Source organism: Falco rusticolus, chromosome 4 (assembly GCF_015220075.1).
Source record: "Falco rusticolus isolate bFalRus1 chromosome 4, bFalRus1.pri, whole genome shotgun sequence".
NCBI classification, from domain to species: domain Eukaryota; kingdom Metazoa; phylum Chordata; class Aves; order Falconiformes; family Falconidae; genus Falco; species Falco rusticolus.
In genome coordinates, this window is record NC_051190.1 from 7,145,158 (window position 1) to 7,211,972 (window position 66,815).

General features: G+C 49.2%; 1 protein-coding gene across 1 annotated transcript; it reads right to left on the bottom strand.

Annotated features, from left to right (window-relative positions):
* Positions 1-32,538: 32,538 nt before the first annotated feature.
* Positions 32,539-41,031, bottom strand: DUSP7 (dual specificity phosphatase 7). Its single transcript, XM_037385491.1, has 3 exons — positions 40,362-41,031; positions 37,497-37,925; positions 32,539-34,928 (listed from the first exon to the last, which is right to left on the bottom strand). Exons 1-3 carry the CDS (start codon positions 40,771-40,773, stop codon positions 34,621-34,623), a joined length of 1,149 nt encoding a protein of 382 aa, XP_037241388.1. The 5' UTR covers positions 40,774-41,031; the 3' UTR covers positions 32,539-34,620.
* Between the last annotated feature and the right edge of the window lie 25,784 nt (positions 41,032-66,815).

Consider the following 66,815-nt stretch of genomic DNA (forward strand, 5'->3'; position numbering starts at 1 on the left):
AGCTACGGTCTGCTCTGTTCTCATGCTGCCTCCCCGAGACCTCCACACCCTTGGGCGAGTCACTTCTCTGACTACTCTTTCCAAAAAATGAATGCCTCCAGCTAAGCAGCATGATTGTACAGGGACAAGCACAATGAGTCCTTGAGGGACTGCAGCATGAATCCTTCCTGCTTCAAGATAAACTAGTTCTGAGATGGTGTGGACCTCTAAAGCAAACCAAACTAACCATATCAAGGCAAAAGCACTCTTAGAGAATCCACTTCAAAACTGCATGGATGAGAACTTGGCACCACTGTGATTTCAAAAATGGGGTGGACATCCAGGGGCTGAGCTACAGCAAGTTTTAATACAATCTAAAAATCACAAAAGAAGTAAATTTTCTTTCCTCCAGAAAATCAGACCATACGTGGAATACAACACAAGCCTGTTTAGGTGGGGTCTTGCTTTCACACAATCATTTTGTGTATCTCTTAGCCAAAAGCCCATGTCCATAGCGATGAGACCTAACAGTTCCCTCCAGTCACTATGTTCCTGAGGGCCAAGGGGTCTCTAGGGCTCTGAACACAAAGATAATTCTGTTCACATTCAGTTCACTTGCCTCCAAAAGTCAGACCTTCCCACCAGCTCTCACAGCATGAACATAAAAAAACCCAAACAGGGTTGTATGTAGCACAAGAAACAGGCACCAAGAAATGCAATCAGCTCCCCCAAGCTACACTTTCAAATTGGAAGTTAAAGAATAGCTTCAATGTTAAGAAAGGATTAAACAACTCTGGTTTGTTTCCAAAATAAAACACTGCAGTGTGGCATTACTGAATGCCATCCCACCCAAATGGAATTCGAAACTTCATTCAAACCCAAACATTTCTCTTCCATGTGTTCAGCTGATTTATTGGAGATTCAGCTGTGTATGCCCTGCTATATGCTGGTTTGGAGTTGGTTTTTTCCCTCTTAACAGTAATTGCATTTGATCAAAGTGACTCTTGCCTACACACATAAAATAGGCTTTAGCTGGTACCTCAGAAGTGAGACAAGGCAAACAGAAGGATTTTCCCTTTCCTTCACCTCTGAGCTGGACAGGCTCACATCTGCTGAAGACCCTGACTTTTCTTTCCTTGTTCCCTACTTTGTGAGCCAGATTCCACTCTCCCCACCTCTGCACGGACTGCACAGTTGCCTCCCTAAAACGTAGAGAGGTCTCTTCCTGCTGGCTTCATTGGTGTTATCTACCCTAGCTCTGTGGTACTTGACCTAAGATATCTAAACATACCTGCCATCTCCCTGCCTCCTACTGTTTCTTTCACGATGGTTAGTCTGCTGAAAAAAAAACATTTACTTTGCATTTGAGAAAAGGTCATTGACTGGTGTTGTAAGCCACTCCCCCCTGAAAAAACAGGAATGGGAGTCAGATTCTGAAAGAGAGTATCAGCTTGATACTCTCTTTCCTCTTCCCCTGCTTCCTCCCACAGGCCATTCAGGTGGCACGAAAAAGCTCTCAGTGGCTCCAAGCCCAAAGAAAGAAGGACATATTTCATTGTCCCTCACGAAGTCTACCTCCATCGGTCCCTTATTCATCTCTCAGCAGGAAGCAGGGCTCGCCCTAAATAGAACCGAGGTGGGTAACAAAACAGGAAGATTCATTTCCTGTAGCACCACGGGGCTGGCAGGAGCAGTTCCCTGGCCTCAGCCATGCTTTCTGAGGACAGTCCTCCAGGGCGGCACAAGCAAACACATGAGCTGGAGCAGGGGCCAGTTGCACTTGCCTGGCCTTGCCTTTCAAATACACTTTTTTAGGTGTGCTCCTTACACGCAGGTGTAGAAGTAGCGACACAGGAACACATCAGCTGCATCACAGTGCTGCAGCACAGCAGGGGATGGAGGCTATGAAATGAGTTTGGCAGCATGACACTCGGTCAAAGGAAGCAATGCACAACACACTGGTTTGTGTTGATTTCAAGTTCGCTTTTTACCAGCAACTTGGTGGTTCCTATGCGGTTTCATGTACGCAAAGAACAAAAGGGCATAAATACTCTATAATTTCAATGAAAAAAAACCAACCTCTCCCACTCAAATGCAAGGAACAATAAAGTTAAACTATGTAATTACAACCCCAGAGTACACATCTGTCTGTACAAAATACCCTCTAGTATAGTGACCAGTCACACAGAAAACCTGTATCCTGCAAATGCAACCGCCTGAGTAACATCAAGCCTAATTCAAAGACCATTAAACAGAATATGAGCCTAGCTGTTGGTTTCAGTAGCTTTGGACCAAGCCACTCCAGCACATGAATAGTTTCACCATTTCTTTACTTGCAGAGGTATATATCTGTCTATTCAGAGCAGTGACAGCTGTTTAATATGGAACAGTGTTTGGAAAAAGCAAACATATCAGGGAGGAGGGGGACTGAAGGAATATTTACTTGGGGAAAGGAACAGGGGGAGAAAAGGAGAATTTTAACAGGGATGAAGATCACTGTTGTATAGATCCCTATCTGGCTTTAAACAACTTAGCTCCCAGGCCGTAACAGCACAGCTGCAACAGCACAGCTTCAGCATTTGCAGTTCTTCCTGCCTTAGATCCTAAAGGTGAGGTTTCACAAGATGGTTAGTTCAAACTAAGACCTCATTTTATTTCAGCCCCCATCCTGTCCCCTGCTCCCCATAGCACAGCCTCACTTTTCCCCTGGGCCAGCTGCAACATTGATCTGATCCTCTGGGGAACTGCTTCATCTCCAAAAGACAGCAGCAAATAAGCTGTTAGAGAAACAGTTGTAGTTTTTGCCTGAGTGCAAGCAAAGCCAATTCACAGACAGGCAGGTGAGTAAACAAGTTTAGTTTTTGCATGGTAAAGCAGAGCTCTGCAGAAAGCACCAAATGTCATTCATTCACCTCCAGAATCATCCATCCTTCCTTGCTGCTTGCTGAGGGTTTTGCACACACTCAAGGAAGCGATGCTGTAGGTAACGTTATCAACGTTCCTCTGCTGAGGAAACCATCATGCACTGACTTCAAGCTCAAACAAAAAGAAAATTGTGGCTGGGTCAGGCTTTCCGATTAATTTGACACCTTCATGGTCACCAAATATAATGTTTCAGGCAGGTGATATTCCCTGCTCAGTACTCAAGTCAGTCTGTCTCTCCTTCCAAGAGGCTGACAGTCACTAATGGTTATTCCTTTCTATAGAGCACTTAGAGCAACTGAGACTGCACCACTGCCTTGCAAGGGTCCCAGTGCATTTTCCTTGCGGCCAGCTCATTTCTACATGAGAAGGATGGAATGGTGAGCTGGCTCCTTGTGCACTCACTTTATCCAGAGGTCTGCAAGACAAGGACGTCAGGGTGTGCAGGGAAAGGACAGCCAAGAAAGCTGCCAGAATTAAAAGATTAAACAATCAGAGTTGCCACCACAATCATTTCTTGCAAGGTAAAGCCTCAGCAGAGAGCTGCCTCTGTGCAATGAGAGCACATGGGATACAGGAAGGCAAGTACTTGGCCCTTGCTTTGCTTCAGTTCCCTAATCCAGCACAAATGCATTTGGGGATTTATGGGTTTTTGGAGGCTTCCAGCAAAGCTTAGGGCCTGTTCCTTGGGTTATTGTTTTCCCATCTGTTTCTCTTCATTTTATTCCATCACAGAGGCCCCATCGTGAGACACAAGAATGTGACCGGAACAATAGGCAGAACTCGCTGCCTCCAGGACTGCAGCGAGGGCAGAGCTGCCATTGCAGGACGGGAGCCAGCAGCTCCTATATTTAGCTCTTTCTTGCTTATTCCAGATCACATTTGCACCCCACACTCAAGAAGTCAGGAGGCTTTCACCGCACCACTGTCCCCCAAGCACCGCACATCCAGCAGGGCCCCTGAACATAAAACATTCATTTCCCTTCTAATAAATGCCAACAGGAAGACTTCCTGCTCCCTCTTCCCTTTCCAAATCCCTATTTTGACAGGCTTTTTTTTCTTCACATAAGCAAACTAAACAAAACCATCTTCTCCTCTGCAAGGCTGGCGGCCTCCGAGCAGCACCAGGACTCCACAGCTTGGACAGCATGACACTGTCTGTTGGAGCAGGGCCCTGCAAAAAGGCAGAAACGGGTGAGCTCGTTTCCCCCCTGTTTGAACCTGAGCTAGACTCACCAACCCACAGAGACCTGCCCCAAGCACAACACCTGAAGGCAGGACAGGTGAAGGATAACCAGTTGTGAGCACCCATCTGGCTTCGATTACCACCACAGCATGTGCCTATGTCTCTCAAACACAGTGGGTAGGGACTGCCGAGCAAAAGCTCAGGCCTTATTGCAAAGCCCTCCTCATCATGCCCCAAGGCACCTCTCTATCAATGTGAAGGCTGAGGGGGGGGTCTTGCCCTGCACGAAGCCAAGCTGACTGTGTGGAACCAACCGCAATGCTGTTCAGCACTTCACTCACTTACATCAAAGCAAGGAGATCCCACAGAGCAAGTGGAAAACCCATCATTGTTTCCAGAAACACTTAACCTACAAGCTGTACCACTTGAAAATAATTCAATAATGGACAAGGCCTCTTTCTGCTGTTTCCACAAGGGTTGTGGAGTAGGACCGCTCTGCCCTTTGCCTCTCCAGTTCTACCAAAGGCTCTGGGGTCCCAGTGAGAGGTTTGAGCACACAGGTACACTTCTGGGCACCTTGCTGCCATCTATATTACTGCCTCTGTGTACCAGCACGTTTCCACATCCTGCCTTTTCTCCCGTAGGCATTCCCACCACTGCCAGCTCCTCATTCCTCTCAGATGTGCCTCCCTGGAGCAGATGAGATGAAGCTCAGACCCTTTGGAAGCTTTAGCTTCCACAAAGGCTATATCCCATAACATTCCATCCCATAATGGGGGTGGGGAACAGGACGGGACAGAAAGATACACAGTGGTCTCCTTACCACCCCTTGTTCATGTACGAAAAGGTCTAATCTCCTCTGTCCTCCTCACCAAAAAGAAAGCTTGTCCCGCACTGGCATTTCCAAGCCTGCTGCTCTCCCTTTCGCTTTTCACCCCTGAAGGATGCAAACCCTGTAGCCCATCTCCTTTCAGCTAGTTAGGAATGCAATGGTCAGAGATTCAGCATTAGCCAAATTCATCTGCAGGACACAAGCACCAATGCCAATTTTCATGCTATCCCTCAGCTTGTCTGCAGTTAGTCCCTCATTAGTCTGCAGCTGATTAATAAATGGCCATGTGACACATCCCTTTAAAAGACACAGGCACCTCCAAAGAGATGTTCCCCAAATAAAAGGACACCTTTCCACCCACCAATCCAGTCCCATGGCATGTAAGGCAATACTTTTGTATTGACACATCATTTCCTCCACTTGCAGAGCCAAAAGGCTTACAAGACACCAAACAGTCCTTGAGAATCACAGTATACAGGCAGATACATACACCAGGGAGGACTACCCAGGTCAAAGCCCTGTGAACAGATAGCACCATTTCATAACCAACCCTCTTCAAAAGCTGATAAAACTCTCTCCACCAAGCAACTTGATCTCATTCTGCCTCTACAGGAAGATGTTCTGTGTCTTAGCACCACAGTAAATGGGAAACACTTGTATTTTCAAACCTAGATCAATAGCAGGTCCTCTCCAGTCTTACACCACCCTCACCTTTTAATTCTCAAAGCTGTTCCTGTCTTCTCATTTGATCTTCCATCTGTTCAAAAGAAAAAGGAGTAAAAAAGTTGTTCTAGAAGTCAGATCTAGTCTATCTCCCTGAAGATACAGAGCATATACATCCTTTCAGGGAGCCATAGAAAAATTGTGACCTTTTCTGGATCCCAAGGAGAGATCTGAGTCCTCAGCCTTGCTGTTCCCCTACCATCAGCCATCAAACCCTGAGGAAATCACTCATGTCCCACAAGCACAGCTGGGCAGCAAGGCCGGCCCAGTGACACAGCTGCTTTCCAACAGGGCGCAAGGCACAAGACGATAAAGACAAGTAGGCGGCAGGGAAAGAGGTGGTATTGGGCTTAACAGAGCCTTGCAGAGCACAGACAGAGAATAACAAGCAGACATATACTACCAGAAGCTTTAAATAAGTAAGGATTATAAGTTTACAGATAAGTGCAATCAATGCATATGCACAAACATTTGCGGTCAACAGTGTAATTTCATCTCCAGCTGAATGATCCACTGGGTACACATGTTCAAACGTGCACACCACCATTACTGCTCAGCTAAAAATCCTTTCCCATAAAGCCACACAGACTCCCTTGGGCAGAGGCCAAGCAGTTAAATAAAAAAAAGTCTATCCAAAGTAAGAACTCTTCAGAGACATTTCACCATCTGGAAAGAGGAGGGGGTCTTACTCTGAGAATGCTTGGAGAGCCCGACCTACTGCGGTTAAACACGTGCCTCATCCAATGTTAATTCCTGGGGAACAGCATCACATCGTTCCCACCACCTTATACAGCGGGACCTGCAGTGAGCAAATGGGCCTGATTCTGCTCCTCTCTCCGGACAAGAGCATACAGCCAGAGCCCAAGATGGGCTGGCAGCTGGCCATTCGGCATTTGCTTTTTAGTGAGACCAGACTCGCAGTATTGTTGGTGACAAACAAAAGCCATTGCTGTTAGCGTGGGCTTCTTCATTTCCTTTTATTATATCCCCACCCATGTCATATAAATAAAGCTGCAGTTAGCTTCCTTCGAAGCACTGGGGCAGTAGAGATTGTACTGCACTTCAGGAGGGAGCACAGCCACAGCCAGTGTGAGGGCACTACCTCCTTCCACCATGCCCTGAAGAGACTGGGCACTCCCAACAAACTGGAACAAGCGCTTAGAGCAAAAAAAGATCACAGGACCCTGCTTTCAAAAAGCCTTTGATATGAAAGCTGGGCTAGGACAGCAGTGGTCAGAAGAAATTAAGTAGGACATAGGACTTGGCTCCATTCACAGATCTGCCCCAGGAGGCTGTGTCCTGTTAAAAAGTAGCATTTTAGATGGCCATATAAAATCTCTGTATTTCATAGTCACATGAGGTCTATTTCCTGGTAGGCCTCCAAGAGTTCAGCTAGGCAAAGGCACCACCCATATGAATGCAATTGCAAATGAATGACCTTGGAGTGATATGGCCCAGGAGAAATTAACACATCCAGTGGGAGCTCTCATGCTATTCCCTTTCTGCTGAGGGACACAAGGCAACATGGAGTAGCACAGAAAGTCTCATTTGGCAGAACTCAACCTGTATCAGGGCTCTGATCCCTACTTTTCACTCAAGGCTGGCCCAAGCAAGTCTTGGTACATCCACCCCTCTTGTTGTGGCAAGCCGAAAAGAGAAACACCTCTTTAGAGGTGAGAGAGGAGGCCAAAACCCACTGCCTTAAAGCTCAGAACACATCACCAGTCAGTGTCCTCGGTCCCTGAAGAGAGATGCCCCTGAAGCAGCTCCACCTTCAAAAAGCATCAACCCAGTAGAAGGCCCAGGGGTAGAGGAAGAACAACAGGGCACAGCTCTCATCCCTGTAGGACAGCATACAGCTAGACACAGGCAGCCAATGGACCAAGCATTATTCAGCACAAACAAAAAAAGCTCTTTGCAGGCCCTGCCTCACAGCTGCTCATCCATATTCCAACCCTTTGACCCCAACAACCCTTCTGTATGAGAGTGATGGGGCCCATCGTTTTACCCACTTCCTCTCACCACCCTTCTGTTCCAACACCCTTAGCCCACCCACCCCCACTTGCTATAAAGCCGACTACTTCCTTCACAGGATCCCCTCCCTGCAAAAGAAAGAATCTCTTGTTTGGACACAAGTTTCCTGGATGTCATCTGACCAGGACGGGGAAGGAGGAGAGAAAGGTCTTCCTCCAGAGCACAGGGATGGAATTGGTTGAAGCAGCTCCAATCAATCGGGCTGCAGCATCTGAGATGGTATTTTGATTCCAGTCCTACAGCAAGAGACAGCACAAGGCCAGGCGAGGGCAGATTACACGATCTCTCAAAGCCGCCTTTCACTACAGCACAACACGTCCTCTGTGTTATTAGAGGGCTTTTTTGGACTGAATGAAATAACACTCCACAGCTCTTGATTCCTACCTCAGGGCACCAACAGCATCTCTCCTGCCCATCTTTCTCCAGGGAGGAGATTAAATATCAGAAATGAATCAAAATGCACTCAATCAGGCAAGGCAATCTGCCAAAGTAGCAAAAAGGAAGGGAGGCAGGGAGATAAGGTACCTTGGTACTGAAGTGACCTGTTTAAATGCTGCTGCATCTCTCCAAGACTATGAGAAACAGAGGAAGAGAACACAGAAGTGGGAACTTTCCTCCTACCCTGGAGGACGGGGATGAATCTACATCATTTCTCAAGCATCAGCTGCTCTCAAGGCAAGGGGCAGACTCAGCTGGAAAAGCTGAAGACCCAGTACAGGGCTAGTCCAGCCTGGTTCTGGGAACTGAGATCTGGCAATGATCTAGAGAGGCGAATGAGACCCAAATGTGTGCACTATTTCAGGAACTGAGGAAAACGCACCCCTCTCAGTCCAAGACATTACACAGGTCCAAGGGGCTTTGGGAAGTCCCAGCCCAAGAGATGGTCTCAGAGCAAAGGTGCAGAGATCAAGCCTTCAGACCCCCTAGGCTTTGACGGGTGTTTCCACTTTCAACAGCAGTAACATAGCTTGAGCCAGACCCTTTGGCCACAGAAGCACAAGCTGCTGGGGTTGGAAGCAAGAGAGGCTGTTTTAGTGCCTCTCTGTATTTTAGCCACATTAGGCCAAAGACAGCTGGAGTCTGGGAACGGTTCCTATTGTGCTACCATGTCAGAGTCCTGCTCTGAACCAGAACTCTGCTGTGCTACAGTGCTCTGCACACACAGAGAAGGCTTTCCTCCCTTAATAGCATCTGCCTGCACTGGGCATCTGGGTAACCTGCAAGCCACAGCATCCGTGCTGCAGAGGGAAACTGCCGACACTCAAAAGAGCAGAAAGCACTGCAATGCCTTGTCAAGGGTGCTTGAAACCCTAACCTCCTCAGAAATCCTGTGCCATCAGGGTGTCAGGCTGGAGAGCACAGGTCAAAGTTCTCAGAAACAGGTTGTTCACAGTATCACCTCTATCTTCATGTTAAGCAGCAGCAGGTAAACCACGGCAGGAAGTGAGATAGGAAGGTGCAGCAGAGAAGCACCAGAAACTATGATGGAAGGACAGAAAAACCGCACCAAGAACTAGAGAAGCAAGCTGTGGGTCTCTGAAAGGCATACACACACTCATACACAACCGTAGTTTCTTGGACTGTTTATCAAGCTCAGGAAGGAAGAGGGATCAGTCTGCCAGAAAGATCAGAGATGCTGGGGCTGTCATATGACACTCCCTTTAAGAAACAAAACCCACAGAGAGTATGCACACACAGACAAAGAGGAAGCTACAAGGAAAGCCTTGAAAACAGCAGAGGAAACCTTAACCCCACCCCAGAGGTGCTATCTTTAACTAACCCCCATCCCAGAAGCTAATGAAAAGCACAGCCAAGCTTACATTACTTCAGGCAGGCAGGGGACAATTTTCTGTACTCTCCTGGCCCCTCCTGCCCTTATAACATAGTCACTGGGCCAATCCTCTCTTAGCTCGGCTATATGAAGGACAGGGAGCCCTGTCCAGTTCCAAGCCTTTCCTAAGGGTGCTCAGCTCCTTTTGCAAAAAACACTTCCTATGCAAGTACACAGACATGCCAAATACCCTTTCCTCATTCCCAGGAGCTTTGACTCCAGCTGGTGTGGAAATCAGCAGTCAATAAAGCTACTGGCTGTGGACCCAACTAGAAATGGAGGAAGGTCTGGGCAGCATGACGACTGTACCCTGACCTAGGCAAGACAGTTTGCCTCTTATGCTGTCAGTAAAGCCCAACACGAACTCCTCATGCAACCCTACCCTGTTTACAACCGCTGCAGAAAAAGGGAAGAACCCCCTCAGCGGGTTGTTAAGAGGACATCAGGGCATGGCTGAGACTCCCATGCCTGCAGCCACAGGGACACCCATGGAGGGGGCCAGAGTGGGAAACACATCACAAGAATGATACAGCATCAGATGCTCTCCTGCTCTGGTTTTTAACCACTCACACATGAAGCCCAGATGGTTTCCAGAGTGAGGGAGAAGGGTGTGTTGCTTACACAAGCAATGCCATATTTCAGTAAATATCATATGCCATCCAGACATTCTGGACTGGATCCAATTTCCGTTAGGCTTTGCTCAACTGGGGACCTGGCTCCTCCAGCAGACAGCAAACTCCATTCGTGCTAATGCATGTCTAAGGCAGATCTGTCTCAGGCAGACACACATTTTTACCAGATGATCCCTGTTACACCTGGCATGAAGAGAGGATTTCCAATGTTCAGCCAATCAGCCTCTGCTCCCAGGCTCAGCTCAGACAGAAGCGAGTTAACTCTTCCTCACCAGCACCATGCAGAACTGTGTGGGCTGCAGCAAACTCCTTCTCACCTCTGGAGATCTTCAGAGTCTCCTCAGGTTCCTTTCATGTGCTCCATCTCAAAACATCATGTGTGTACCTGCAAGCTAGGAAACACCTAGTCTATTTGGTAACTGTCACAAAAGACACAATACAATTGATAGTCTTCTGAGATGAGGTGTTAAAGTCTCTTTGTAATATCAGATGGAAAAGAATATCTTAAGTTCTTTTCTTAGGTCCTTTTCAAATGATAATCACTAAACTTGTCTTTAAGCTAGCTGGGAAGAGCAGAAGTAGGAGGCATTTCAACAACCATCTCTCTAACAGTTTAAAGAAATGAGGGAATTCTCTAGTAGATATAGTCCCAGGACAGACTTGTCCTTGCTACAAAACTCTTAAACACAATTTTAAAAAAGTGTCCCCAGTCCTGATTACTGCTTGCTGCACTAGGATGTTGGAGGCCTCTGTCTATCTGGCTTCAGGATCTTACACTAGCCAAGGCAAACAAGGCCTCATCTGAGGAATGCTTGCAGGCACACTCTACAGCTGGACTCACCATTTCAGGACACAGTACTCATGTGACGACATGAGGACAAATACGTGTCCCTCAACCTGCCAAGGAGCAAACATGACCATGAAAGAGCAGCAGTGACAGGAATCAACAAAACAAGGCAGGAATCATTCCCCCAAAGAACCAGCCTATGTTTTCTCTAACCAGAACTTCAGTGCCTACTTTTCTTTCAGAAAGCACAGCATATCTTCCAGGACGCTTTACCACACCCTCCCCTTTAGAAATCAAGTAAAACTCTCACAGGCTTGGCAGAGAGAGGCTAGGTGTCTGGCTCGCTGGCAAAAAGACAAAAGCAGGGCTCCCCTCCTACAGCCCATATGCACGAGACACACTGGAATGGACAACAACTTTGCTGAAGCCAAACCAGAGACTTGATAGCATTTATTTTTCTGGCATTTATTTTGGACACCCAAGCCAAAAAACGGACACTCTCATGAACCAGGGTGGTGTGGGTTTAACACAGAAACAGTAGAAAGGTTTGTTCCACTGAAGCTATGTGTTTAGTTGGGGTTTGCCAGCATTAACATATAGATCACAGCACAAAAGCTGGAGTGGTTGTGCAGCCGCTTCCTCCCTGCACACATCTAATGGGCCGAAGCAGCAGGTGGGCACTGATAAAGTCACAGCATGAGGCACTGCTGAAGCTGGTTTTGCCTTCTTAAGGAGCACTGATGTCAAGTCTGCAGAGCCTCTCAAGCTCATTTCTTTGCTTTTCTGTGACTTCCTAGCTCATGGCTGAGCATGTTTCCTCTTCCCAGCCCTCTTCCAAGACCCTGTGTAAAAGATAATCCCTGCCTTCTCCCTGGTGTTGCATCTAAGCTCCCAAACAAAAGGAGACATGTCATCCAGAGTGAAGCCTCAAATAAACTTTTCTGTCTGGAAGCAAAGAAGTTTACCTTAAAAACCCAAAAGAGGTTATCTAATATATAAAGTGGCTCTCACAGATCAAAGCTCCAGGCAGGTTAGGCTCAGCCTATGAGCAGAGGCATCCATGAACTCCATTTTCAGCTGTTATACTGCTGAGAATAGATGACCATCCCTACAACAAGGAAGAACAAACCAAAAAAATGCTCTTAAATCAGACCGGCTGGTGACATACTCCTCAAAAACTCTGACAAGCTGCAACTATTGAGTTTTATAGCATACACACACATCAGCACGCTGTGGGGCACCTCTCCAGTTACTTCTGTGGCTTCCTCAGTACCCTGGAAGCTGATGCTGGCCTCGTTCAGACACTTTGCTCAGTCTTCTTGCAAGCTCTGTGTGTCTGTGTACATCTCCCACATCTACTCCTTCTTTGGGGCTCATGCTGCAAATCTTGGTATTGCTACAGCAATTTCCCAGTCTAATCACATGCCTTGTTGCATTACCACAGCAGTGATAGCTGGTTGAACCACACACCACATCCTTGCAATTGTTCCTATTACTCACAATTGACTTATTTATTAAATTTCAGCTTGCCGAGCCTTGCCAGAAGATGAGCAAGATCCCTGTCACCCCTCCTTGCTGTTGATCAGAGTGGCAGAGGGCAGGTGAGTAGGCTGTGAGTTTCAGCTGTGAAACAGTCCCAGCAGTTTTAGAAGGGCATGCTTTCTCCAGCAGCCAAGAACCCTTGCATTTAAACACCAGAGCTCAAGTCCTGGGAAGTAAACTCTTGAATTGCAACAGAAATTAAAAGGGAAAGTAGATGCAAATGAAGCCTAAATTAATTCATGATTTTAAAGCAGACAAGTATTTCCACAGACAGCGTCAGCTGAAGTCCCCACATGCAGGCCTCTCTCTGTACCCACCTTCCCTTGCATCAGAGCAATCCATAACAGAAAAGCAAAGTGCCTCCAGACGCAAGTAACTCAACTTATGGGGGATTTCCCAGGCCTGGAACAAACAGCCTGATGGCTCCTGGCTGCTTCGAAGGCCTAACCCACCATCTTGTGCCTCACAAGCACTCCTCTGACAAAAGACTTTGACTCCTTGCTTTCAAAGTGGAACAAACAGAAGGCAAGTTCAGACAAGGCTCATGGCTGCTTGCCCAGCCAGGCCTCAGCTAGTCCTTCATAGTAAATATTTGTTCTTAATTACAGTGCCGTTTGCCCCGGGAGTTTGCCTGCAATCTGTAGGAGGGAGGGGGATTATGTTGTTGATAGGTAAATAATAGCTCTTTCATCCAGAGGACCCAGCACATTCTCCAAAGATGAAAGCCTCCTGAATACTTTCCCCATAGGTTAGGGTAAGGATTTTAAATCTTTGTCCCACTCGGGGGCATGCCAAAGCCTCCCCACAGTAGGTTGAGAGAGGGAGATCGGGGCTTCACTGGGACAGCTCCCCCACCAGCCTTGCTGGGAGCAGGAGTCAAGTGGGACAGATTCAGTGCTAGCAACCGGCAAAGCTGGTGTTAGGCTGGATCTGGTCTGCCATTGTAAGGCGGAGCAAAGACAGAGTCTGCTGCTCACTGGCAGCACCAAGCACATGCTGCTCTGCCATAGCCTGTCATCCCTGGCCGTCACACTGAGATACTGAAGCCAGGTGGCTGATGTTAGATGGAGCCAGGAAGAAACTCCATCCCTCCTGGTCCCCAAGGCCTGCTCCTGCCCAGCAGACGGCCATGCTCCTTCATGGCCAGCTCCTTTATAGGGAGCTCCCGAGGGCCTGGAGCATCTTCTAGGGAAGGGCTAGGTGCTGCCCAAGCACAGAGCAGCCACATGAAGCAATCCCACAGACAACATAAGGGAAGCAGCCAGTTCTCACTTCTCCCCAAAAGCCTACAAGAGTGAATTTTGATCTTCTTGCACTCAGCTTCCAAAATGTAAAAAATGCAAATATTTATCAAATGTAAGTGAAATGGCCAACTTCTGCTCTATCTGAGGAGGAGGTGAGAACTGACTTCCTCCCATCCACCATAAGAAAACCTATCTGACCCTCTGGGAGGCACTGAAGGAACACAAGCGTGCCCCTTCTCCCCAGGCCACCTAGCTAATGTCACTGCTAAGGTGCCCAGTATCTCAGTCAGAGCCAAACTAGCTCCAGTCCCAGAACACATTGTTTTTCTTCTTTATGGAATAAATGGGTAAACAAAAACAACAACAAAAGACACCCACCACAGGCAATTAAAATCAGCATCTACCCTACATCTGCTACAGCTCCTACATTCCTAATCCATTCCTAGTTACCAAGCCAAGCACAGAGAACAGAGAATAAATGCTTGTAAACACAAGAAATGAGAGGAGCCTTCAAAGAGCAGGCCCTGAACTTTGGGGAGAACCAGACATGCAGAAGTCTGACACCATAGTATTTAAAAATCCAAGATAGACTGCACTCCTTTCCTCCCACATTCAGGCTATCATTCACAACAAATTTTTTTGCGTGTCCCAGCTAGGCAGGAGCAGCCACAGAGATACTACACTTTTAATGCCCAGGAAAGCAACACAAATCCTCCAGCACCACCTCTGCTGCTCTCCTCCTCCTCGTCTTATTTACAAGTAGATTTGCTTGGCTTGGTTTTGTTCCTCTTTCCAAATATCACCCAAGAATTTATTTTTTCCCCTCTAAACTCTGCTTAAAAAAAAAAAAAAACCAAAACAAAACAAAAAAAAAACCAAAAAAACCCCCAAAACCAACAAACCAACAGTGCCATGCCCTCCCCCCAGCTTTAACAGACTGGTCTGAAATCTGCTGCCAGCATGCAATAAATATTTGTACAGTTCCTTTGTAACTTCATTCATCTCTCTCTACTGCAACATTTGAATCATTTAGCATTTTTCCCTCTTACCCAAGGTCTTCAAGTTCCTAGACAGAGCTTTAACGAAGCCTCTGAAAACAACCAGTCCAATATCCTCTACTAACACCGCTCCTAACTCCTCTATTCACAATGAGCTGGAGTTTTTCAGCTTGACCCATATATGAAATCAACTGTGGTGTGAGTAGTGGGAAAGAGAAAGATTTGTTCCACGCATCCTCCCCTCCAGTCCCAGGACTTGTAGCTGGGCTTTTACACAAACCCCAACAAGGAACACTTTAAGACAACTATTTCATTGCATTTTGCCCAGTGAAGGACAGCACTGGAGCTATGGGACCAGAAATGGAGCTAGTGTCAAGTCTTTCCTCTGGTATGTTGCCATGTCCTACCCACCTGATCTCTTTATTACATCCTTTAGATGTTTACTTTGCTTCCTGCCACTAAATTTGTCAGACAGGCTTCCTTGCTATTATGGCAGTTATAAGGTACATGGTTAGAGGCACATTTTATAGTATGCCTAAACAAGGAATTAATCCTATAAATCTATGTAAGAAACAGTACATTTAGAACAAGAAGCCAACAAGGAGGGAAGTTTTGAAAGGCCACTTTCAAACAACCCTCATTTATCCCTGACTGAGACTAAACCTTTAACACAACAGTCTGCCAACAAGCCCCAAACTATCTAGACCCTCCACCTGGAAAAGAAAAAAAGACATCTTAAAACCAAAAGCACCATTAGGTCTCTCTTGCTTCCCCAGGGCCCAGTCCTGAGCAGTCCCGAGCCTTCCAAACCCAGATAGCCAGTTTACAACCTTGTAAAAGATGGAAGAACTTGGATGTGGGGTTAATACACGTTTTTCCTTTTGAAGGGGGGTAGGCAGCCAGGGAGCATAAGCAAGTTTACATATAAAGGGTTGAAATGGAAAGAAAAAGTTTTCCAACACAACAAATTACTTTCAGATTAATGGTTTTTCTTTTCCTGATACAGGACAAACTACCTTAAAAATACTAGCAAAGATGAAGCATGTTTCTCCTAACTCTGTTCTCTAACATAGATGCAGACTACTACCAGGGAAACAGAGATCAGGGTTGAACAGATTTCTCACCAAAACCTGTAAGCCTGAAAACAGCAATCAGGCAATAGCAGCTACCAGTAACTTCTTGAATGAACTCACCTTGAGACCAAAGTACAAAGCCCAGGCTCTTGATCCTTACAAGTCCCTTGAAATAATGATAGGAAGGATACACATATATTTAAGTTAATTCATTCAAAGTTTAGGTGCACACCCCCTTATCTTTGGCTATACAGAGCATAAATATTCACCAGGGAATGGAGCAGGGCAGGGGAGACCAGAAGAAACACTACACATCTTGTGAGTCACAGCAAGCCATAACAGAGAATTCATTAACTGGATTCAGGTGATCCTATTAGCTTTGCAATTGATGCACATCAGGCTGCAGAGTAATTAGGGCTGTAATTCAGAAGGATTTGCCAGAACATTTTTTATTAAAACACAGTTGTTGTTAATCAGCCTGACTAAAGTCTTCAGAGCTATTAGCCTGCTGCACAGAAGTCATAATTACTTCATCCACTGGGGAAGAAGGCATCAAAGAAACCGCCTGGGATCATCTGCAGGTCTAGAGGACCAAAGGAAAGCCAGGGAATTCAATGGGACATCTCCCTTTGGCATCACCACAGGCTTTTGATCAGGTTTCCAAGGGGAGAACTTGGGAGGCCAGAGGAGAATGTAAGAACATCAAGCCTACACAGGAAGGATTTGCCATCGGAAGTATGCCAAGGCAACACCCAGATGTATTAGTTGACTCAGAGTTACTGCATAAGTCCTAATTGCTGCCTAAAAGTTTAGTGGTCCACCTGAATTACATGATCTCTATCTGCTGAGGATGTTTGGCCACCCTGCAGCATCTCACAGAAACAGGGCCCATATTTCCTCTTTCGGAGGCAGAGCATTTTTCAGTGCAAACAGACTTAACCACTCCAGAGAGGGGGAAAAGGCAAGCATTTCCTACCAGAGCAGCGGAGTGTGATCAGCTCCTGGGTTTCTCAGTGTATGCCTAGCTGTGGGAACAAAATGACACATCCCAGCTTCAGTCCCTGACCTCCCTTCCACCAGGTTAAGGCAAGCTTGGTTCAGGTGACAGAGAACTGGGCTCAACAAGTCTGGCCACAGGACTGAGGAGTGAGGTATCTGGGTACCTGCTGTCTTGCCCTGCTCTGCTTCCACGGACATGACACACACAGCCCCATACGACAGCAGGAGGGCAGAGACACCAACAGAGGCAAGAGAGTAAATTACTTCCCTCTCCAACCAGACTTGGTGAGCGTAGGGCAGGGGCTCTCTGAGTCAGACTGTCCCTCCTCTGCCACTAGCGCTGCCCATTCCCCTTCCTAATGCCGTCTGCTCAGAGGTTTACTACTAGTACACAGAACATCCTTTTGCAGTTTCATCCCCACCGTACCAGCTGGCAGGTCCAACTGTTAGACCACAAGACCACACTTTAATAGTTCCTGTGCATCCGGGTACTCCGTAAGAAACCCTGCCAGACTCTCCAAAACCCAACACCCTCACCCATATTAAGCAACACAGACCGTTTATCAACAGTCTAAAGGGAAGCTCAGAAAGGAGAACATGATAAAAGAGCAAGTGGAAATATGCATGTACACACAGGCTGTGAGGATGCAGAAATAACATTAGGGCAATAACAAGCAGCCAACCCTCACCACAAGCTCTGGAAGGGAGGAGATCTGCTTATAAACCAGGCACCCTCCAAAGATACTTTGACTTGTAGACTCTGGAGAGCCAAGACACCGATGCATTCTGCTTTGTCCAAGGTTTCTAAATAACTGATCTGATGTACCCCTGAACCACCTGCCTCGGTGCCCAGCCTGGGCTTGCTTCAGTGGGAAAAGCACAGCTGACTGCTAACAGGGTCTCCCTCAGATATGTCCTGCTTGGATGCAAAGCACAGAAAGCATAAAGGAGTTTCTAATCAGTGAAGTGATATACTTCTGAAAAAGAGTATTCTGTTTTAATAAGCAAGCTAAATGAATATGTTAAATATCTTACTGTTCCAAGGGGACGGGATAGGGGAGATTTTGCCAGCTTCTCCTCCTTGAGCACTTCAAACACTTTAGCCCATATGCCCTACAGGGAAGCTTGTACGGTGTCTAAACCTAATGTAGGTTTTACATCATTAGCCTCATACAACACCTAGCACAGGACTAATGATGTAATGCAAATAATTAAACATAAAATCACAGTTGGCAGTTGACAGAAGAAGGGAGTTGGTTGGAACAGCTCATAGTGACAGTTTGTTCTCCCTTTGCCCTAATTCAGGTTGGAGAAGTGAAAAGTGCTGTCCTGCCTGGCAGGATCACAGTGCAGCAGAGACAAGGACCCCTCCAAATTTCCAGACCAAATAAACTGCTTGTTAACTGTCTGACCAACTGCAAAGGGGTAACTGTCTGGCTCTGATCTGCTGGCATCCTGCCAAAAGGGGTTAAAAAAATCCCCCAAAAAACAAAAAACAAATGAAAAAAGTTCCAAAGACTTCAGAAGTCTTCTCCAAATAAAAAGATTAATAAAAATAGATGTGATCTTCACATAACATCAATGCTGAGCTTAACTAAACATTTGCTCTTTTGCAGTTGGACACTAGAGCTTGGTGTACAATTTGGAACCAAATGCTCATCAGATGATTTAGGCCCCTCACCAGTCCACAAATTAGCTATGAACAGACTTCAGTTTTGGTGACTTTACTCATTATGTTCAATTACTCAGTGTTTGGTTTACATGAATATATTTCAACTAACAGATAATTCACAAATTATTCCTTTGGTTGCTCAAATCACATGGTGACTTTCAAATATAAGATCACCTAAATCGCCTATTAAATTTGGGTTCCAAGTGGAAACAGCCTTACGGGACCTGATTTTCTAGACACTGTTTATGGAGTATCTCACCACTGGTTTTGGGGGAACTTCCACTGTCACTTTTTAAAATCTAGGCCAGATTTCTTTTTTATTTTAAATTTGAAAGTCATGCAAAAGTTTCCAAATTACAGAGCCCCATTCTGCAAACACTGCTGAGAATAAACTACTAACATTCCCATGAAACTCTTTAAGAAGTGCTGCATACACAGCCAGAAGCCCTATGTGCTGTTTCCTTTTGAATCCTTCTGAGTTCCTTTTTTCCCTGAAGGCTTCATGGAGCTCTACTGGACATAAATAAAAAAGTTAAATAACATTTCCTTTTCTGGTACATCACACCAATTGATACTTGACTCACAGACCTTCCAGGCCTAGAATATTTTGCATTCTTGAGGGAGTATGTCTCCAAAATGAAGTCTTTTATATATGTTTTCCTGTTTACACTTCCATTGTGTTGCAGTAGTAGTTTGCATTTTTTTTCCCATGCAAAGCAAGAAGCAGTTTCAATTAACAAATTACAGATTCCTGCAAATATTCTCTACTTGGGGAGGGTAAAGGAGAGGTTTCTGGGGCAGAGGAAGAATAAAATAACAGAGTAAGGGTTATAAAACTGAAAAGCAAATAGGTTAAGTGACTTCTTATAAATCCCTTGCACAGAAGGCACCTGTCTTCCAGCAGGCACAGCAGCAGGCACGTCAAGCAGCCAAAGGGGATATAATGAGACCCGATGGCAACTCAGGAGCCATGAGGCTTGCTAAAAGCCATTGGCCTTTATCAGAAAGGCATGCCAGCAGCAGAACCACCAGTTCCTCTTAGTCTGTGTCTGCAGGAAACACGATAAAAAACTTCACCAAAATATAAACAAGGAGTCAGGACTTGCTAGCTTGTTATTTCACACAAAGCTGTGCCACAGGGGTGCTGCCTGGGATCACGTCCCTACTGACGAGGGTACTGAAAAAAGTGGAGGGCAAGGATGGCATCCACCCTAAACTGGCTCTCAGTGCTTATTTTGGAGCCACACACCTGAAGTCGTGTTTAGAGCCAGGAAAGAGGAAGACATACAGGCTAGAGGTAAGCTGTGCTCTCCATTCAAAGCTTTGCTTTGGTCACTAGGAGCATCTGACTGCAGCCAATTACAACTGGCTTTCTGCTCTTTGGTGGTGGTTGTTGCTTTGTGTTCTTGTCAGCAGTGACTGTTAATAGAACACACAACAAAACTCCCTGCTTTCCCCACTGTGCTCTTCCAAACATGGCAGTTCACCCAAACCCCAAGGCTAGGTGCTCACTCAGGAAAGGCCTCCACTTTCTGTAAACTGGTTACTTCCACCAAAACTGCCTTGGTAGCGAGTTTAATCAATGAATAATGCTCTAAGGAGAAAGGAGACAAGTGAGAGTTTGGCATAAAGCATCCACCCTGTCCTGCTCACTGAACACCAGTCCCTCCCAGTGCTGCAAAGAGCATTTACCAGGGCTGCCTGAGAGCTGGACCTAGAAGTCAGCCTGTCCTGAAACCCCACCCCAAGATCCTTCTGTGTGCTCTGCACCTCCTCTCCTCTTTAGGGCTTCCCAAATGGCAGGACGCTGCTCCCTGCACTTTTCCAGGGGACACCTTCCCAGGTGGGGATGGCTACGATCAGGAGTCCAGCAATTGGGTACTCTGGCATGACACCTTATGCCTATGCTTAAAGCAGGCCTTGGGAGAAGAAGGTTGGGCCATGAGGTGAAAGCTGGTTTCTTAAAAGCTCAGAGCTCAATCTTGCTCTGCCAAAACCAGAAAATTGGTGGCTCAGTCCAGCGTCTGCTCATAGCCTGTGCAAGATGTCCCTTTCCATCCATCTTCTGCCTAGCTGAGCACCCTGTGGTGGGTGGGTGCCTTCCACAGCCAGCAGCACAGGGACTCCCCTTCCTTCAGCAGACCAGACCCCAACAGGACACACAAAACAGGAGCTCTTGAATCTGTCTTCTTTCTGCAGCAAGCCTAAACTCTCGCTCCAGTACTTCCACCTTCCCAAACTCTAGTGCCTCACCACACCAGTCAGGCCTTTGCTGGAACACTTACCCCTTCAGCCCCACAGCTCTTCACTGCAGGGTATGTGTCATCTGTAAAGGGGAAAATATCACTCAGCAGCACCTGGCACAAAGGATCAACATGCAACTACCCATGCTACTAAAGGACTCTGGAAGAAAACTATAGACAAGGGCAGGCTTTGACCTCTGTGAAGGAGTGGAGCATCAGGCAAGGAGGAGAAGACAGCAAAGGCAGCAAAATCCAGTGAGCTCAGCAACCAGGCACAGCATTTTAGCAGCAAGCATGGAGTGCCACAGTCAGTGTTTCCAGACCTGACTGGAAACCAGGCAGGATTAAAGCTCCACTTATAAAATTACAAGGTTAATAGATGTTACAAGCACGTTACCAGGTGTCATGACTTGCTGGAAGCATATCCCAGAAGATAGCAGAAGCAATTACAAACACTCTGTTCACTATCCAGCTGCATCAACCACCTGTAGGCACTACTTAGCAACCCTTTATCAAAGTAAACAACACAAAGGAGGATCTGGTGTGTCCACACCACTGTGTATGTCCTCTGAGCCAGCCCTGCTCCCTGACAAAGTTCATCTTAAACAGAGCCCAAGTGCATCAATTCTTTTTTAAAAAAGCAAACAAAACCCAACCAAACAAAACCACAACAAAACACAACAAAAAAAGCCCCCACCAAACACAAACACCACAAAAGATACAAAAAAAACAAACAAAAATACCCACCATACCAGCCACTGGAGGCAAACTGTGCACTGTTTATTATAAATTAGAACGCTCAGATCACATAACTTGCTACAGTGAAGAGAAAGCAACAAAAAAATGTCACCTGGGGAAGGAATGGAAGTCCATGTGGCATGCTGACTTTCAGGCAGAAATCAACTATCCTGGGAGGGCCAGAAACAACAGGAAGAAGGAAACTAAGATACAGATGGCCTATAGATGGCTGAAAGGCCTTATCCCAACTCATACAGGAAGCCTGGGACAGGGAATTACTGCACCATTTGTCTTAGGCCAAGCCTAGTGAGATCTCCTGTCCAAGCCCAACCATTTAAAAGAGACATGAAGTTTCTAGGAAGCAGCAGGGGTTTTGTACATCACTGTAGCTTCACAAGCTTGGTCCAAGACAAGGCCTGTAAAGTGTCTGAAGGAAGCAGCAGTGATCAGCCCAGAGCTGGGCAATAAATAAAACAGCAACACCACCAAGCACTTGTGAACAGAATGGATAGTAAAAAGCCAAACGAGTCCAAACCCGCAAGGACATGACAGCATTTTCCAGGAACTTGCAACACCACCTTCAGGGTGGGGATGAGCAACCAGTGTCCACACCTTGTTGCACTGTAGTCATCTGAATGGTTATGGGATCATGCTAGAATACCAGCTGCAGACGAATATGAGCTTATGGACCCTCACCCACCCCTGTAAAGGCAATTCATCTCTCACAAATGTGCATGCTCTCACCCTGCTGGCAGATGAAATGCACAAAGACATCATGGGCTCAGCGCATGGTGCTGTGGTGTGGATAGGACAGGGACAGGTAGGAGGCAACACTTCATTTTAACAGGTTGTCTAAAAAGGTTCATAAAAGCAACTATTTATAGAGAACTTCCCATCACAAACCGCTTCAGCACACTCCACCCAGCCCACATGAAAGGTGAGCGTGAAGGACAGGCCAACTCTGACTGGTACAAGCTCCAGCTATGGGCCTAGGTAGGGGAAAGAAACACCCCACCCCACCAACCCACTTATAGTAGGAAAAAAAAAAAAAGTGGTTTACTGCATTTTCAGAAATGCCATGCAACATTAAATGCCCAATGGGTATATTAGCACATCTGCTTCAGGAAAAATCACACAGCCCTTTTATCCACCTTATTTAGTGTTTTATCCAAATCAAAACTGAGAAACAAAGCACTTCATCCATGCACTGCAGCTTGAATCGGTAGACAAGTGACAAAAAATTGCTTTTAAAGACATTTTTGCCTGTGCTTTTCTCAGGCTACTCCTCCTCTGGTGACACAAAGCTGAATCTGTCTCTTCCCCTCTGCTGAAACTGAGATCAAACAACAACTTTACCACATCATAATTTACAATTAAGGCTACTCCTGGCAAAAAATGATCCTTCCCTAACCAAATGCTAAAGCTCTCCTGGCAATTCTCTTCCTATTGTCTGTATCCAGCCCTATATTTATAAGATTAGCCTCAAATTAGGACAGTTTCCTCATTCTTCCTTCACTCTTACTACACTTGCTACAGCCTGGTTCCTGGGAATCTGATCCTATCTTCCAGCGAGGTTACTCCCTGTTGAGAGGAAATATCTAGTGTATGTGGGCAGGAAGCACCTACAGAGGATAATGAGGATTAAGAGAGAGTCCTTGTTATGACTTATCACCGCAGCAGATCAGGAGACTCAGTGGGCCATTTGATCAACAGGAACATTAGGAACTTGTCTCACACTCCCACACAGTGTCTCGCCCCGCTGTGGTGTGGGTTAAAGTAGCACACAGGGGCTTTGAGGGCAGGATGAGTTGCTGTGGCCCATCCAGCTACTGCCATGTCATCCAGTTCTTCCTAACCAGATGCACAGTACTTAAGTGATGGGAGAGGACAGGTCAAAGAAAGTGAATCCTTTTGGAGTTGGTTTCTTGCCCAAACATTCCTCAGAGGAGACGAGAGGCAGGATTGTTGACCCAGGCAACAGCTTCCCATCACCCTGAGGAAACTATTCGTTTCAGAGTGACTGGAATTGGTGAAGAGCAACGTATTCCTGTTGGTACAAAGCCTCTCTCCCTGCTTCAGCTGTCCTACACTATATTGCAATGTCTGTGTGATAACAGATGTACAATAACCTCAGGAGTTTTCTCCTCCAGACATGTACTTCAGCAGCTCTCTTCACTGAACAGAGGGAAAGACAGTGCAATATCTCCAGCCTCCATAAAAGCTCCTCACACACACACAATTGCAGTGTGCCACGCATAGCTTATTACTCCAGGACAGCATCTTGGAAAAGCAGAGGAATCAGAGACACTAACTGTGGCTGGATCAAGCATCGTCCTGTACTTTGTCCTGCCTTCAATGGTACTTGATAGCAGCACCTAAGAGCGTAAGAGCAGGCCAAGCACGTAGCTATGTTTCATTCAATGCTTTCGCAGGTTCCAGCTATCTGCAGTTGTGGGACTTCCTCAACAAGAGACTGTATATTGACATTTGAAAGCACTCAATGGCTTTTTCTTGCATTAGTTACTCCAGTCTCCCCCAAACCTACATAAATGCTTTGGTTCACCACAGATTCATACAGTGCATTTATACAGTTTGTTCTCATCTCTTTCCCTAGAACTTGATTGGGTTTGGGTTTTTTAAATCATACTCAGAATCAAGCCTTTCTCCTGCAGTCCAGTTAATTGCGCTTCTGAGATCTCTCTCCCATGTGACATTACCCCATTTTGAGCCTATCACACTGCATTTTAGATTAAGATGGCTCCCTCTCCCCCCCGGATTGCTTTGCTTTCCTCAGCATCATATGCTGCAACCCCATCACTCCACACTGCAAGGACTTCCTACAGCTATTCAGTGCAGCTTTTGGGTTTTGCTGCTCTGAACAGTCAGCAGCAAATTTCATCTGCCACTTATTTGTCTTTATCATTAACAGACACATTGGACAGCTCTGGCCTTTGACAGGTCGTTGTCACATTTGACTGATGTCAATTCTCCATTGGGAAAGCTGGCCCTTCACCTCTCAGTCTTTGTTTCCAATCTTTCAGCTTATTATTTACCCATTAGAGACCCCCATGAGATATCCCTGAGAAACCCTGAGAGCACAATAGGACCTCTGGCTGGCCAGGGTCCAGCCACCCATGGAGTATCTTGAAAAAGACCTATTTTCCCATCTGCTTTCTCAGCCCAACTCCTCAGCTTGCAGGCCTCAACCACCCCCCCTCCCCCCCCAGGAAGGCTCCCAGTTGTGTCAGTGAGGAAAGGAGAACAGCTGCACCCCAGGCACAGAGCAGTCGTTAACATTTACTACAGACTGACACAATGTAGTGGCAGCAGCCAGGCACCAAGGAGTCTGAGCTCCTCTGGCCAAGCATCCTTGACTCTGCTGAACTCAAGCTATGCCAGATCACTGCAAGAAATTCCTGGAGCTCAATTTCTTTTTCCTGGGGGAAGTTGGACAAGTCCCCACAGAAACACTACCAGGACTTCCTCCTGCAACACCCTGGGCTTGGAGCAGCCATAAAGAGAACTGTCATTACTCAGCAACCCAGCTTGCTCCCAAACCCTGGAAAACATCTGGAGAGGAAAAAAAAAAAAAGTGGCTCTTCCTAATATCCCTTTGCCGGATGCTATTCCTCAGTCCTAGGGAGATAAACAAAGTGTAGCCTTTTCCCCCTAGTGACAATCTTTCATCCTGCCACCCATTCCCAGCCCCCTCTGCCAGATTGTCCCTGTGGATTTCAGTCTTCGCCCCCCAGCCACACCATGCTTTTGCAAAGTGCTCCTTCAGCCTCCTCCACCCCAGAGCTACCCACATTTCAGCACCCAGAGAAGAAGCCTCAGGAAAAGCACCTTCCTCTTCTTTCACAAGGAGCAGCCGATTGCTTCAGATAATGGTATTAAGTTGAACAAGTTGGACACTGAGCAGCAAGATTAGTTCCCACAAAGACTGGGTAGTAATGAGAGTGGTTAAAGCCAGGTAATGAGTGGGTGGCATTTGTCATCTTAATAATGAAGATTATAATTTATTACTCTTGCTACTGCTTTCGCTGCTGTTGGAATGCAATTAAATAACAGCACCTATGAGTCCTGCTGAGTATCTGTCATCCCTGACCTACAAACATCCCTGGGCCTCCACTGCACACGCAGTAGCACTGGACATATGGTGGCATTGCATGGCCAGTAGGAAGTATCCATGACTCAGGGAGAAAAGTGAAGAACTCCATAGACAAAACCAAACATATCTCCACAAGGAACAGACGTTTTGGAGATTCAAGAAAATCAACCATCATCCAGAGTTTCATTCATAGTTATTTCAGGACAGTGACATCTGGGAGTTATTCTGGACTGCCAGAGATCAGAGCCTGATCTTAACACTTGAGGCAGGGAAAGTGTTCTTGTGTGTAACTCACCACTAGTCCCATGTCCAAGGTCAAGTGCTTCATCTCTTGCTGGCCAACCAACACAAGCTGCAAGGGCCCACCATTTTCCAGGGGAGCCAGCATGTATCAGGAATGCATGCTGACATTCAGCAGCTTCAAATATGACTGGATTTATTTTATTAAAAATACTGACATTTGTAAATCTTGCTTCATGCACACATATGCACTTGTCTCAACTTTTACCAGATTTAAAACTAGACTGGGAATTTCTCTAAAACTGCCTGAACAGCTGACAACACAGGAAAGCAACAAGCTGGCTGCTCTGGGCTTTTTCAGATACAGTTTTTGTGCAATTCGGCCCTTATTTGGACCCCCATCAGCACTGCATCCTTCAGCACTAGTGCCTTCACCATGTTCTGCTGCAGGACTCGCTCAGTGGAGGTAGACAGGCTGAGTGGAGAACCTCTGCTTCACTAACTTTCAGCATCAATCCTCCTGCCCCTCTCCAAACCACTTAAGTCCTTCCCTTTGCAAAGAAAAACATGCTGCAGGGTCATATATAAAAATTAGTGGTGAATGTCAGCACTGAAATGCACATGTTTGGGCACAAGCTAGCGCCCACTGAAGTCAGCAGAAGTTTGGAAAGACAAAACACCTCCCACACAAAGGGGAGACAGAGGAAGCAGTCAGAGCTGCAAGGCAGATAAGCTGCCTGTCAGAACAGGCTTGGACTGTCCTAGCAGGAAGATGTTATCCAATGAGAGGGAAAGCTATTTGGGGAATGAATGAATAGTGAAGCTTCTTGTTAAAAAAATTTCAAAAAACTCAAAACCCAAACAACAAAAAAAAAAAACAACCAAACCACACAAGACTTTTCCCAAACATCTCTCTCTCTCTCTGCTTTCTGCCAGCTGGATGCAAGGCCAAGACATGCAGGAGCCTGCTTGAACCTCTAGCGCAGGATCATTGACAGGCAACAGCCTGAATGGGAACAGAGGAAAGGTGATGAATGGCAGAGAGGACAAGGAGATGGAGCTGATGGCAGAGCTGATCCTTGTTCTGTCAGAGGAGAGGGCAGTTTCTGTGGGCTCCAGCACCCTGAATCACCTCAAACTCACATCCAGCATCCCACTTTGCACAGCTCTGAGAGAATCCTGCTTGGCTCTCAGGGGTGTGATCCTGCCTGGACCACCGCCTGCTCCAAGCAGTGGGGAACCAGCCATCCAGGGAAAGGAAATGGCAAATTTAGAGTGAAACCTAAGCAAACTGCATCACTGCAGCAGCGCTGTAAATCTTCCACCAGGTACAAAGCACTTCACTGCCAGGATTGCATGATAAAATAATGGGTCCGATTCACAGCCACATTGGCTAAAGGAAGGAGAGTGCTTCTCCCAAACCCAAAGTCACAACCCCTCTAACTGCACCCCGTCATACATATTTCAATTCCAAATCTCCCATACAGAAAAATGGCTGTGCTTCTAGGGTGTTGCAATCAAACCTCAGAGCTCAGCTTCTCACTGGCACAGGACTTTCACTAATGCCGTATCAGTGACCAGGGTCTCGCCAACACACCAGTCTGCTCCCTCCTACGTCGTGCAGGGTTTATCACAACAATTCACCTCTCAGAAGAAAACAAGGCAAAACCACAAGCCAAACTAGAGCAGTCCTTTACAAGAAAAGGAAAGGAAAGAAAAAGACACAGGCCAGAAACAAAGACTAAACTTCATAAAAGCAAAACCCCAAATCATGAAGAATCTGCCCCTGAGGCAGTGATGGGAGATGAGAAGAGCAGGGAGATGGGAAAAGCAGAGTGCCTGAATGCGGAGACTTTCAAAATAAAGCAATGAGAAACCCAGCAAATGGCTTTACATAAGCCAGATGTTTCTCCAGGGAAAGAAACTAGGAAAATAAATAAATCTGTCTGGATTCCCCTTCCTCCACTCATACTTGGTTCCCTCACCAGATACTTCTTAAGGCTCTACGTGCTCTTGGATTGCTTGCACCACTGAGCAGCACAAAAATAATACATATCCCCCACAGATCTCTCCACAGCACAGCTGGTCTCCCTTTCCAACATGCCCCAAAGTCTCTGAGAGAAAGCCAGGACTCCGTTCTCTTTTAGAAGGACCACAGCTTTGCAGGAGAAGCTACCAGGTGGGAGGTACCTCAAATCCCAACTATCCAGAGAAACAGAAAGCAGCAGAAAACCAGGGAAAGCAAATAAGGACAAGTGCAAGTTCATCTATGAGCACAAACAACCAGAAGGAAAAAAGAAAGGCCAGAGAACAATGGTGGTCTTGCCTTGCACAAGGCAGGGGAGAGGGGCCCATACTGCCCCAGCACTGAGGGGTCCACACAGCCCACAGGGGCTGGGCACCAGCAGTCTGGGGCTGTACAGCCAGCCTGGGTGTCTGCGCCTGCCGCATGATTAATTCTCAACCCATAATTAATCCCCAACCCTTGACTGAGCCATCAAAGCTGAACTGCAGCTTCCGCCCTGACCCAGCTCCCAACCCAAAAACAAGATCACGACGTGGCTGAGCAGGGCAGAATGGAGGTGTCAGGGAGGAGCCCGGAGGCACCAGAAACTTAATTCATTGCAAGCAGCTCATAGTCTCTGACTGCTGGTGCCAGTACCATCGCAGCCACCAAGGACTGCAGCTGCCATTGCAGGCTGAGGGGTTCAGCTGCTGCCAGCTGCACAGAGCCCACTTCCCCCAGCTGTTCGCCCTCCCGTGCCAGAAACCCAGCCGTGTTTCTGTACCACCATGACAGCCACAAGTCCTTCAGGCCTTCCCAGACCACCAGTTGGGGTCCTCTCAGGTGCCACCTGAGGTTTCACAAGCAGCTCCTCAGGTGTTTTGGAAAGGAAAAAGGGGAGAGCAGAGACAAAGCCAGGCTAGGAAAAGTACTCACCGAGGTAATTCTTCCTCCCCCTCAGCTACAGGCCCTGCTGGCCCAGGAAGGGGAGCTGGCACACCCCGCTGAGGGCAGCGGTGGCCATGACAGGAAGGGGTGTGCTGTGGAGAAGAGGGACACAAAATGGCTGCCACTGCCCATCCTAGGGAGAGTGCAACCCTGAGGTCCATTGCCATATTGCTCCCCACCTCACAGCTTCCCACCAGTTTAAGGCAGATAACCTCACAGATGCCACAGAAACAGCCATTTAAACTTGAGCATGGCCCCCAAGAAAGAAACACATTTTCTGCTTCATCATCATGTCACTAGCTGAATCACATGTGGCAGCCTAGGGCCCACACCACCCAGCTGGACATGGCAGCCCTCGGCACCCACCCCCCGTCCTGGCATAGCAAGCCTCCTTGGTGCAATACAAGTGCCATCACACAGCTCAGCTGTTGCCCTCACGCCACACTGGCAGTGGTGTCTCCTACCCAGATCTCACACCCGGGCTGGGGATCCAGTAGTGACCTCATGGCAGCTCCAGGAGGCCTCCCTACAGCCTGGTCTTTGGGCCTGTGCTGCTGGGCAACACTGCAAGAAGGTCAAAAGACAAAGCCAGTAGAAAGGGGAACTCTGCAGCTTGAATAGAGGAACTTGCAGGAACAGGACAAGGAGGCTGGATGGGACTCCCATGAGCTGCTCTCCCTACCTGCTGAACATTTCTTCACCCACCCTCTCATCCCAAATTACATTTGGCCAGCCCAGCTCTCTGACCTCAAGCATGATTAAGAGAAATCTTTGAGGAAGCACAGGAGCAAATGGCACAAAATCCAGAAGAAAGCCCACTTCCACACACTTCCTGAGCAGCCCAGAGCCATGACTATCACAGCCTGCGCCAGTCAGCTGTAAATACAGGGACGTGTTGATTAGCTGAACTATTTACATGCCTTCACAACACTGCAAATAGCCTGATTTGCTCACATAAAAGATAAAAAAAGAAAGTAACAGCCCACAAATAACCTGGTTACCTTGGAAATGTGAGCACCCAGATTCAGACGGTGGCAGGAAGAGTCTGCTTTCCCACGTGCGTCTCTGGATGACGCAACAGCAGGCAAGTTCAGAGCTGCAGAGGCTGACTTGCATCATGCCCAGAGCGTTTGATGCCACACCAAGAAATAAGGGCCTAAAAGAAGGGTAAGGGTAGACACAAGCAAGAAAAAGAAAGCTACAAATAATCCCAAGTCCCCTCCACAAGCTCATGTCCTGCTCATTGGGCTCCTGATGCTGCCTCCACCACCCTTTCACACCTCCCTCCTGCAGTTGTTTAGGGTACATCTCCCCTGCCTTTGCATTGTCTCTCTATCATCAACGACCACAAGTAGCCCTCATTTCACTGCCCTGGGAACCTACTCTTTGCTCTCCTGTTGCGCAAGATGCCAACAGTCACCCTCATGCTCAGGACATAGCGTCTCTCCTTGCCCTTCCCGCTCCAGCTGTGGTGAGCGGCCAGGCTCTGCCAGACATCATGGAGGGAGGCAGGATGGGATATGCTGTGCAGAGGGCTGCTGGAAGTGTTCAAAGATCAGCTACCGGGGCTTCCTGGTGGGGAAATGCAGAAGTTTAGCTCTGCCTGTGTTCAGAGCTTTGTGCTTTTGCCATGACTTGAAACGGAGGGAGAAACTTTTTGAAAGCACCTGGGACCTGTGGTTCCTCTAACTGTTCAAATCAGAGGTACGACAAAGTCATCCATTAAAAAAAAAAAAAAGAGGAGAAAAAAAAAAAAAAAGAAGAGAGAAATTCCCACCCATGTTGCCTGAGGGCTTGTAGCATCACAAGTGAAACCCCAGGGATAGCAGATCTCTGAACCAAAGTAGATTACCTGGTTTTGTAGAGCAGAGCATCAGAGAACATCTTACAAGCAGCTTGTCTGGAATCATTGGGTTAAACAAGGAGCTTCTCCCTGCTGCGTGTGGGAAGCAGTATCTCCTTGCCAAATTCCACCAATCTGAACATAACCAGCTTTCTCACTCAGCCCATGCTCCTACGCTCAACTAGTGCTCGTGCCCGCCTCTGCAAGGGAGTGTAGACAGACCCCACACTCTTTTCTCTCTGCAACTATTTCTCCAGTATTGCCCCTTTCCTGATGTCAGTTCTTGTCTCTTCACTAAATTATAGGACGTCAGGTCTCCAAGGAAACCCTTCCAAGCCCAGAAGCACGTACAAGACATTTACAAAACTGATGGCTGAGGACCAGCTAGGCTGGCTGCTCCCTGCTGTCAGGGCCAGGAAGCTTGGAAAAGGCTCCTTTGGGTCCTGGAGGAAAGAGCACTTGCAGGTGGCAGGATGGTTTTCAGACAAGCCATGTCTTTCCACTGGTAACAGGGCTTTTGAGTGCAGCAGTGCCAGGACACTCACTCCTTGCAGCTCCTAGGATCAGGTACCCTGAGGGAGCTGCCTGCTGAGGAGCAGCCTGGCAGCTGCCTGCACACCAGCTCTTCCACAGTCACAAAGAGCAGCTGTGCTGTTCCAGCCAGCCACAACTCAGCTACCGTACAAACGCATTTACAGGGTTAATGCTAACTGCCAATATCCTATTCCACACCTTAGCAGAAAATCATAAGAGGAAATTACATGGAAGCAAATATAGCCATACACATGACAAACTGTTCTGCACTCCTTCAGTGCACAGCCAGCCTCCAGCATGGCTTCATATCTTCCTCGAGAGCTACTCCACCGTGTAATTACAGGGAAAAACCTAAAGGTCTTCTTTTCCCTGCACCAGGCAGATTTCCATTTGTTGAGCTACAAACAGGCCTCAATCAATATATAGATTCCCATCATGCAGTCAAGGAGTAAACAAACAAATTCTCACGTACACACATGCTCCCCCTTGGCTCCTGCTTCAGCCTCTGACTACCTCCCTGGCTCTGCAGCAGGCTCTGTGGCCATCAGCCAGAGCTCCTTCTGGAATAAAATCAGTTGTCTTTGGTGCTTGGGCCCTAGGATTTGAACAAGACAATACACACACTCACTTTCAGGAATGGATTAAATAGTCCTTTAATTTCTTGCCATCTAAATTAGAACAAGGAAAGCTGGAGGAGGGGGAAGGCAGCAGGGGACCCCACTCCTGCTCAGTCCTACGTAGCTATGAGCAGAGGCATGGAGAGCCACAGCTCCCTTAGCCGGGCTGCACTCCAACCCTTGGAGCCACGTTTCACCCTGAAGCATCCTCATCAGCCCCTCCAGGTTTCCCCACAAACCACTTGCACCCGCAGCCAGGGAGCACAGCGGGACAGCACAGCCCATGCAGGACACTGTGGCCAGGGGCTTGGCTCCCCACCTGAGGATGCAGGAGGGGGCTGCTGCTCTCTGCAAGACCCAGAAGTCATCAAGTAGCTGCCTGCAAGGTCACAACTCCTTGCCTTCCTACCAAAATGAAGCCTGCCATCACAACAATTGTGGGCAAGGCCTTGCCATACCTTTGTAGGCCATGCTTAAACAGTGAACAAAAGTGTCTTCAGTTTATCTGTTTATTTTTGGCACAGCGGAATGGCTGAGGTCAAAGCTGGTCTCGTTCTCAAGCTGTCCTTTGTTCTCGGGTTTATCCAATACCCCCTATCCCTCTCCTCATCCTCCCACCTCCCCCTCTCCATTTTACCACAGGTCTTAAAATTTAAGCTGTGCATGAAACCAAACACCACACTCTAACACTGCCCAGCAAATGCTCTTCATGGTCACAGAAGACTAGTAAATCAACCATAAAAAAACGGATAAGAGCAGCGTGCCCTTATAGGGGCAGAGGCTAGACAAGCATCTGACACCAACATCATTTTTAAAGAAAAAATAATATTTATTTGCAATATAAACAAAGTCCCAATATTGGATCAGTATATATAGGGTCACTAATTTTCCTTCATAACTCAGAAAGCAGAACCATTCCTCACTAACAAGCTCTCATTTGTACTAATCAGAAGATGCATCTTTTTTTTTTTTTTTTCTTTAAAGAAGACGACCACTAACAGCACAGGAAGCCTTTACAAACCAGCTTAGCTGTAATGCAATACAGATGCACTGTCAAAAAATCCCTGAAAAAATAAATTCCTCCATGAGGTAAGATGCAATTAGGATATTCTCAATTTTCTCACTCACAACCATACTTACACCCATTCTCCCTTCCAATGACCCACGATCCCAACGTTGTTGCAAACAAAACCCAACGAACAAACAAACAAAAAACAACCAGAAAACAAGGAGAAGCTCATTCCAACATTCTGGTAACAACTTTAACAAAAAGAACAGTTTCAGGATGCGACAGCGTCAAACATTCCTCCAGATGGAGATTTTTTTTTTATTTTTTTTTTCTTGAAAAAAGTACAAAAAACTGGATATTTAGAAAAAATCCGTGGCTTTTTTTTTTTTCAGTTACATGAGAGTTAAAGTGGAGAGGGAGGGGGGAGAAAGGAGGGACTACATTGCAGCCAATAAAGAAATCTCCAAATCCGTTCTGCCCTCCTCCCAGAAATTATTACCACTTCCTCCCCTCCCAGCTTGGTATAAGGTGTTTGCCAAACACTAGCCAGAAATATAAACAAGTCTTCTCAGAATAGAAGGCACGGCATAGTTATTCGAAAGAGGAAGGAAAAAAAACCCAGAACCTCTGTTGAAAGCTCCAATCATCTCAGAATTTGCCAGTTAATATATATATTCATATATATATATATAAAAATTTCTCTATTACACCACTCATCATTTCCACATCTCTTCACTCCCTTCACACGCTCCATGCGTGACGATTCAGTCCCGTCCCGCTACACAATCCTTGCTCTGCTCCAGGCGCTCGCTGTGTTCCCCCCTCCAGCCCGCACACGTGGGAAAGAATAGAGTGTGCACAAGAAACGCCAACATCACAACCACCTTCTGTACTCGGGAAGCTGGAATGGTTTCGGGCCAGCTGGATGACATTAAGTCAGTCAACAGGCAGCAGAGAACGAAGTGGGGCTCAGACATGCTTCTACCAATTCTGGAGGCTACAAGTTTTACCTCTGGCAATAGCAAACAGTGTTTTTGGCAGGGGTGGAATTAAAAAAAAAAAAAAAAAAGCTTGCGGCTTAGTCACCTTGGCTGAATCAGTGCAGAGTTTGTGATTGTGAGTGCAGGAGTGGTGAAGGGGTTGCATTTAAGCCCAACTGGCCTTCACACATAACAAAGCTTCCTACCAGATGCTAACAACAACAGCAGCAGCATGTATCTCTCTCTGGAGTACCCAGTAATATGCCAGGACATACCAAGGCTTCACAAAGTGTGCAAAATGCATTTGGTCAATATAAACATTTGATTAAAAAAAAATAATAAATGATCAAACAAGAAACAGAATAAAATACTGGTTTTGCAACCTCGTCTGTACAAACAGTCAGGAACTTACATATTTAAAAAGAGTTTGAACCCAAAGCTCGAGTAAGATCTACCCTCTCTTTTCTTAAAAATCAAAAAAAAAAGTAAACTTGGGTTTTAAAACAGTCTTGGCCCAACACCTTTTGTTCAAGGTTTCCAAGTGCATAAATCTCCTCACTTTCCACAGCAAGCTAACCCCCGGTAGCTCTTCACATGTGTGCGTGTTCTGACAGTCCCAATGCACCCAGGAAAGCGGTTATTGCCGGTAACAGCTGCGTTCAAAACGCTGTAACATCGCCCGTATTAAATAACCCCCTGTAAAAAGACTACCTCTTCAAACCACTTTGATCAGGATACTAATGAACGGCATTAGCCTTCTTAAAGCAGCGATCAGGCACCTCTGCCCAGAGAAGCTAGTCGTTTCAGAGCTGCCTGGCAAGACAGATACTTTTGTAAGAGTTGAAATGCTCAAGAGAAGCCATTCGATGCTCAAGTTCCCGACCAGGTGGCATCCCCTTCATGTGGACTCCAGAGTGTTCAGCTGAAACAGGTTGTGGTTGGTGGGGGTGGTGAAGTAGAGCTGTTCGCTTGGCGAGCGGTTGTCGCAAGGGCTGTTGAGTCCCAGAGTTCTCTCAAAGTCCAGGAGTTGGCCCATGAAGTTAAAGTTTGGGGAAATGTTGGATTTTTTCCTTTTCACAAAGTCATAGGCATCGTTCAGGGACAAGTTGAGTTTTTGCATCAAGTAGGCGACAGTGACTGTTACAGACCGGCTGATGCCAGCGAGGCAGTGAACAAGGATCCCACACTTCTTGGAACGGGCCTCATCTGAAACAAGACAAGGGGAAGGGGGAGTCTATTATTCTGCACCAAAAACGCGTGGCTTTGGAGCAGGGCCAGGTGGCAGCTGCAAGCTCCCAGGACCAGGATGACTGCCAGAACTGGATCCCTTGCTCCTAGTGACACCATCTCGTGTCCCTCTGACGCCCACATCTCTCCCCAAAGGGCTCCTGAGGTATTCCCACTGCACGGCAAAGCTGCATATTCCCATTCCATACAGCAAGGCCAAGCATCTCACGTGCTTGGGAAGTATTAATCAAGCCTCGCAACACATCCCTTGCCTAGGGAGCATCAGTAGCCTTTATTCAGGGAAATGGAATAACCCACAGAAGGCAGGTGGAGCTGGAGACAACAGCTCCAGGGAGATGCTGGGGGTGGGGCACAGCACACCCACCTCAACACCAACTAACCAGGGAATGCTGCGCGCTCGATGCAAGGCTGCAGCCCCAGCACCACACAAGCCATTCTCTTCTGCTGTTCTTGTCCTCATTCTACTAGGAAAGTTACGCGAATGCAGTCGAAGCCAATTTAAGCAAAGCCTGAAGTGCAGGAACTTCCCTTATTGTGAAATTGTTCTTTAGGATCGACAGAAACGCACTTCACTACAAACAAATGCTTGTGTTGGAGAAGACTCTCAGGATGAATGGTAGTGGGGAGCAGGAATGCGAGCTGGACCAAAAAATGGCGAGAGAACAGCGACGAAATTTCCCCTCCCTTGCCACCGATTGAAAAGCACACACACACTCATTGTCTCTTGCACAGCCAGAACAGTGTGATCCCTTTATGAATTGACATCTTAGTGCTGAAAGAGGGACACGCTGCTGAGAGCGCTGAATGCACGCAAGTACCCAGCGCTGCTTACTTCTGGGCAGCCCTATTTGAAGTTAAGTCATTTGACTGAGAGCTTGACGGGGAGGGAGAAGGTGGCAGGAGAAAGAGGATCCTCGGGCAAAGCCAGAGGTAAGAGACACTCTGGCACCACAAGCACAGGGAAGGGCAAAGAAGATGCAGGCAAAACAAAATCCAGACCCAAGCCACAACAGGTTTTCTGTCCCAGCCTCCAAGACCAGGCAAGAATTTCCAGTACAGTGGGCAATGCCCCCACACCCCATATCCAGCCCTCCCCCCCCAGTCTCTCCCCATTCAACATTTTTCCTAGACTTTTTTGCCTTTCATCTGACCTGTGTCGCATTTCTTGGTGTTGGGTTTTAGAGTGAGGTAATCCTCCATTTCCTATCATGAACTGGAAAGCACAAGTTCAGTGTTCAGAGACATCGGCTGACTGCAGCAGACAGATCCCAAATGCCACATGCCAGCAGGGACCGTGTACCTCAGCCCTGACATTTAATACCACGTGTGGGAAGTGCAGACGGGACATCAGATGGGTCCCTGCTGCCACACTGAAGCTGCTGCTTCTGACCACAATCGTATTAGTAGAGGACAGAAGCTGGGGGCAAAGGAGAGCAGGTGGGAACCAGGGTTTCCAAGGCTGAAGAGCAGCAGAGGACCTAGCACAGCTCTGCCCCATTTCAGGCCGTACAGCACAGCAAGCCAGCACATGCAGCAGGGTCCAAAACAGGGGCAACAAAGCAGCATCAAAACAGGCTACACAGATTTCAGTCTGAAGGTAAAGGTCCCCCTCTCCTTTACATATACCACTAGTTGTAATCGCATATGAACCCATAGGTCTTTTAATAGTTAATGGTGGTAATGACTACCTGTGCCATTTATCCCCCATAAATCAGATCTGATTAGGCTAATAACTGTCACAAGCAGACAGCACAGACCACGCTGGAAGTCTACATCCCTACTCAGCCCGACAGACACCTCTTACAGAAGAGAGCAATTTTCAAAGTGAATGCTAGCCTAGGAGCCAAGACCTGCCTCCCTGCACCCTTCCCCACAACCAGCCAAAGCCGTCTCAGGGGCTGTCTGCACAGCGGTTTTTCCAGCTGAGCTCTGCAGGGTAATTATAATCACTAACTCATTGTGTTGACACTTACCTTGGGAGAAGTATCCATACAAGGAGTTAGTTATGCTAGGGCAACTTACAGCAGGATCACAACTAGACTAGCAAATCCTCTCAGCAGAGGAAAATACCACCCTGCACCACTCCCACCCCCCCCTCGCAAGACTGTAACCACACTTGGGGCTAAGGAATTGCTGGCACCAGTCACATTAATGCAACTCCCATCAACACTCATTCCCAGAAAAGCAGGCAAAGCAGCTTCCCTCTACCTTGGTTCAGCCATTCCACACAAGCGCACACTCATACGAGGGCAAGAGACAGCGGGGCTGGTCCTACCACTCGCAGGTAACTGGCTGAGGTGCTGCAGCAGGACTGAATCTAGAAGAGGAAGCTTTCCTGAACCCAGCCAGGGCAGCAGGCACCAGCAGTGTTACCCAGCACCTCGACAGGGCGACGCTCAGCTCCTAAGCCAGCACTGATGCTGTGCCCTGGAGAGGTGAGGCCAGAGACAAGTAACAGCACTGGGAAGTGGCTTGCCACATTCCCAAGCAGTGAGTATGAAAAGACATGTTCTGCCAACTACCTACCAATGAAAGCAATGGCCTCGGGAAAGAACTGCGAGAGATTCTGGCTCCAGTGATCTGAGATGGGGATCTGCTTGTACTTGAACTCTCCGTCATGCTCAAACATGTTTGGCAGGTTGGGAGTCACATTCAGGATGTATTTAATGCCGTATTTGCCCAGGACATCCAAGTTGGTTGAATCTTTGGCACAGCCCAGGTACAGGTAAGGTAGGATCTGGACCGGAAAGGCAGGCTGATTGTTAGGGATGGGACTCCCGTCCGACTCTGTGGCACTGCTGGGTTCCCTGTCGGATTCACCATCTGAGCAGTCTGAGCTTATCCGCAGCCCTCCCAGGCCAAGAACTGATGCCGGGGGAGAGTTGCTGGGCGAGGAGCTGTCAAGGTTGGTCTCGCAGTGCTCCGAATATTCGGTCTGAAACTTGTTAAAGCCACCTGGGAAGGGGGAAAGGAAAAAGGGAAAGGGAACAGGCAGAGACAAAATCATTTAGATTGAAAGAGACCTTTGGATCATCAAGTCCAAAAAGATGTTTTGTTCTTCAGAATGGAAAATCCTTCTACCTGGCCACATGTGCATGTTACTTAGCAGGTCTTTGCCAGCAAGATGTTAGTATACCTTCAACTTCACATCTAGAAAGGCATCTACCTGCTCCCTCATCTTCCCTGGTCAGCCTGCTACTGAGCAAACAGGTCCTGGGAAACCACAGTGTTTCTTGCAAAGTTTGATACCGCTTGTGATAAACATGGGCCAAATTTCAGTTGCAAAAGAAACAAACATCCAAAAAGAAAATCAATGGCAAGAGACAATCTCGCCTTGTTTAGCTCCTCAGAAATAGTGGTCTGGGGCTGTTTAGGCAAGCGCTATTATGCCACCTAGACAGAAATGCACAGAAGTATCTGCATCTGAAAAGATAAAACAAGAACAACCACCACATACCCAACCCAGGCACTAAAACCCAACAAAACAATTCACCTTCAAGCAGGAAAAAAGACCGTAAGTTTTGCCAAAGAGTGATCCTCACACCTATTTTAGCACTACAAACACATTTTGTGACAGAGCAGTGTCGCAGGTTTGTCCTTCACCCAAACCGCAGCAGGCTTGAGGAGGGATGGGACCCTTCGCGTCTGCTCCTAAGCCCTTTCCTCCAGCTCCTTGGCTCAACAGCTTGGGAAGGAAGGCAGAGGCAGGGAAGCAAAAACCCCACCGATCTACCTCCCTTCCAGGCAATATTAAACCGGAGCTCAGCCATCGGTACCTGACACTGACAAATGGTTTAATTAGAAAGGCCTCCTGGAAACTTTGTTAGTGGGTTCGGCGGTTGCGGCAGGGTCACTGAGCAGGACAGACAGCTCCTGCCACATCCATTCATGAAAAAGGCTCGTCCTCGTCCTCCTCCTCCCCCCCCGCGCCGCCAGACAGCGCCGAGGAGCCATTTTGGAATTTTAATTGGAAACATTTCTCACCGAGGCTCCCGGTAAAAGGCAGAGAAAGGGGCTCAGCTCCTCCCCTGCCCATCGGGGAGAGCTTAGGAGTAACTTCAAAGCTGCTCCTGCCTGCCAGGGAGGGGGACGACGCGGAGAGAAAAGGGAAGACAAAGCGCAGGAGCAGTAGAGCCCATCGGGAAACCCCCAACCGGGATGGGAGGGGGTGGGGGGCCCCGGCGACACGGACAGGGAGGGAGGGGGAACCGGGATCAACGCCTGAGTTTGTGTGTGTCGTCCCCCCCCATGTCACCTTTGAAGGAGGCTTGTGCGGGCAGCGCAGCCCTTAAGGCTGGTCCCCGAATACCTGCCTGTCCCCCTGCTACCCCAACCCCTTACCCGGGGCTCCCCCGGCTACCCAGAAAGGGTCTACCAAGAAGCAGCAGTGTTTTTTAAAGAGCTGCAAGTAGCAACTTTCCTCACCACTCTCCCCCCGCCGCCCCCCCCTCCCCCCGCACGCCTCCGCTCTGTTATTTCTGCCTCAAACCCGCCACCCAGCGACCGGACTGGGAGGATGGGAAGGGTCCCAGCAGCCCAGCTGTGGGCTCTGCTCAGCCTGCTGCGGAGGGAGGCCTGCTGGGATCTTTCAAAATGGCCAAAACCAATCCAACATCCCACCCCCACTCCCCCCCCAAAAATCCCCAACAACCAACCTCAAAGCCCAAATCACCGCCGGCGCTCACGGCAGGGCATGTGCGGGGCTCCCCGCTCCCCCATCGCCCTGCCCCGGGGAGCCGCCGGGCTGCCCCCTCCCAGCGCCGCCGGCATTCCCAGGGAAAGGGGGAGACAAACCCAAGCGCTAGCTTTTTCGGGGGGGGGGGGAGGGGCAATAAGGAAAGGGGAGGCCTCTCCTGCCCCCCTGAAGTCTGGCCATCCTTTGCGGAGGGGCTGGAGCGGAGCCCGGCGCCGGTGCGGGGAGCCGCCGCAAGGCACCGTCTGGGGAGCGGAGCGAGGGGCGCCACCGGGGCGGGGGGGGGGGGGGGGGGGAGGGGGCGACAGTGCCCAGCCGGGGTCGGCTTGGGACAGGGCAGCGCCGGAGGGGACGCCCCGGCGGCAGAGGTGGGGGCGTCCCTCCTGCCGCTGCCGGGGAGGCGACGCAGGAGAAGCAGGGCGCTCCCGGCCACTTCCAGCCTGCGACCATTTTGTGCGGGGGATTAAAGCAGGATGCAGTGTAGGGGGGATGTGAATACGTATCTGTGTAAAAATAAAAATAAATCAGGCAGAGGGAGGTGGGCGAGGAAAGAAAACAACCCAGCCACCTCCGGCTGGGCAAGGGATGGGCGCCCAGCGATGCAGGGGCCGGCTGGGGGCTGCGGGGGGACACGGGGGACGCCGGCCACGGGCTGCGGGAGCAGGAGGGGGCTGGCGGAAGGGCTGGGGGCACCTCACCTTTCAGGTAATAGGCTTTGCAGCCATCATCGCGCAGCTTCTGGAGCAGCAGCCCCAGGACGGAGGTGGCGGCACCACCGTCCTGCCAGTCGGCGGTCGCCTCGTCGTAGAGCAGCACGGTGTCGGCCTTGCAGCGCTTGACGAAGCGCTCCTTGTCCTCGTGGTTGGGGATGATGGAGCGGATGGGCAAGTTGCCCTTCTTGAGGCGGCGGAGCATGAGCCCGGGGATGGCCAGGTTGATGGCCGTCTCGATGTGCGAGCTCTCGAAGAGCTCGTGGGGGCGGCAGTCGAGCAGCAGCAGCGAGCGGCCGCCGCCCGACTCCAGCTCCTCCTGCAGCCACTCCGCGCTCTTGCACGGCATCGCCGCAGCCATGGGCGCCCGCGGGGAGCTCCCCCAGACCTGCGTTTTCATGGGGCTCGGCAGCGGCGGCCGCCAGCGCCCGGCCCACCGGCCACCCACGCAGCGGCCGGACGCGGCCCCGCTCCGCCGCTCCCCCGGGCCGGGGCTGGGCTCACGCTGTGCCGGACGCGGCGCCGCTCCGCACGGCCGTAGGTGCGCGCTGCCTGCGGCCCGGAGCGCGGCGGCCCCCGCTCTGCCCTACGCGGTGCGCCCCATCCCGGCGGCCTCAATTAAAGCGGCGCTTCGCCGGCGGCTCGGCGTGTCATGCCTCGGGAGGCGGGGCGGGCAGCGGGGCCGGCCGAGCGGCAGCATGCCCCGCCCGGCGCGGCTCGGCTCGGCGCGGCTCCGCGCACACGCACCGGGCGGCGCGGCCCCGAGCGGAGACCCCGCCCCCCATGCGCGTCACCGCCTCCCGCCGCGCCCCCAGCGCCAATGAGGCGCGGCGGGGGACGCGGGTTCACCCTATATGGGCAGAGGGCGGGGCCGGCGGCGGGGGCAGAGCGCGGGAAGGCGCGCGGGGGCTGCGGACCCTGGCCCCGGCTGCGGGGAGCCCGGGGCCCAGTCAGCCCGCCCGGCCCCGCCGCCCCCTCCCCGCCGCCAGCTTTCAGCCAAAAGTTTAGTAGAAGGTTACGGCAGCGAAGTGAGGCGGGCCGGGGGGCGGGGAGGCCTGCGTGGGTTTTGAGTGGGTCGTGCGCGGCCCCGCCTCGGTCTTTGACAGCAACGCACCGTTCCCAAAGAAAATTGACTGAGACTCATTAAACCTCCGGATTCCCTTTCGTTATCAGAATGAGCTTCAAAATAGATGATTTTATCTGTGCATCCTCGGTTATTTTTAGACTATCTTCCCTATTAGTATCCACTACTATAAATACAAACCTTTCATGCTGCAAAATCAAAATTTCAAGACAGGAAAGTAACTGGAGGCATCCTTCTGGTTTCCTTCTATCTTTTACGTGCCTTTTCCTGTGAACCAGTCCTCTGGTACCAGTTTTCCATGCCTCATGCAAACTGTGCCTGTTACAAAATAAATTTGATCTTTCTCTTTTTAATGAGCGGGATGACATTAAAAATGTGGGTTTGTATGAGCTGATTCTGTTGCAGTCTATTTTCACCATGCAGGCAGTCAAACACTGATGAGTTGCTCAGAGAGGTTGTGCAATTTCCATCCTTGTTGGTTTTCAAGATCTGACTCGGCACAGCCCTGAGTAACCTGGGCTGACCTCAGGGCCGACCCAGCTTTAAGCAGGAGGTTTGACTAGAGCCCTCCTGTGGTCCCTTCTCACCTGGGTTATCCTACAAGGTCTTGCTCTCCAAATTCCGGTGGGCATGAGTGGGAAGGGGAATAGATCATCCTCCCTGGTCTGGGACAGATGACCCATTCCTTTTTTTTCCTATCTTGTGTTCTCTTCTACCTCTTATTACAAACATTCTCAGCAAATACCATTACAAAGGGAACAGCCAGGGTCTGTGTCACCAGCAGATTCCCAGGATCAGCAACCTCACTAGGTCTCAACAGGGTTTTTTCCCAGCTGGCTGAATTTCAAGACCTGGGCTGGATCTTGGGTAACAGATCTTGTTCCTTAAAACACCCACACACACACAAACAAACATATGTGTGTGTGTGCGCGTGCGCGCACACACACACACAGTTTTAGTCATAATGTTGTTTAAAACTATGCTGTTCAAATGGTGCTGTCTCAAGGCAAAGACTACAAATTGGATTGTGTTTGAAGACACTTTTCATCCAGTCAAGTTCTGCTTTTCTCAAAGCCAAGACCTACTACTGAAACCATAACAGAACCACTGTTTCCCCAGTGGTCATTTATATACCCTCAACACATAAAATATCCCAAGGAGGCCATTTCCCTCTGTCTTCAGTACAAAAGCGGCACAAAAGCTGGAGTCCCTGTCTCCTTTTAGTCTAATTCCTAAGTCTGAATCCTGATGAAAATACAGACTCAACACAGCACTTGAGCACATGCTTAACTTTGAGCACGATGAGCATCCCATTGCAAAACACTTCATGATTTCAGCGGGCCTGTGCTCTGAACCGTTCGTGGATTTCATCGGCATCAGCAAAATAAACGGCTCGCTCTACATCACTTTTTTTTTTGTGACTCAAGTGTGCCCAAGAAAGCGGAACAGCAGAAGCTGTCCACTTCCCCTTGCCCAGTTTATTTTTACCGCTGGTTGCTGTGGGAAGCTATTGTGATTCAGTGTTGCAGTAGGAAGTTACTAAGGCTGCTCTTGCAGCAGAGGATGTTGAGGTTCTTATGCAAGCCACAGTCACAGTGAAAATAGCTGACCTTTCTGTTTAGCAAAGCACCTTCAATTCATAAGGGGAACAGCAGCGGGTTGTGCAAAGGACTCACATCTGCAGCCAAAGCCCTTAGCGTACTGCAAACAGTGTCCAGGAATCTTATGGGGACTCCTCGGCGAGGGGGAGGCAGGTGTAACCGCCGGCATGTGGTGCTGTGAAACCAGAAGAGAAATGTCTCACCTCCATTTTGCGGTCGCATTAGCAACCACATCAGTTTCGGGACAAGCTCCGGGCTCACCACCTGCAGAGGCAAGCCCAGATTTCTCCCTGATGAGGGCGAAAGTAAAATAATCTCACGTAACACCGGTGTGGCACCCTCTGCCTGCCCAGCCAGGAGCTTAGGGACATTGGGAGAGATTCCCCCCCCGGGCCGTCGGGAACACGGCTCGCCCCGGTGATTCCGGGCTGCAGCCCCGCCGGCAGCGCGGGCAGCGCGGGCAGGGCGGGCAGCGCGGGCCAGCCTGTCGGCATGCTGCCCTCTGGAGTCAGCCGCTCCGAAATGCACCTCAGCCACCAGCCAGAGCCACCCACCGCCCCCCCAGCGCCGGGCATCCTTTGCCAGGCCCTGCATCCTGCCCGCAGCAGCCGGGGCTGCCCTCCAGGGGCATTGCTTGTATGAAAGACGGCATCTCTTCTCTGCAGAGAGCGTGGGCATCCCCCTCGAACCGCCTCCCAAGGAGAAGGTACCTCACATGCTCGAGGTTTCCCAAAGCATGGCAGATCTGGGGTCCAGGATGCTGTGTGCCAGTGCCTCCATCAGCACAGTGGGGCTGCCAGGGGCTCGAGGGGCTTGGTGGTGTTTGCCTCACCATGTACATGGCTTTGCTGACAGCTGGACAATCAGCACGTGTCCAGAAATAAACAGCTTTCGGCTTAGCTCCAAGGAGTCCCGAGTGCTTGCGGCAAGCACAGCACAAAGCCATAACCACTCCACACGCAGATTGCCATCGTCGCTGTGCCATACCACAGCTGGCCTTGGGTTTCTCATATAAATGGTCACGTCCATCTTTCTGGTCAGTGTTCAGCTGCAGAAAGGCTCTCTCCTCCAATGGTCTTTCTGCCCAAGGGCCAGCACAGTGACTAGCGACTTCCCCACGCCCACAGCCACATCTTGCCGGCTTGGCTTTGGCTTGCTTTTGTTCTCATCCATTCCAGTCTACTGTGATGCCATGGCAGCTGCCATCTTGGGCTCCCCGTTTCCATTGCCACCGCATCTCTTTTCGCAAGTTCTCTGACTGCCGAGCCCACAGGCTGTGTTTTGATGTCTCTTCCACCTGGGTCTTCTTCATCTTGCGTTTTAGAAACAAAGACCATGAGTCATGGCAGAATGTGAGGTAAAGGCATTGTTACCAGATATCTACCCAGAACTTATTCCAGGTTCTGACATAGCCCCTGTGGTGGCATTGCTCCCAAAGATGTGACAGTTGCTACTTTGAGCCAGGGTCTGAGTAAAGGGCAGAAGATGTCATACCATGAGGGGGGCTCATGGTACCAACTACAGCTTAGAAGGCGGCTAGGGTTCCCAAGGATATGAAGAGTAAAGCAAAAGGTATTTGCAGTCAGAAGGTGCTCAGAAGTTAAACCACATTTTCTTCTTAAAAATGAACCTCTGAAAAGTCTGTCTTTGCTTTTTATTTTTTTCTCTTTTTAACATGCACTTTCTCAACAACATTGCACCCCAAAAGGATTTTCCTTCCAGTCTCAGCTGTCAAGGTGGCCCTTCCCCCAACAACTCTGGGCTGTAACAGCTAAACCTTACTAGGACTTATTTTCCCACTGCTCAGTCAGCTGTTTTCAACATCTAATAACAAGTATCAGGTATGATTCATGGCCCAGACATCAATCCATAAAGTTATTAAGCTCCTTCTAGCAGGAATCTTCACCTGTCTCAGGTACCTGTGGTCAAATATCCATCAGTACCAGAGACGATGCTTCTTCCTGGCAGTTTAAGGACAGACTGACAACTTGAGGCAGTATTTTGCGAGTAGTATTGCAGCTGGAAATTTGCTTGGATGACCTGGGCTCCCAGGGTAGCTTCTGGTTTGCTTTGTGACATTAAGTGAAATCACAATTTTCCATACTGCACTCTTCTCATCTGTGGAATGGGGCTAGTGCCTCCCCATCACCTTTGCAAGCATTTGGGAGCTAAGGAACAAGGGAGGTGGGCTGATGTGATGTTAACATCCTCTTGCAGCACTGAGTTTCTTGGACTAAATCACTTTTTTCTATCTTAAAAAAAAAAATAAAAGCTTTTACTGAACTTCAGCTTTCCTTCCTAATTACTTAATTGAGGTAGCAGTTATTTTGTCAGGGAAGGGCACTTGTTGATGATTTACCCCATGTTTCATTAATATATGTAAGAAGTTAACTCCTGGTAGAGAAATACATGCATGGTTTTAACAGGGGGAAAAAAAAAAAGCCCCAAATTTGCTTTCTACTCCTGCACTAATTTGTGACTATTTTTATCAATGTTAACACTGAGCCGGGGTAAAAATACTCCTAGAAAGTTTAGAATTTACATTTGTCTTCATATGTATTCAGCAGAAATCTAGCTTCCCAGCCTCCGCATTGCCTAATCTGGATTCATTAGCTTCACCCACCCCCAAGAAAAATGTCAGATGACTTTGGCCTGGTGAAGCATTTCACCCACAAATGCTCAGCAGGAAGATCTAAGTGCAGTGCTCTCTTTTCTGCAGTAAGCTGGCCCCGTGGAGCATCAGCTCTGACACTGCAGGCATCTGACGTGGTGATGGGAACAGATTCATCCTTCCCAACACAGCCCTGCTTCAGGGCAAAGTCTCTGGTGGGCCCCATCCTGCTAGGATGCTGAGACCTGATAAGCATCTTTTCCCCTGCTGCCCCAGCAAAGGCAGGTAGATGTAGGCTGAGGAAGAACTGCCACAAGCAGAAAACTTTGTGAGCATCTTATAAAGCATGGGGCAGCCATAAGCACGTGCAGCCTGTACCACCAGGTCCCTGGGTGGTAACATTTTGCCTCTATTAAATGGGCATGGCATCATTTGCCTCTCAGAGATGCACTTTTGCTGCAGAGCTGGAGACTTTCATGTAAATGTGTCAATGAATTCTGGTCCAAAGACAAGAAAATTATTCTCTGGCATGTGCCTGCAGAAGAAGCAAACCAACTCCTCCTGTGCCAAAGACAGTAGGCGTGTGCAGCCAGGAGGCAACAGTCCCACCTTTGCATCTGTGCAACCCGACCTGATGTGGGAGCCTTCTCCTTGGCCTGGTTCTCATCTTTCCACGGTGCGCTTCTTCAGGTAGACCTAGAAGCTCTGTGGCAATCGCAGAGGGGTAAAGCTGCATACAGAGTGCTGCAAACCTTGGGGAACACGGTTCAACATATCTGCAGCAAAAATCAAGACTCCAAGAACCCCATTTTTCTGTTTCTGTGATCATCTCTTACAGAAGCCCAGAAGGGCTGAGGCTGGAGGTCTTTCTGAGGAGCGTCTGGCCCAACCTGTGTCTTGCCTCTGTTGGAGCAGGTACTGCATCCCGGTTAGGTAGTCCAATATCTCTAAGGACTCCACAGCTTTTCTGGACAACCCAATGCAGTGTTTGGCCACCCTCACAGTGAAAGAGTGTTTTCTTATGCTTAACTGCCACATCCTATGCTTTAATTTGTTCCCATTTCCACTCATCCTTTTACTGGGCACCTAAGAAAAGTCTTTCTCCACCTTCATGGTTTGAAGAAACCTCCGCATTTTATGGAAAGGCTGTGCTTCCATCTGGGTGTAAAAAATCCAATCAGTGGAGCCAAAAGTAATTTTTCTGGGAAATATTGGCCCAGCTTCTCACAACAGTTTGGCTGGGATAGCTGGTTATGTAAAAATATGGAAGGTCCCCACGCTTTCTGTGAAACCCAAGAGAGAAAGGCGACTCATGTTAAGCAGGAGCCAAGAGCCCCCATGAGTTCCACCAGCAAGGGAGAGCAGCTCCAACCTGATTAAATTGGGAAAACATAGTTGAGCAATGACCACTTCCCTTCTTCCTTGCCTCAGCTTCCTGGGCTCCAGAGTCCTCCCAGAGGAAAAACCGGAGATATTTAAGATAATTTGTCCTTTTAGCAATGGGCTTTAAATGAGCAGGCGTGGAAGCCACGTGCCACTATCCTTCCAAAATCCTCCCCTGTGAAGGATTAGAGGACAGGGAGGTTCAATGCTCCCTTTGACATTAAACCCTCCAGAGTCCATCACTGCAGTAATGGAGCAGGGCAGGGTATTTATGGGACTTAAAAAGCCACTAACATCTACTCTCAAGCCTGTCTTATCCATGTATTGGACACAGACTGCACAGCATGTAGTTCAGTATATACCTACATACCCCATTTATAATCATTCCTCCGCCTTTTGTATGCCAAAAAAAGCCCTTCCACCTGTCACAGCACTCTCCAAACTATCAAGCTGCCACAAGGTCTTTTACCATCTCATACCAACACACTCTTCGTACAGTCCCTCTGCTGCCTTCTCCTTGTCTCACCTCATCCAGGGCCCACTGTCTCTTCTCTTGCTTCTCCCACAGCTGCTCTCTCCATTGGCTCTCAACCCCTTAACAGAACCAGCCACAGCTGCACCTTGTCTACATCGGCCAACCCGCTGCCCCTGAAGCCAGCCCACACCTGTATATTATCAGTGATAATTAACCCAGCTTCATTCTTCTACAATTCCCCCCCCTTTTTTTTTAACATTTCATACCTTATGTTTTTAGCAATCATTATAACCTTTTTACAAATAATTTTTTCATACAGTCCTCTATAATTCCTTTACATCCTCCTTAGAAAATAGTCAAGAGAGAAATCGCCCAAGGCAGCAGGACCTGTTGGTGCTATCTGAGCACCTCCCCTCTGATCCGCTCAAGTCTCCATCGCCTCCCCAGCTCCGCAGTTTCAGCATCCTCGGCTGCCCGCCCTGTGCACACGTCAGATCCTCGGCAGCTTCTCCGAGGCGGCCTGGCTGTTTTCAAGAAGCAATTTCCTGCAGAGAAATATTTCTTTTTCAAGGAGGCTAAGTGGCAAGCTTCCTGGTGCAGGCTTTTCACAGGAAACAATTGCGAAAGCAGCTTCGCCACCCACGAGGAAGGGCTGTGAATGAGCAGGGCGGGCGCAGGCTGCACCCAGCTCTGTGTTCCTAACCCAGCTCCCCCCCATACATGCCAGGGGGTGAGTTTTGTGCCCCTCGCCCATGTCTCCCAAGCTGCTGCTGGGATGCTGGCTTGGGGCAGGGAAAGCAGCTGGGCTGGGTGCAGGCAGCGCAGAGCCTCCCGGGGACAGTGGTGCATGGCCCCTCCAGCGCCCGGCCTGTCCCTCCAGTGGGAGAAGGTGAGAGAAGCTGAGAGAAGACATGGTGACACTGCCAGGCTTTGGCTCGCCAGCCTTCACACTCTCCCTCCACACTGTTGCTGGCTCTGGTTTCAAGCAAGGCCACCAAATACCAGGCCAGGCTTCCCTCTCCACCCTGAGCCGGGTGGTCACTGCTCCTCAGCCTGGTCCTGCGAGAAGACGTGAACCCTGCCAGGCCTTCTCCCTGCTGCTGACAAGTGAGGCACTCCTGGTGGCTTTGGCAGTGCTGCCTGGGATTTACAGGGTGACAAGCTCAGAGACAGACTCAGCAATGTGGCGGTGCACCACATCCCTGCCTATCAACCAAACCCCAAACTGCACCAGTTAATCCCCTGGCCGATGCAGAGATACTGGGGAAGGAGGCTGTACCGTGCTGCTGCTTCTCACCATGGGTGGCTTTGAAGTCAATCTTTGTTCATATACTCTTATTCCAATGAGCAGGGCAGGTCTCCCAGCCTGTGCATACCCCCACGCAGCAGTGCTTTTCATTGACACAGTTGTTCTGGTTTGGATGTATTTGGATGGGCAACCCAGGGTCCTGCCCCACTTTGAGATCTCACCACCTATGCTGTGGCAACACCGCTTTTTCACTGAGAAGTTTTACTGGCCATCCATGAAGATGCTCCAGTTCCTGAGGTTTTTTTCTTGCATCAAGTCCTCTGGTTTTGCAACCCCTCGTTGCGATTAAAATAAAACTGAACAAAACCCAAGAAGCCATTTCTGTGAAGTGTTTCAGGAGAAAGAGCCTTGTTCCCCTTTCAGAACATGGGAAAAAGACTTCTGTTTTCCTCCCTGGGTTGGTAATGTTCAGCTGAACCTCACTTTTTTCCCAAAAAAGTTTAGTTTGCAGGAAACAAAGTTTTACTTTGAACACAAAGCATCTCTTGGGACAATGTCTTTTTTGCTTGCCTTTTTTAAAATATATATTTATCAAAATTCCAATTTTCTGTGAACTTGTTCAGCAATCCCTGCCAATCACTGGTCGAGGCTGTTTGACACACTTGGGTACACATATATGACCTGCAAGAACATGACCCAGCACAGGGGGAACCGGACCAGCTCTCAGGGAAGAGGCTGGTCCCTTCTCAGTCACCACTGGCCTAATTGTGTGGTGCTGGACAGGTCCCTTCCCTCTGTCTGTGTCCTGTTTCCTGACCCTTGAAATAGGGTTAAAATGCCGCACTCTGCTGGACCTAAGAGTTTGCAAGAAGCACCTGAACACCCACAAGATGCAAGTCCAGTTTCCACCAGTGGCAGCAGTGCTTGGTGGTGAAGGAGGAATCAAAACCTTCCTTCTTCTCCCTTGGCCTGCTGGCAATGCTCTTCCTAATGCATCCCATGATGTTGCTGGCTGTGAGAATGCATTGATGGCTCATGGTCAACTTGTTGTCCACCAGGACGCCCCCAGGTCTTTACCTGCAAAGTTGTTTTCCAACTGGATGGCCCTCGGTGTGTGCTGGTGCATGAAGTTATCTCTCTCCAGGGGCAGGAGTTCACACTTCGCTTTGCTGGACTTCATGAAGCTCCTCTCTGCCCATCGAGGTCCCTCGATGGCAGCATGACCCTCTGATGGATCAGCTGCTCCTCCCCAGCTTTGTAGCTTTTAAAAGCTGATGCACTTGGTCCCATCATCCAGGTCACTATTCAAGAAGTTAATACTGGTCCCAGTGCTGACCCTCAGGGCACACCACTGGCCTCCAGCTGGACTCTGTGCTGCTAACCCCAACACTCTGAGCATGACCATTCAACCTGCTTTTAGTTCATCTCACTGTGCACCGGGAAGGACACACTGGCATAGTGTGGCAAAGGAGACCTGTCCTCTGAGTGCCGTGGTCCTGTCTTGCTGTGCCTGCCCAGCTGCTGAGCCACGGCAAAGATGGGTCCCATGGTTCCTTGCTGTGCTGTGGGCTGGGGGGGAAGATGCCACAGTTTTCCCAGATGTCCTCCAAAGCCCCTCAGTGCAGCATCAAGCAATTTGCCTATTTCACAACAGCCAAGCCCCGGGAGCTTTGCTGGACCCTCAGCCCAGCCTAGCACCCCAGCAAACACAATGGACGAGATCCTGGATGATATCGGCACAAAAAAGCACTGCACAAGTGGCACTTGTCAGATCCCACCTGAGACACCACATGCATTGTCATGCCTGCTGACAGCAACATCTCTGAAAGGTTCTTGGGGGTCTGGAGCTTGCTCAAACATGGCTTAGAGGGGCCAGCCTCGATGGCCAAAGGGGACGTGGTGGGAAGCTTTCCCAGCTGTAACAACAGCCCAGCTTTCACAGGCAGCTGCTACAGCTGGGATAGCCCTGGGACATGTGCAAAGCTGGGGTGGCAGGGAGAACTCACATAACTTAATAACTCAAGTGGTGGAGCAGGGAGAATAGGATGGGCTTTGAGATACATGCTTCTCCATATCTGACCACTGACCACAACGGCAGAGGACACATGGCCTGGGGACACACAGAGCACAAGGAAAGAGATCCTGCAAGCAGCTTGTGCCATTTCAGCACACGCATGCTTTGTGCCTGTGTGTCACTCTTTCTTCACTCCAAACGTGAAAAGCAAGGAAGCAGTGATGAGAGAAAGAGTTGACCAGGCAACTTCTAAGCAAACATATCCTGTGGAATGAGTCACCAGCTTTGTGTAAGAAGCCAGACTCATCACTGAAGGGAGAGGGGCATCAGGCAAGATGAATGCTCCAGGGAGATGCCTGCAGCATGATTAAAAGGCAACTTGGACCTTGTGTTAGGAGACCCATGGGAGATGGCAGGCAGAGATGTGAGATCAAAGCCAAGCGGCCTCTGGGTGTGCCCACACAGCTCAGCGTGCAGCGAGATGGCCCCAGCCCCACAAACCAGCTGGCCAGCAGGACACAGTGGTAGGAGCACAGCTCATCGGGGTGGGCTGCTCCCAGGAGCTGGAGAAATCACAGCATCCACCTAACCCAAGCTTTTCTCAGCAAAGGTAGAGAAGGCTTGGGTCTGGGTGGTGGCAGTTCTCACAGGGAACATTATTTCCTTGAAAACCACGGGTATGCAGGTCAAGTAAAAGCTGTTAGCAAAGTGGCATCAGACGCACCGAGCCGGTTGAGTCAGAAGGTAATTTCCAACACCATGTAAGGTAATTTCCGAAGACGAGGAGTGTTTCATCATCGTGTTTTCCTGGTGACATCTTCAGCTGGTTTACTCTTAAGAATCAGCCTTTTGTTTACTATTTTAGCTTACTTCCCCATGGAAAGCCTTTCATTTACTCCCCAACATTACCTGCAGCTTTTCATCTGAGTGGGTGAAGAAGGAGGTGGAAGAGGAACAGCTCTTCAACAGCATGGCCGGTGTGCCAGAAATGAAAGCTTTTTTTTTTAAGCTATTCATAAAGATAACAAGAGATGAAAAGGTTGTGTCGGTAGGGGAATCTACTCTAGCTGGAAAACGTGAAATATGAGAATGCTGCGGCCTTTTCTGCTGAGGCCCTGGCATTTCTGATGTTATGTCTCCTAGGGTTTGCCCTATGGGGCAGATGCCCCAGAAGGGCAGCCAAGGTGAATGGATGGATGGATGGATGGATGGATGGATGGATGGATGGATGGATGGGTGGGTGGGTGGGAGAGGAGCCCACCAAGGGACTCACACCCATCCTGGAGGGGCTGCAAGGTCTCAAAGAAGGAAGAAATTCTGGCTGGGAAAAGAAATAAATCTCAGACCCCCAACTTGTTGGGTGAAAGGTGTTGGAAATGCAAATTATTCAATTAAAGAACTGGGACAGGAACCAGGGGTGCCAGGCTGAGCTGTTATCTGCTACATCAACTGCGAGTCTGGCTCAGTATTTCAAAATAAAATTAGTCTTGCAGTATATGTCTTTAAATATTTAAATTACTTTCAGTAATTCATATGGTGACATTTCAACAAAGTACACCAAGCAAACGGCTCCCAGTGCTAAAAGGAAATGTTTGCAGGTAATAATATTTAATTTAAGAGGGAACAGCTGATATCAAGGCAGGATCTTAATGCTGAATTCAACCTACATTCCTCCCTGAGACAAGAAATGAAGAACAAATCCCTGGGCCTCCAAATGGTTAAACCCGCGGAGTGGCATGATTAAAGTGCTGGTCCCAGGCACACTGACAGAGCTGTGAATTATGTGCATGCCAAAATATTTGCAGGATCAGGGCCACTGTGCAGAGCTGCCTCATGGGCTCCCAAAGGTGGGGATGGGCAGCTCCACGCCAGGAGGTGAGGACCACTGGCACTTGGCGATGCCAGCCCATCCTGCCCCACTCATCTGCCCATCCACATCCTTCTTGGGCCTTTCTCTGTGAGCCTGTTTTAGTAACTAAAGGCAAAATCCATCCTGGGTACAAACAAGGAAAAGTCAATGAAGTCAACTTACACATGGGCTGTGCTTGTGTTGGTGCTCCTGGCCAATTTGGAGAGCTTAGCCAGGTCTGTTACATCAGTCACACTGGATTTCATAACATTAGACATTTCAATGAGGGTGACTCATTCTCTCTTGAAGTGTATTGTATGTATGAGCAAAGATGATTAACTTTTGCTGAATGGTATGATTTCTGGGATGGGAACTGCTATTAATTAGGAGCGGATCTCAGATGTTCACAAACCCTGTTTTCATGGCCTACTTTGTATATTTTTCTCCATTCTACTTGGTTTTTTGAGCTCAGGATAAATATTAAAGTGCACTCCCCTGCTATCTGCCGCTAAGGCAGCCAGATGTCCAGTAAAGGCATCTGATTTTCAGAGTCAAGCATGACCCAGAGCTGTCAGTTCCTGTGGCCAAGCTTCAGCTACCTGCCCGAAAAATCTCAGTTTTCACATGAAAACCAAACAAAATAAAAGGGAGCTTCCACTATTGCAAGTGCAGCAGACAAAGTAGCAAGGGAGGTAAAATAAGCTTAAATGGCTCAGAATGTAAAATACAAAGAATTACCCTTCCTCATCTTCCCACAAAATTTTCTTTATGAAAAGAAACTCATTCAGGGGCTTATGCTTATCTTGTGCTTCTGGCTGTCGAGGGTTGAGCTTTTGGGGTTAGCAACACCAAAGACCTTTGGGATAAAGAATCTGGGAGAAAAATACCCTTTCAGCTGTACTGGCTGCAAAGCTGGACAATTTGCCAACACAAAGGTCAGGATGCTCAGCAGCTTCGCACGCATCCATGGCACCAGACACCACCGTCCTTCATGAAGTACCACTCTGCCTGAAGAGCCCAAAGGCATTAAGACCAGCCTGCTTGCAAAAGCCAAAGGGGGCAGGGATGGGATGAGTTGTCCTTCCCCTCCCCACCACTGCTGCAGGCATGGGCAGCCCCAGGCAGTGCCCAGGGGATGCTGAGGAGCAACCAGGGCTGAAGCTGGGGACCCAGCAGGCCAGTGAGGGCCAGGGTGTTTAGTAGCATCTTGCCACCACCTTGTGACTCCCAGAATCCCTGTTTCAATGACAAGGTCCCTTGCCAGCTCCAGCCTGTGAGCTCCCTCTTGCCCCAGCCTGTGGCACTGGCAGTGATCAACATGCCACCCACAGAGCCAAACGCTCCACCTTTCTCCGGTTCCATTGCTGCTACGGGCAGCAAAATGGTCTTGGGAATAGTCAGTCTGACCAAACTCTCTGCCTGGCCAGCAAGGAGCTGGAGGGAAGTTTCCTGTCCTTGGTTTCTGGTGAGACACCACCATGCAAGTCAGCCAGGACTTCCAGAGAGAGAAAGGACGGGCCACGGCTCAGCCTGGTACTCTATCAGCAAGGATGAAGTTCTTCTGCTTTGCCCAGCACCCCCATCACCATGCACCACCCCCACCCCTCCAGCACTTACAGTCAACTCCTCAAATGTCAAGCAGGGACTGCGGGCAGCAGTTATGCAAACAAAGGTCTCTGGATCTGCACTTTTCCCTTTCATCAGCTGAGGCTGCACGAAGCTCCTGGGCACAGGTCCTGCTCCGTGGCAGGCAGAGGTGACAAGTGCAGGCAAAGCCTGGGAGAAGCAAACCTTGCCCATGTTTGTAGTTAATCAAGACGAGAAAAGCTGAATTTTTTGGTCAAAACTGAGATGAGAGGGCTAGGCATTTCAATGCAAATGTGGGGTCAGCAGTGAAACCGTCTGTGTGGCTGACCAGCTCTAACCCGGGGTGCTCTGGAAACCTCCAGGGTAATGAGAAACCTTGCCTTCCTCCGCCCCTCCTGCCTGCCACCAGGCAGCAGGCAGAGGCAGCTCCTCTTCCCTGGCAGCTCGGGGTGATGTGCCCTGGCTTGGGCACCTCAACCAGGCTGGTGACAACAGACCTGGAAGCATCTGCTGCCCGAGCTTCCCTGAAACCACCGCAGCTCCCAGGCTTGCCCTCAAGAAGCTGTGAGGTGTGGGAGCATTAAAAGGCTTCTCCTTTCAGACTCAACAGTGAGGAATGTGCATCCGAAACAGAGATAGGGTTAGTTTCACTCAAGCTCATGGGAGGACATCATTTCTCCTGCACAGCAATCCAACTGTGACTATCTTTGAGATAAAGTGGCATCTAGGGGTAGGAAAACCCCACAATTTCCCTCAAACGGGGCTGTTTGCACTAGTGAAATGCCACTGGCAGATGGAAGTATAGATGTATGATTCAGGCACAAGTCTGGGACACGTGAGCCACTGCCCAAACTCCAGGCGTGTGGCAAAGGCTGAGCCACGCAGCTCCAATGGTTTCCTTGGAGACTGACGCAAAAGGGGCTTCTCCTCCAGAGTCTCTTTCTCCTTGCCTTACCAGGCAAAGAAACACCCTAAATCCCATCCCTACCAAGAAAGCTGACAAGGCTCCACCATGCCGCTGGAGGAAGGGGCAGTGCTGGGACCCTGGTAGGCGGTTTTCCTTCCCCCAGAGTGGTTTTCCTGCTGTGCAGCTCGCTCATGCTTCTAAAAATGTACACTGGAGCAACTGTCTCTAAGGCAATTTCCATAACAATGGGTGCAGAAGAACAATCCACGATGCTGGTGTGCCTTGCTCACTCACACGCATGCCAAGGAATGGGCACACTGCAATTTCAGTGCTGAGGTGCCCATGTGCATGAGAGAAAAATAGTATTTATTCACTTTGCTCTTGATAGTTGCTACAAAGCTCCCCAGAGGACCTGCTGTCCACTGCCCAGCTGAGGGGCATGGGCAGGGCTCCTCTCTGCATTCCCCCAGGGAGGCAACCTGGCCCCGCGTCATTGCCAGACTGCTGGACCCTGTAGACATAAAAACACCCAACGGCAAAAGTACAAAACCACAGAAAGTGCTTCCACACCTTTACCACCAAAGCACCTTACTGGTGCATCACCACTGCCCAGTAAACATGCACCAGTGCAGGCAGACAGCAGAGGGGAAGGACCAGTGCTGGAGACAAGGCGCTTCAGCAACGGTACTCGTAGCATCATCCGAAAGCTCATGCTTTACCCAAGGCCTCAGCCCTTGAAAGGCCATGAGTTACGAAAGCCCCGGAGTGTTGCTGTTTTATCTGGCAGTTCAGGGTGCTCAGCCCTAGCCAAACCCACCCGGATTTGCTCCTTCCCCACATCTTTCCTCGTTGACCCATTAAAGTCAACACTCAGCCACTGCCTCCGGTTTGAATCGCTCACATCCTGCCATTACAGCTTTGTTTAAAACCATGCAGAGCTCAACCTGTTGTCAGACATACACTAATTTGTGTGTTTCTAATTATTTGTTTCTATCTTAAAACCTGTTTTTCAGCAGATTGCAGCTTTATTTTGATACATGCTTGGCTAGAGCTTGATACACTGGTTGCCAGTAACCTAGACACAAATGGGCTTGCATTGCATAGGGGGAGCAGGGGGGAAAGAGACTGAGTTAAACTGAATTAAAAGCCTGCTCATAAAACTGAATTAAGCAAAACTGTGAAATAAGCAGCAGTTTTGCATCACAGAGGATTCTGCTTTTATATTCCACTGTTTCTACCCCTTGAAATAAGATAAATCTCAGCACTCGCAAAAGGGTATTTGAAACATCTCCTTATACAAACACTTTGACCACCTCCATTTTATGTGATTAAAGCTCTTAAACTTCTGTTTAATGGGTTTTTTTTACTCACGTGCTTGGTGTTAAGAACTAGCTCAGCAGTGGGTGACCAAACCAGGATCGTTTTCTACCTGCTATCTCAGGATGTGAATGCAGAAGTTCAGGCACTATCTTCAGCTTCTTCATTCAAGCAATGCTCTACCAACAGCCTTTTACTCCTCCAGTAGCAGGCTGGGCACTTTGTTTCTCAGTAATTCCCACACAAGTCTTCAACGGGTTGAAGTAGCTGAAAACAACCCGGGGTGCTACTCCAAGGCAGCCAGCATGGCTGTGACACACCAGACAGCGTAACCAGTGCTCTGGCATCTGTCTTCATTTCATTCTTTCTCCTGTGCTGAGGATTTTGGGGTCTCTGGTTTAAAATGCAGATTAAGCGATTGACTCTGAGGCAATTAAACTGAAAGAAAAACCGTACGTTATTTGCTGGCAAATACTGACCTTTCGGTGGAGGCCGTGTTCTGCATAACGCACTGGCCTGGCTGCAAAACCACCCAGCCTGGGACGGCAGGAAGGGTGCTGTCATGCTTGCAGCAGGCTGGAAAGACCCTCCTCAGCTCCTGGGCAGGACACTGGGCCAACCTACAGAAGGGTCCAGGCTAGCTTTTGCCGATGGTAGAGCTGGTTGCTCCTTGCATCAGGGCTGAGATGGGGCGAGTCATTTGCGGGGGTAGATGCTCAGCAGCACCAACCATTGAGCAGGTCACCACCCCGAGGTGTCTCACTCTCAGCTCCTATCTTCTTCAGGTCCGGGACACAGTGCCTATTCCTCCCCATCTTTCATGTGCACCCCTCTGCCCTTGCTGGTGATGGTCGGGCAAGTCAGCTGCCCACCATATCTGTGCTAAACTCTTCCCCATTCAGCTACATGAGCTTTTCTTGCTGGAAAGCTATGAGGAAGCCTTGGTTTAAGTGGCCAAACACAGCCACACGAGACTCCGACACGCAGCTTCACAGTCAAATCAGTGTATCCTCTGCAGGGACAGAGCAGGCTCTGCAACTAACCCTGTAACTGGGTGGTTTAAGAATAAAGTCCTGACTGAAGCTGCTTGCAACAGCCTTGCCTTTGGCTTCCCCTCCCCATCTCCTGGCTTTCCCCAGGCGTATGGAAACCCAGCAAGAGCATCCCAAAGGCAAGAGAGCTTCAATGCCCCCAGCACAGCGGTTGCGGGTTGCCCTCCAGGACAGGTAGGAGCCATGCGAGCGTTGTCTGCCTGGTGCAGCCTGGCCTCTGGCTCTCTCCATAGCCAGCTGCAGAAGGAGAGTGAAATTCTTGTTCGGTCCTTTCCAGTGGTGAACACAGTCCAAGGACGTTCTGATTCCTCTGCAAGTTTTATGTCAGTGGACAAAGAGGCTCAAAAACTTGATGCAACCAGTGCGGTGTGAGAATATACCTCCCAGGATGAACTGCTAGGGGCAAGCAGCTTTGCTGTGGTGCCAATAAAGTGGCCTGGGACTTTGGAGGAGATACCCAGTTTGAGTACACAGTCCAGAGCACCTGGGAAAGACATCTTGCTCCTGGTGTGCAGAGGCCCAGCTGGAAGGCTGATGGTGGGCAGCATCTCCATATGAACATCACTGACCTCCTTCCTCTTGCAGGTCTTGGACTCTGGGATACATGGGCCAGAGCAGCCCCTTCATCAGTACAAAATCCTTGGCAGCAGCATGGAGGTCACCTAGGAAAAGGCCTTTTGCCAGGCCAAATTTTTTATGGGTACCAGCTACAAGATCGTCTGGAGGTGGCCAGTGCATCCTGCTTTCATCCTTGCTGAGGAGCATCTTGTCCAGACACATCTGCCTCCACCTGCCAGCTGAGCCAGTGGGGACATGGAGGACCCATCACCTCCCTGTAAGCCCTTCCCTATTTCCGCCTAAAGATGTTTTTGGTGAGCTTCTGCTCCTCTTTTGCTAAAAAGGAAAGAAAAAGGGAAGAGACACACTTAATGTTAAGGAAATCTAACAGAGCATGCAGCAATCCAACTGCTCAGACACATATGCTGCCTTCCTTCTGCTCTGTACCAGTGAGGCTGTGCCATATTTAGATCTGGCTCCATCTCTCACAAACCTGACCAACTGTTCCTCCACAATGTCATCTTCACTTGTTTACCCCCAAACTGTTCACTGAAATCCTCAATTCTGTGAGGGGAAAAGAAAAAGAAAAAAAAAGTAGGTTTTTATTTTTAATGACAGGAAAAGCACTAAATGCCAAGAAAGGCAGATCGCAACACTGCCGGTTAGAGAGGTCTAAAGATCCTGTGGTGAATCACTCCTTCATCAGGACCTCCCATGTGTGCAGGCAGATGTGCTTCCTAGGAATCACGCTGCCACAGCATCGGGGCCAGCCCCACGCCGGCTGCCAGGGCAGTGTCCGGCTGGCCGAGTCGTCACCCCGCGGGATGCTCCTACAGTAAGCACGATCCCAGGCGAGCAGCAAGTTTAGTGGCCAAACACGAGAACAAGCGAAGACCTGTGGCCACATGTGCCCCGGGTGTAACTCCCCCGAGGAGCTCTCCAAGCAGAGCGCTGCGCATCTGCAGAGCAAATGGGTAACAGCCTCCCTGGGGGAAGGGCTGAAAAGTCCAGCTTTGTTACAAGTAGGAAACACGGGAAAGGACCGAGGGCATTTCCCTACCTTCTTCGCTGTGCTAAACCGCTACAAGTTCACCCCAGTGTTTGGGCACTGGTTTGGGACCAGCAGCCAGGCAGAGATGGTCTGGCCCAATGCTTTCACCCACAGCTATATCAGGCATGAGGCAGAGGTGAGCCCTCATCCTCCTGCACACAGTGGGGACTCTTGGAAGCTTCTCACTTCTCACATCTCTTCCTAGCTTGCCCTTGATGTCAAGATACTGCTGTCTACCAGAGGATCTGACGACAGCATGTCCTGCAGCCTTGCAGAATGCTGCAACGTGCAGTATCTCAGCCCTCCCACCAGCTCTGGGGCTTGTGTACGAACCTTCCTCATGCTTGAGGCAGATCTTACGGAGTTAAGAGCATTTTCTTGGCTTGCTGTGCCAGTGGAAGAGCGACTTACAGCACAGCAGATGGATGAAATTCTAATTTGGGTTTCACATGATTTATATAAATAGGCTTAGATGAGGTTGTGCATAGATGGCGCAGTCATCTGCCAGCTTTGCTCCATTTACCTTAAGACCCTCTCCTCCCTTCCCATTAATCTTATGGAGCGCCCCAGTAACAAGTCATGTCAGCCTGTGTCACCCTCCCACAAACTGCACAGCTCAGGTCTGGCCTCCCAGTACCATCCAGCAGCCTCCTGGCCACCCCAGCTAGCTGGGGACAGCATTTATGCTTGTCCCTTGAAACAAGGGACAACTTCTCAAGGAGCACACCAGAGCCACAACTCCCCTGGTCGGCTCAGGAGATTGGGGATGTGGGATATGGGCCATGCTGCTTCCTCCCCAGGTGAGTGGGGACAGGAATGGGGATCTCCCGTCTCCCCCACTCACTCACAGGACACCAATTTCCGCCAGGGTTTCTCCCCACTGGTGGGTGCTCATGGTGAGGGGACACCAGTGGCCTCACTGCCACCCTCATGAAGATGACACAGCAGCTCCATCCTCCTCCGTCTCCTTGCCAGTGCATCACAAAGGAGCCTCCACCACATCCTGATGAGGAACAAACAAGCAAGCACATTTTTGTTCGGTTTAATTAGAAAGCCCTGCCTCATCGCCACCACTCCTCTGTCCCTTGAAGGGTGGCATGGGCATATACTGCCAAGAAAGGGCTTGTGACATCAGAGGAAGGTCTGACCCCTGTGGGGCTCCAGCATGCATCTGCTGAATGTATCCATTACACATTTATTCTCTCCTAGAAATCAAATGTGACGTGATCCCAGCAGAAAAAAAAATAGAAAACTAAGCTGCTGTTTTCTTTACATGGCTGCCAGAAGCTGGTTATGTGATAGCTGCATCTTCCAAGCATCAGATACACCTCAGGGGGTTACTCCATGACTAGTGCAGAGGACAGCAGTAGAGCTCTGTTTTTAGCATCCATCAAACCCAAGATATGGATATTGGAGGGGCAAGCAATGCCAAAAATGCCTAGTCTAGGCGGAAATGGGAAGTCAGACACAGGTTTCTCCAGTCTGAAGGCCAAAAGCCAACCTCCTAAACAGAACGCCTCCACTCACCTGCGGACCCAAAGCACACTAGCCCAACACTTCATCATGCTCCACCTCTGCCTTCTGAGGTGCCTTTGCCTCCAGCAAAATGAGCTTCATCACAAAGCAGATGCATAGTTTGGGGCAGAAACTGGTGGAAATGTCATTAAACTTCCCCAGACGATGCTCTGCCTGCATCCTTTATTTTACAACTCGATTTTCTATGGACACAAGTTTTACGCAGCCAGACCATCCATGCACCCCTCCTCTCTGCCTCTCCTGGCTTTTTGGGCACTCTCAGCCACATCGTACAGAGGCTCCTGCTTATTATGGGAACATAAATTTTGCGAAGTTTGGTGGCTGATGAGCGTGTGTTTAGCTTTTACTGGCCAGGGAGAGCCCAAGCGCACCCTTTACCCCACGACACAAACCTGTTGGAAACCAGGCTTTGCTGGTTTCCACCACTCGTGGAACAAGTTGTATTATTTGTATTATTGTATCCTAGGAGCCCTAGTTTCTGTCCTGCATTTAGTCCCTGGCATGAGCGGTATTTTCCATGGTCAGCCTAGAAGGAGGGAGCAGACTTTAACCCCTTCGGTGCATACAGCAGATTCCCACGTCAGACTATTTCTGTGCAACCCTCCCCATGAGAAAAACATCAGCCCTCCAAGGATCAAGGCACACACAGAGAAATCCCAGCACCAGTGTGGGGTTGCCCCTAGGAGAGGTGCAGATGGATCAGGAGCAGCTGGGGAGGCTCCTGGGGGGCTGCTCGAGCCTTTGCAGCTCCTGCAGCTGGTACTGTGATCAAACCCCACCTTCAGCCCAGCCGCTGCCAAAACTCTCTGATTCAGCCTCTCTTTCCCAGCCACGCATCATAAACCAGCTTTTCCCCAGCTGGGCTAAGGCACAGGTCACCAAACAAATGAAAAAGAGATTTCCCCAGAGACAAGGCAGATAAAACCCCAAGTTTTGGCCAAGTTTCTCTGCCTGTGCATCTCTGGTGGAGGAGAAGAGTGATGTTACCTTGGCAGTCGGAGCTACCTCTACGCAGGGAGATGCAAGCAGAGCCAGGGTCCCTGCTCTGGACTCGTGTGGAAAATAACTTGAGCTTCATCAGGCACCTCTGGGTTGACATGGGCAGGCCAAGGCCAAGTGATATGTCATCTGGAGCTTCTTGGGATCTGAGTCTGGTACATGCTGAAGGAGTCTGAGTTGAGAAGGCAAGGGCTCAGGGAGGCCTTTGGGGAGATCACACCCATTCCAGAGAAGAGCTACCCTGGTCCTCATGGTCTAAGCCCATTCCTGAGGTTCTCCTTAGCCAGCCCAAGCCACACCAACTACAGTTCCCACTCATCCATGGGTCTGTTGTCTGAGATCTGCCCCTAACTGTGGGCAGCAGAGAGAAGAAAGGAAGCACAGAAGGGCTAGAGATTCCGGTCAAGGAGTGGTGGAGTCCTGGGACACCAGCAGTCCCCAAGGGAGCTGCAAATGTGCTGCAGGTGGGGGCTAGGAGAGACACGAGGTGCAGGGCCACACGGTCCATGGAGCCCCCCACCATCAGCACCTCTGAGGGCACAGAGCCAAGTTGGGCTATTTGTAGCGTGAGTCATTGCAGAACTGGGCCTGAAAAGATGGACCATGAAACTTCTGTCGAGCTTGGAGACTCTGCTGCCCTGGGAAAGAAGAGCAAGTGGCAGATTCAGGGTACTGCCAGCAGAGCAAAGTTTACGGCGGCTGTTGGGCAAATGCTCTTGCCTTTCCCCAGCGCCCACAACAGCAGCAGATGAGAAGTGTGTCACCTGGAAAATATTTGGGGTTTTCTTCTAACAGTGGCTGCCTTTGTGCTGAGGACACACAAGAAAAAGGGCTGGCTCTCCTGTCAAAACCATTTCCCACTACTGCAATGTTTTTAAGCAAAAACCAAAGCGTTCCAAAAAAGACCGAGGAAGACGCCCATAAACCAGAGAAAATAACTTTGGGGATGCAAAGCAACTCATGGGTTTGGCTGTCATGTGCTCGTGGGAGGAGTGGCAGCCTCTGCCTGCATCACCCAGAGAAAAGGAGAACGGGAGCCCTGAGCTCAGGACCTGGCTTCCCCTCCTGCTTCCACCGCTGGATGGTGTGTACTGGGAGGTACAGCACCCCAGAACCCCATCGCCTGACGTCTCGCTGTCAGAAAGGCTTTTGGCAGAGCTGGGGACATGTCAGCTGGGAGAGCCAAGGTCCAAGGTCCCCATGGTAAATCATTCAGAGAGAAGGGGCAGCCTGAGCATCACCAGTGTGGAGCGGTAAAGGCAGCAGGAATATCGAGCAGGGACGATCCCTGCCCCAGAACCCAGCTTGGGGCTGAAAGGCAACCCTTGCACCAGCCAGGGGTCTCCGCTGATGGAAATTCAGCCCCCACCAAAGCTGCATGTGTTTCTCACCCAAGTCACACATGATTTGTGGCTGGGCTCTGAGTCAGAAGAGTCAATACACATCCCTCAAAATGTTTCAAACAGAATTTCTCCAAAAAGGTTTGGGTTTAGAATCAATTTCAGAACACGATGATCCGATTATTCCTGGGTTTCATTTCAGCATTCATTTTTCTAATCCTTTTAAAAAGCACCTACTTAGCAGTAATGGCAAAGATTTTTCCTTGGAGAAGTTTGAGTAGCTTGTAGAGGTGATGCTTTAAAAATAGTAAAAAATAATAAAACTTCGCTAGCTCCCCAGAGCGAAGAAAAAATAAAATCACATTTGTCTAGAAACATACTTAAACCAGCAGGATTTTACTAACATGTGAACCATGAGGCTTTCCTGGGTATTAACAATGAAGTGACATTATTTCAGTCCCAAGCAGTAGAATTTCTTACAACATCTTTGACAAATATCCTGTGACCCAGCTGAAAGCTTTGATGAGCAGGACAGCCGATGCCTGCAACAGGTTACAAATCACTGCTTGCCCTTTGTGAGACCGCTGAGTTAGGCACGGATTGCAGCGTGAGCCATTAAGCACAAATCCAGACCTCGGTCCATGCCAGCATAAAAGCTTGGATGAAGCATCTACTGAAGCCTCTTCCTTGAGTGAGGGACTTTCCTGAGGCAGGAGCTCAGGGTCTTTGCCTCTCCCCTAGGATACAAGGGCATGACCTTGGTTATTTTGGTCTCACGCCACATGAAGTCACCACGGCCGCAGCGCTACTGACACAGAGCCATTCCCATTCACAACTCCCATTCATTCACTCCAAAACATTCCCGTTGATCAGATATTTATCATTCTTGTATCACCCTCCAACTATTTTGCAGGGGTGGTAGGAGTGGCTTTTGGAAGACATTTGAGCACACACACAAATACAGGCTTGGGCTGCTGTGTGTTTGGACAAATAAATAAGTGCAACTTAATCAGAATAAATATTTTTATGGTAGCTACAAGCGGGAAGAGAGTATCCCAGCCCTGCCAGAAAAAAAATCCCTGTGGGGATTTCTGAGCATGCCCAAAACCAGCTGGTCTAAGACCTTGCCTGTCCACCCCGTTGCTTTGTGTGGGGGGCAAGGAATTTGAGAAAAGAAGAAGTTAAAAAAAAATAAAACTACGAAAACAAAATAAAATCCCATTACCTTCATAAACACAGTCTAAACTGCCTGAAAAGCAACACAGCTGTGTGAACCAGGCAATAGGGCCCCCAGGGCAGGTTTCTCCAGCCCTGAGCTGGACATGCAGTGCTGATGGAGGTGGCTGCTCCTGCAGCTCCCAGGGACCAGCAGCTTCTGCCCCAAACAACCACTCACATATATATATATATTCATTTATCTTTTTTACTCCATTTATAACACACCTAGGAAGGTCAACCTCTCTGGGAGTGCTTTTCCTGGCCCCATGGCACGGCGGCAGCAGGCATGCAGTGGCCCCGGTGCAACACTGTTGGTGGTAGCAGTTTTCCATCCCAGGTAAAGCCATCCCAGACCCGTTTGCCTCAATGTCCAAAACAGATGCTGGAGGATCTGGCGTTCCTGCTGGTTACAGGCAGCGATGAGCTGTTTCTGTATCAGGAGATGGTTTTGAGAAGGCAACTAAAGAATTAGCAGCTACTGCTTGGTGATGTTTCACAGACAGCTCAAACGCAGCAAGGTGGGCTTGGTCTGGAGGGAGTCAGGACCTTCACAGGGGAGGGAAAGCACAACTGGGGCACTCGCTGCAATCCTAAGTGCTCTGCCAACACTGCACTGCCCGGGGAGCAGGATCCCAGCCGGGTGCTCACCCCTGGGCAGGGCAGCCTGTCCTGTGGAGGTCACTGGGGTAGACGTGCTTAACACCTGGCAGCAGGTCCCAGCCCTGATCCCTCGGGTTCTAAAGCTAAAGCAGCTAAAGCTCCCATTTAACTTCAATAGGGCCAGGATTTGACCTGGATCTCAACTAAATCCACGACCATCAATGGCTTTGCTTGGGATTTAATTCCCTGGATTAAAGGGAATTTGCCCCGCAGTCCCCCGGGGAGCCCCAGCTCCCTGGGCAGAGCTCAGCGCCTGTGTCCCACCACCGCTCCATTGCAGCCAACGAGAGCAAACCAACCCGAGGTCCCCAGGTTTTAAACAAACAAACAGCAAAAAGAGAAAGAAAGAAAGAAAGAAAAAAGAAGAGCAGCATTTATTTCCCCTGCAGCTGTGCTCTCCCAGACAGAGGATTTCTGTGGCAGGACAATAACGCTTTATACAGCGAGGTTAAGTTTCAGTTACTTGAAACTATCAGCTCTTGTGTTCGAATCATCTTATTACCTCCACAATCAAACAAGGCTTCCCCGTTGGTGAGTATTCGGTCATGCTGTTTAAATCGGACACAGAGGCCAAGCAGGGCTGGATTTAAAGTGATCTAATGGGAGCTGCCCAAGGCGGCTTTGGGGAAGGGGGTACAGCTGTTGTGTATTCCCCCTGTTGTGCTGCCCCTTTCTTGTGGGGGAGAGGTAGGTCCCACGTGCTGAGCCCCGTTCCTCAGAAAAAGGAACTCAAAATCAAGCTCTAGAGTTGGGCTTTTGGTTCCCAAATATCCCCGCTGACAGTGATGAGCAGCTGTCTATCATTAGGTTTTGTCCCCTCCAAAATATTTAACATATCTCCAGGCCCAGTGAGACATCTCCAGTAGACTTGCACTTTTTCTTCAAGCAAACCTTCAACCCAATTCTCTCCTGGCTATTGCCTCTCCCACCAGCAGGTTGGGGTGGGCAACATCTTTTCTAATTATCTATCCAAATGCTCTTCGTGACCTAAGTGGGAAGAAACAGTCCTAGATCCCACCAGTGCGAGCTAGACCCAGCTCAGAAAGTTTGGGCACATCCCACAGTCAGCAGCGCTAAACATGTGATGAAGCCAACGCACATTTCAGAGCTGTAAACTAAAGATAGCAGATGCTGCAGCCCGAGAGGTGCTCCTGAGCTAGGACTGCCAGGAGGTGGCAGGAGCGCAGGGAAGCGTGTGCCGAACACCGCCTGGAGAGGCAGTGGGTGACCAAGCGTTTGCATTTGTCCCTATGCAGGGGACATGGATTTACAGACCAACCCAGTGCCATGGAGACATGCAGAGACAAGGGGAACATCCTGCCTGACATCTCACTACACAGACGTGGAAGGCAACTAAGCAGCAAAAGAGGAGGAAAACAAGTTGCCTGCATCGCATTTATTCCTACTGAAAACTGCTGCCTCTCCATCCAGCCTCACCCTGCGGGCTCGCCTTCCTTCCCTCTGCCCCAGCCCAGCCACAGCCTCAGAGCTGCAGTGACAGAGAGGAGAAGCTGCTGGTAAAAATCAGTGATGCTTCAGCTGCAAGAAGCGGCTGCCAGTACCTTGTACAGGCAGTGAGCTCCTCACGGCTTAGCAGACACCATGTAGTTGCGTTTGGGTTTCAGATGCAGCATGACAGCCCTTCCACCGGGCACCCTGGGTACCGGCTGAAGCCTGGCTGATGCACCAGCATCGGCTCAGTCTGTCTCCTAGGTCAGATGTAGAGACTCATTAGCACCAAGCTGTGGGGAGGGTGGCACCGAAGGAAACAGCCTTATGAAACTCTATCAGGGGCTGGGGATACCTTGCCCATCAAGGTACCATGCCTTGTCCCCCACAGCTACCCCAAACACGCTCCAAGCCAAAATCACTCCCCAAACATCCATGTTTGAACCCATTCTGCTCTTCCTCACCAGTAAACAGTGTCTGGCCCTGCTCTGCACCAGAGCAG

What these genes read in the sequence shown, in the direction of transcription:
- DUSP7 (XM_037385491.1), bottom strand. Translation starts at nt 40,773, where the DNA reads ATGAAAACGCAGGTCTGGGGGAGCTCCCCGCGGGCGCCCATGGCTGCG. An exon ending in CAAAGCCTATTACCTGAAAG is followed by an intron (nt 37,926 to 40,361) that starts GTGAGGTGCCCC and finishes CCCCCTTCCCAG; the next exon opens with GTGGCTTTAACAAGTTTCAG. An exon ending in CGAGGCCATTGCTTTCATTG is followed by an intron (nt 34,929 to 37,496) that starts GTAGGTAGTTGG and finishes GTCTTGTTTCAG; the next exon opens with ATGAGGCCCGTTCCAAGAAG.